This window comes from Arvicanthis niloticus, chromosome 3 (genome assembly GCF_011762505.2).
Source record: "Arvicanthis niloticus isolate mArvNil1 chromosome 3, mArvNil1.pat.X, whole genome shotgun sequence".
Classification (NCBI taxonomy): Eukaryota; Metazoa; Chordata; class Mammalia; order Rodentia; family Muridae; genus Arvicanthis; species Arvicanthis niloticus.
Window position 1 is genome coordinate 66,445,674 of NC_047660.1, and position 71,490 is coordinate 66,517,163.

At 41.0% G+C, this 71,490-nt stretch overlaps 2 protein-coding genes across 32 annotated transcripts in view; one reads left to right on the forward strand and one right to left on the reverse strand.

Moving 5' to 3' along the window:
• The window catches only part of Rpgrip1 (RPGR interacting protein 1), a 57,622-nt gene extending 41,229 nt beyond the window's left edge, over nucleotides 1–16,393 (reverse strand). For 13 of the 15 annotated variants that reach the window (XR_013109370.1, XR_013109369.1, XR_013109368.1 and 10 more), the window contains exons 1-7: nucleotides 15,806–15,895; nucleotides 14,505–14,615; nucleotides 11,666–11,807; nucleotides 7,257–7,495; nucleotides 6,182–6,281; nucleotides 5,317–5,445; nucleotides 1–6 (exon numbers count right to left, since the gene is read on the reverse strand). The exon at nucleotides 1–6 is cut by the window's left edge and continues 100 nt beyond it. Coding sequence is in view for 12 of the 15 variants with exons in the window: in XM_076931052.1 (XP_076787167.1) it covers nucleotides 1–6; nucleotides 5,317–5,445; nucleotides 6,182–6,281; nucleotides 7,257–7,495; nucleotides 11,666–11,807; nucleotides 14,505–14,577 (689 nt within the window). In the remaining 3 variants the exon portion in view is untranslated. Of the gene's footprint in view, nucleotides 7–5,316; nucleotides 5,446–6,181; nucleotides 6,282–7,256; nucleotides 7,496–11,665; nucleotides 11,808–14,504; nucleotides 14,616–15,805; nucleotides 16,065–16,166 lie in introns of those variants that run through there. The other 2 variants (XM_076931050.1, XM_076931045.1) reach the window with 2 other exon arrangements.
• A 4,760-nt stretch (nucleotides 16,394–21,153) lies between these two features.
• Hnrnpc (heterogeneous nuclear ribonucleoprotein C) lies at nucleotides 21,154–49,439 on the forward strand. 17 transcript variants are annotated; one of them, XM_076931058.1, is made up of 10 exons: nucleotides 21,156–21,307; nucleotides 26,465–26,694; nucleotides 26,975–27,000; nucleotides 40,477–40,753; nucleotides 42,606–42,720; nucleotides 43,217–43,264; nucleotides 47,062–47,222; nucleotides 48,502–48,615; nucleotides 48,824–48,981; nucleotides 49,079–49,439. In XM_076931058.1, the coding sequence occupies exons 4-10, from the start codon at nucleotides 40,513–40,515 to the stop codon at nucleotides 49,157–49,159; spliced, it is 918 nt and encodes a 305-aa protein (XP_076787173.1). In that variant the 5' UTR covers nucleotides 21,156–21,307; nucleotides 26,465–26,694; nucleotides 26,975–27,000; nucleotides 40,477–40,512; the 3' UTR covers nucleotides 49,160–49,439. The 17 variants fall into 17 exon arrangements, with proteins under 17 accessions (XP_034353558.1, XP_034353567.1, XP_034353555.1 ...); XM_076931055.1 differs by having other exon boundaries at nucleotides 21,157–21,307; nucleotides 48,800–48,981; XM_076931057.1 differs by having other exon boundaries at nucleotides 21,157–21,307; nucleotides 48,821–48,981.
• The last annotated feature ends 22,051 nt before the right edge of the window (nucleotides 49,440–71,490 follow it).

Genomic DNA, 71,490 nt, shown 5'->3' on the forward strand with positions numbered 1-71,490 from the left:
GAAGCTCTGCAGATAGAAGACACTAACTGTTCCATCAGTCGGTCGGGGCCCAGGACCTCCTCCCGTTACCTACCCTGCCCACCCCCACCACACTGGAAGTAGAAAGTCTGCAAAATAGTCTTCCTCCTGTTGTTAACTGTGACACCTGAGACCTGAAGACCACCAACCTTAAACCTTTACTTCTAAGAAAAAATAGGAACTGTTTTTTTTTTTTTTTTTGTAATTATGGTTCTTACAGATTTTCAGAAGTCTTACAGAGTCCAACTAAATATATGCCTTATTTCCTTAGAAACATAAATATAGACACAATGGAAGGCTATTGGTATTTCCCAACCTTTGGGATGATTTTTCCCAAAATCATATATGATTTTGATTTATATATAAATTTATATATAAATCAAAATCATATATGATTTATGATATATGATTTTGGTATATATATATATATATATATATATATATATATGGTATATGATTTAATTTATATTTTTGAAACAATATCTCTAGATAGACCAAGCTAACCTTTTTTTTTCTTTTTAAAAAATGATTTAGTGGGGATGACGGCATATATTTTTTAACAGAATATTTTATTTATTTACATTTTAGATGTCATCCCCTTTCCTCATTTTCCCCTCCCTAGAACCTCCCCTCATCTCATCCCCCCTCCTCTTTTTTGCTTTGATACCATTTTAATTAAATGCAAGTATTAAGGTCAGTTCTAGGTTGAGGGACTAGCAATACAATAGGTGCAAATAGTCAAGGAACAAGCAAGGCAATAAACACAATTCTGTGAACACTGTTTCCAAGTTCAATTCTGTGAACACTGTGAATCACTGTTTCCAAGGGCTTATCAGGATGACCAAAATATCTGAGACAACTTCCCTGTCCTAGCCCAAAGTCATTTTTATGACTGAAGCCTACTTTCTTGTTCTAGCCTAAGATTTAGATTCCTGCCTGAAATTACTTCTTTGTTCTAGCTTAATGTCAGATTCCTGCCTGAAACCTACTTCCTTGTCCTTGGCCAATGTCAGATTCTTGGATGGCATATATTTTTAATCCTAGCACTCAAACTTGGGAGGCAGAGGCAGGCAAATATCTGAGTTGGAGGCCAGCTTGGTCTACAAATAGATTTCTAGGACAGCCAGGGCTACCCAGAGAAAACCTGTCCCGAAAAGCAAAAGCAAACCAAAACACAAATTATGTGATGGCACACACCTTTAATCTCAGCACTTTGGAGGAAGAGGCAGGCAGATCTCCTTGAGTTCAAGGTCAGCCTCGTCTGCAAAGCAAGTTCCAATGCAGCCAGAGCTACTTAGCTACTTAGTAAAACCCTGTCCTCCAAATAAATAGATAAATAAATAAATAAAGGTTTAAAAATTTAGGAAGTATTTAAGCTCACTCTGTTTCAGTGACTCTCACTCCTAGCTAGTTATGAATGAGATCTTTAAAATTACATTGCTGCTTAGACTCCACCTCCAAGTAATTAAATATGGGACCTAAGTGTTTAGTGTTTAAGGATCTCCACAGGCTTGGGTTTGCAGTTCAGTGGGTAGAGAGGACTTCGGAGCATGCAGGAGATCCCAAGTTTGGTCCCTGGCCCTGTGTGAACCAGATGTGGTGGTAAATGGCTGGGAACCCAGTGCTTGCAGGGAACGGCAGGAGGATCAAAGGTTCAGGATAACCCTCTGCACCAAAGTGAGTTTGGACCACCCTGATACATGAAACTCTGTCTTAAAAAGCAAAATAAAATAAAAATTCACTGGACTGTCTGTTATTCAGCCTAAGGTAGCAGATGAAGGAGGGTTATTATCAAGTGATGGCCACCTGGTAGGATCCTAAATGCATGTGTTTATGAGAAAGAGCTGTATTTGTATAGTTTCAGTTACACAGTACTTTGGGGGAAAGGCACAACTATATACAGAGAGAACAGAAGGATCAATATCATCAGTGGTTGAGAAAGGAGACATAAGCAGGCAGAGCCCAGGGGATTTTTAGTATAGTGGACACACTGTGATATATAACGGCAGATTCGTGTAATTACACACTTGTCCAAACTTCGAGTATTCACAACAGCAAGGATGTACTTCACCATCAGCTGTTGCCTCTGCCTTAATGTTTGCTCATTTTAAATTTTTTTCTCCATTTTTTTTTTTTTTTTTTTTTTTTTGCCTGCCTGGAATGCCCTAGTCTAGGTTGGCTTTGAACTCATAAAGATGCACCTGTCTCTGCATCTCATGCTCTGGGATTAAAGGTGCGTGCCCCTAGTTCTGGTTGTTAGCTCATTTTTGTAATAAAGACACCACTTCTGGTTCATGGTAAAGCGTACTTTCTGCTCTTGGAAAGACAGAGTTCCAGAATAAACCAGCAGTCAGCCCCAATTCCAAGGGACATGGCGCCCTCTTCTGGCCTCTTTGGGCACCACACACACCGCCTGCAGGCAAAAATCATTTGTACACACACATATACATACATACATACATACATACATACATACATACATACATATATACATACATACATACATACATCTTTAAAAAAATAAAGACCTGCCGGGCAGTGGTGGCACACGCCTTTGATCCCAGCACTTGGGAGGCAGAGGCAGGCAGATTTCTAAGTTCGAGGCCAGCCTGGTCTACAGAGCGAGTTCCAGGACAGCCAAGGCTACACAGAGAAACCCTGTCTCAAAAAACAAAAACAAAAAAAACAAAAAAATAAAAACAAAAAAATAAAAATAAAGACCTGAAGAGTTGGCTTGGCTGTTAAGGCACTTGTTGCTCTTACAGAGGATTGGGGTTCAATTTCCAGCATCCACATGCTGACTCCAACCCCCTCTTCTGACCTCCACAGACACCAGGCACTCTCATGGTGCAGACATGTGCAAGCAAAACATTCATACATGTGAAATGAAAATAAACCTGAATAAAAATTTAAATAAAAATAAACTGAAAAGGCTGTGGGCAGGAGTATATGATACTTCCTATTCAATTTTGCTAAACCTGAATAAAAATTTAAATAAAAATAAACTGAAAAGGCTGTGGGCAGGAGTATATGATACTTCCTATTCAATTTTGCTATGAAACTGAACAACTAATCTAAACAGTGCAGACTACTTTGTCTCTGTGTGTGTATGTGTGTGTACACTCATGCTCACACTCGTTCTCACACACAGGTATATGGAAGCCAGAGGTTGATGCTGGGTATCTTCCTCCACTTTATATGAAGAGACAAGCTCTCTCACAGAGAACCTGGCTAGGCACTGAGCTCCAGGGAGTCCCTTGTATCCAATGCTGCGACTGTAGGAACAGGCTGCCACACCCAAGTTTTCCGTGGGTGCTGAGGTTCCAAACCCTAGTCCCCATGCTTGTATGACAAGCAGTTTAGTGACTGGGCTAATCTCCCTAGACTGTGTTTTAATTAGTTTTTTTTCTTTGCCAGGTGTGGTGAGTCTTGCCTTCAGTTCCAGCAACACCTCCCCCATACACACACACACACACACACACACACACACACACAGACCCTCCCAACAGCAGGTAGAGAAAGGCACTTGCCACAGAGTTGCATGGCTTAATTTTGATTTTTGGAACTTACGGTGGAATAAAAGAAGCAACTCCAGAAAGTTGTCTTCTGACCTCCACACACATGCTGTCCCATGTGTACGCCTGTACTTGAACACACACCCTCAACACATACACATCACACACTCAATAAAAATAAAGATTTTTAAAGGTGGGGCAGACAGATGCAGAATTCCCTTTCTTCATTCCTTTCGCCTTTCAGCTTGAGGACAATTTTAGGAGGATTTAAGGGAAAATGCGTCAGGGCAGGCAAGCTGCAAATCTCAGCAGCTCCCCAAAGAAGAAAAATGGCAGAAAGAAGGAAAAATGCATATCAACTTAAGTTAAGAGGACTTGGAGTGCCGGGTGGTGGTGGCACACGCCTTTAGTCCCAGCACTTGGGAGGCAGAGGCAGGCAGATTTCTGAGTCCAAGGCCAGCCTGGTCTACAGAGTGAGTTCCAGGTTAGCCAGAACTACACAGAGAAACGCTGTCTTGAAAAACCAAAGGAAAAAAATTACTGGCCAGGCAATAGTGTTGCACACCTTTAATCCCATGACTCAGGAGGCAGAGGCAGATGAATCTCTGAGTTTGAGGTCCTTGTGGTCTACAGATTGAGTTCCAGGACATCAAGGGCTACAGGGAGAAATTCACTTTTTCTCTTCCCCCTCCCCTTTCTTGAGAGGAAATCTCACGGTGTCACCCTGTAATTCTCTATGTAGCCCAAGCTGGCCCACAATGGAGATCCACCTGTCTGTGCCTCTGGAGTGCTGGGATTAAATACACACACCATAACCATATGACTAACTCACCCACTTCTTTATATGCAGGGGGTTTTGTTTTGGGGGTGTTTGGTTGTGTTTTGGTTTTAAAACAGGGTTTCTCTGTGTAGCTCTGACTACCCTGAAATTTTCTCTGTAGACCAGGCTGGCCTTGGACTCACAGATCTGCCTACTGGAATTAAAGGCATGTGCAGTCACCACAACCACTGCTTTTTTAATTTGCTAGGTACTCCCAGTGCAAAAGTAACTTTTATTTGCCTGATGTAATTGTCATCCTGGAGGCTTATGCCTCAGTCTGCTAACCTAGGCCTAGTCCTGGCAGCTTCCGTACAATCTAATCTAGGCCTAGAATGTTTTCTGCCTCTGAGACTTGCTGCTGAATAAGCTCACCCTTTCTTCTTCTTTCTGATCTCTGGCTGGATAATCAGCTCAGCTGTTCTGGCTCAAACTCCTCTCCATGACAACCAATTCAATCTGGCTTCTCTCAGTTTCTTCTGAATTGCTCAGAGTATCTGTCAATCAGTTCTAATCTTTTCCATCTTCATCCTCTGTCTCGTTCTGTCTTCATCTGTGTTTAGTCTAGCTTGTTCTCTTTGCAACCTGTCTCTGTACAATTGTCCCAGTAAAAGTGCTTCTCCTGCTCCCTCTCCCTCTTCCCCCTACTCCTCCCTTTCCTTTCCCCTCCCTGTATCTGTTCTGCCCCTTAAGTAGCTTTCCTTCCCTCTCCACAGGAGAGTTGAGCATATCCTATTTAGTCAAATGTTACTTTGTCTGCTACTCAATTAAACATCCCTTTCAAACATGGGTGCTTCCTTGTACAAAGTAACTTTACCTTCATTGTTTGGGATTAAAGGTGTGTGCTATAGGAGGGTCTGCATTTCAGCCAAAGGGAAATCTTTTTTTTCCTCAGAAGTGAAGAAAAGCTGAGCTACCTTACTTTTTCCCTCAGTATGGTTTGAAGCACAGAATGTTAGTTCTCACCGAAGCTCTGCAGCCTTCTGAGCACAGGCCTGTAAGCTTCTCTCTTCAAGCTTTTCAACTTTGGATGTTTTCTCAGACAACCTGGGGGTCTCTTCCACATGTGTAGACTCAGTAGTCATAATGCGAGTACTGTTAGGCATACAAAGACCAATGAATTTGGCTCAAATCAGGAATTGGCAGATTAAAAACTATCCTGTTGTAGTTGAGGAAGATTAAACGCAAAAGGGAAAAGCAGAAACTTTATAGGGTTTAGAATTCAGCTATTCACATACCAAAAAAAAAAAAAAAAAAAAAAAAAAAAGTTAGAGAGATTAGCTGAGCAGTGGAGGTGCACACTAGTCTTTAGGATGCAGAGGCAGGCAGATCTCTGTGAGCTCGAGGCCAGCCTGATCTACAAAGGGAGTTCCAAGGCAGTCAGGGCTACTCAGAGAAATCCTGCCCAGAAAAAAAAGTTAGAAAAGTCAGTTACCTTGGTGATAAAAAGGATAATCTTACAAAATATAGCCTGCAAATGTCAACATAGGAGATAAAAACTAAAAAGAGAGGAGAATACTTTGTCATGAAAAGGACTTTTATTCTTCACTGAAAGGGTAGAGAAATGCTTGTTTTAAGAATAAAAATATGAATATAAATGTAAAATTTGACTGGAGCTCAAAGAGCTCCACCTGTCTGTGCTGGGACTAAGGGAATGTTCCTCATCTTGGCTCTTGTTTTGTATTTTTAAACAAAGACATTGCAATTTTGACTTAGAGCTGCCTTTCATCTTCTCTGATTACTACAAAAACCAGCAACACTCACCACCCTTAGGTGATATATTCCCAACTAAAGCTTTGTGGGTAACAGCATGGGACCCAGAGGTACTCACAGTTGGCTGGGCTCACTGGTTATTTTGATTCTGGTGTTTTCATCCATCACATATTCTTTAAATGTCGGAGGGGCTGTATGGCTCCGTCTGTCATTTGGCCCTGAAAGTTTAAGCAGGTTAAAAAAAAAAAAAAAAGAAAAAAAAAAGTGAAATGTAGCCATGGTACCTTCCAGAACACCACATGCTAAAACCAAGACACCAAGTGCTGGCCTTGAGACTTGGGACTCTTGCATGACAATTAGACACAGAGACACTTCTTTACTTTTACATACAATCACAACTGCGAATATCTTCAGCCCCAAATACTGACTCAGTGAGTGGAAGGAAGAAAGACAAGCTGGTCCAAGCCAGGGCCTGTGTGTCCAGCCTAACCTGGTACATAACAGGTGGTCAATCATGCTCAAACCTATTCATTCAGTTCATTTTGGTCGGTTGGTTGCCTGGATTTTTTTCGAGACAGGGTTTCTTTGAGTAGCCGTGGCTATCCTGGAACTCGATATGTAGACCGGGCTGGCGTGGAACTCACAGAGATCCTTCAGCATCTGCCTCTGGAGTGCTGGGATTAAAGAATAAGTCCCCATGCCCGGGAATCCCGATTTTTTTTTTAATGTTTACTTTTTTTATTAACATACATGGCAGGTTCTGCAGTTGTACACATGGACCATTGCTTTGTGCATCCTCCTCTGCCTTCCCCATGCCATTCCCTGATGGGTTCCCTTCCTTCCCCCAGACAGTATTTCCTTTTGAGGCCTTATCACTGTTACCCTCTTTTTACTCCCTCTCCCCTCATTTTTTTGTTTTTCGTTGTTGTTTAGTTCTGTTTACTTTGGTGGTTCCAAAGATTTACCTACAGTCTCAAACATATTAAGCAAGCCCTCTGACACTGAGCTGCCTACTCGCAGTGAATTCAGAAATTTGGACCCAACTTCCGCACGTGAGAGTTGGGGGGATGGGGAAGGATTTTAGGATAGTGGAAAGGTGAGAAAACAAAGACGGATTGTGACTGGCGCTTCAGTGCCCCGGAGGGGGCGTGGTTCCAGCTTCACTAGCTAGGGTTTCTGCTGTAGTTACACACCAGTTGCGTGGGGCAGTCTGCGTTCCGCGTGGACTCGAGGCTGTGCACTGCCTGCCGCGGTCGAGGGACACGGGCGCTGCGTATGCACTTTCCTCCCGGGAACCGGGGCACGCGGGGGCGCCGAGGGACGCGGGGACGCTGAGACCCACGGGCGCCTCCGCCTCGCAGGCTCCTGGAGCACAGCAAGTGTCCGAAGGTCCGGTTGGGTAGTGATGGATCGCTGCACGTTTGTCCCTCGTCTGTAGCAAAACAAACCACATGGGTTTCCCCCACACACCAACTCATGCCTAGGGCTTAATTCTAGCTGGGCAAGCCTCAGAGCTAGCCCCCAGCACTGATGTCTTAGTTATGCTTACTACCGCTATATATTTGGCTTATATTTCCACATTGTAGTCCATCATTGAAGGAAGCCCAGACAAAAACTCAAACAGAGTCGTAACCTGGAGACAGGAGCATGGAGACAGGAGCAGAGGGATACTGTTTCCCGGCTTGTTCAGCCTGCTTGTTCAGTCTAGGACAAGCACACCCACCGGCAATGAGCTGGGCCCTCCCTCCTCAATTACTAACAAAATGCCCTCTAGCTAGATCTTTTTGTTTGCCTTTTTATTTCATTGCTGTTGTTTTTGTTTTGTTTTTCAAGTCAGTATTCCTGTGTAGCCCTGGCCGTTCTCACCCCACACCCAGGCTTGCTCGGCTACCACGGGCTTTTCTCCCACAGCTTCAAATCATCCAAACCATTTGTTTACCCGGAGCTCTCTAGCCACCATGTCCATTCTACTTCTTTTTCTCTCTGCTCTGGACTCTTCCAGATGCCTCTAGGTATGTTCTCTTATCTCTGATTCACAATACCCCGCCCCGCCCGCCCCTCCCCCACTAAGGGAGTGGCCATTTCTGAGGGTTTCTTTTTATTGTTTCTTTCCTTCTTTTTTTTGGGGGGGGAGGGGTGGTTTTTTGAGATGGGGGTTTCTCTGTGTCGCCCTGGCTGTCCTGGAACTCTCTCTCTGAAGACCCTGGGGCCTCCAGCCTCTCCCTTCATCCCTCAGTCCCTATCCGTTACAGTGTTCCTCTGGCTAGCATACCCTGACCCTTCCTCTTAACTCTCCAGCCCAGGGTCTAGACTGCCCTCCCCCAGCTGCTCTTCCCTATCTAATCCAGCCAGGTTGGCTACACCAGTCCTTTAAAAAGCCCCTTTGCTCTCTTGGCCAGGGTTTCCTCCTTGGCCCCAGCTCCTCTCTTGATACCCCAGGGCCTCTCTCCTCATTTGGCCCAGCTCAGTCTGGCCCACGTTCACTCTGGAGCCTTAGAGACACCGTTCCTCTTATCTTCTCACAAGTCTACAGTAAACCTCCACGTCCTCCTTTTTATTATTTTTTTCATTCAATGCTAAATTAAGATTAATGCCCTAAACTACGATTAATCTCTCAGTTAGGCTTGGTGATACAGGCCTTTACCACCGGCACTGGATTTAACTGCGGCTCACAGCCATAGTTATTTAGGGAACGTTACCATGTGAGGAAAAGCAAGACCATGGAGTGAAGTCTGCTTGTAATCCCAACCTTGGGGACCTGATGCTTCAAGTTCCAGCCCAGTCAAGTTACACAATGCAATCCAGTCTCAAACAAACAAATAAACAACAAAAATCACAAAAAGGGGCTGGATGCTGGGGGCAGGGGAGGGGACACTGGAGAGATGGCCTCAGCAGTTACGAGCACTGGCTGCTCCTCCAGTGGATCCAGGTTTAATTCCCAGCCCCCACACAGCAGCTCACAACTGTCTATAACTCCAGTTCCAGGGCAGCTGACAATCCCACATCAATGCATATAAAATAAGAGCACTGACCGCTCTACCAGAGGTCCTGAGTTCAATTCCCAGCAACCACATGGTAGCTCACAACCATCTGTAATGGGATCTGATGCCCTCTTCTGGCATGTCTGAAGACAGCCACAGTGTATTCATATAAATAAAATACATCTTTGAAAGAATAAAATAAAGTTAAGTAAATATTTAAAATAGGGGCTGGGTATTCTAGAACGCTCCTTTGATATCGGCCTCAGGAGCCAGAGGCAGGTAGAACTCTGTGTTTGAGGCCAGCATTGTCTACATGGAACAGCAGTTCTCAACCTGTGAGTCTCGACAGATGTTTACATCACAATTCAGAATAGCAATGAAAATAATTTTAGCCAGGCAGTGGTGGCACATGCCTTTTAATCCCAGCACTTGGGAGGCAGAGGCAGGCGGATTTCTGAGTTCGAGGCCAGCCTGGTCTACAGAGTGAGTTCCAGGACAGCCAGGGCTACACAAAGAAACCCTGTCTCGAAAAACCAAAAAAAAAAAAAAATAAATAAAAATAAATAAATAAATAATAATAATAATAATAATTTTATAGTTGGGGTCATCACAACATAAAGAACTGTATTAGAGGGTCACAGCATCAGGAAGGCTGAGAACCACTGTCATAAAGGGTTCTAGGTCAGCCAAGGATACATAATAAGACCCTGCTGCTAAATGCTTATCAATTTTTTTAAGGCTGGAGAGACGACTCAGTAGCTGCTCTTCCAGAGGTCCTGAGTTCAGTTCCCAACACCCACATTGGACAGCTCACCACCTGTAGTAGCCAGGGCTTCCCACAACTTCTTCTGGCCTTCTAGGGGACCTCCATGCATGCACACAGACACATGCATATAAATAAAAATAAAATAAATCTTAGAAGGAAAACACAAAAACAAAAGAAGTAAAAGTTTTAAAGATTCGCACTATTAGGGGTGAATGCAACTTGTTCACCAGCCCCAGGTTCACCTTTGCTCTAATTCCCCTTTAGCCAAGAGTTGCTGCTGTGATGCCCCAGTGTAGAATTAGTCCTTCACTCTGCAGCACCGAATTTAGAGCAAACTCCTACTGTCTTGGACTCTCCCTTAATGACCTGACCAAAGCATGGAGACTCCCACGCACATTTACTGAGCCGCTTTCCCCGCTCTCGTGGTGTGCACTTTCTCTACGTTCTGCCTCTCTAAGCTGTAACAAGAAATAACTTTAACTTGCTCAACTACAGGTATGAGCAGGCGGTGGTATACGCCTGTAATCCTAGTGCTCAGGAGACAGAAGCAAGCTGATCTCTGTGAGTCAGAGGCCAGCCAGAGCCACACATCAAGGCCCTGGCTCAAAAGAACAAAACAACAACAACAACAAAACAAATCACCCGCACCTATGTTACTAATGTTGGTCTTGGCTCCAAGGCCCTGATACCAGTCTTAAAGGCAGACTTCAGAGTGCTCATCCTTCTCTGCGCGTACCTTCCTCCACCCTATCTCTGACTGTTCCTCTGTGTGCCCAGAGATTCACCTTTGAAAACTGGTAGCCTGAGATCACTTACATATGTATATGGAAGACTTTGGAGTTCAGGGCCTTAGCTCTGCCACTTAGTACACTACCTGCGATCACAGGCAATTATGTAGGCTCCTCGGGTCTCCTCTTTCTCCTGCCTTCACACTAGTAAATGAGTTAGCAGACTTAATAGTAAACCAGTTCATCCATGTACAGAACACACAACATGCCTGCATGCAGTAGAATCAACTGATCTTTACTTTTCAAAGGAGAAATCCCTTTTCATATTTGTACCTATCCCCTTGTTCTGCCAAGATGTTACCATTCACCCAGTCTCCTCCCTTGCAGCCAAGAAGGAGACTGACTTCTTTTTCTTTCTTTTTTTTCTTTTCTTTTCTTTTCTTTTTTTTTTTTTTTTTTTTTTTTTTTTTGGTTTTTTCGAGACAGGGTTTCTCTGTGTAGTCCTGGTTGTCCTGGAACTCACTCTGTAGACCAGGCTGGGCTCGAACAGAAATCCGCCTGCCTCTGCCTCCCAAGTGCTGGGATTAAAGGCGTGCGCCACCACCGCCTGGCTGACTGACTTGTTTCTTGCTCTGTGTATTGTTATGTTAACCACAGGTTACCTGGGCTGTTCTGTGATCTCTGTTCAATGATGAGGTATGTAGTAGAAAAACAATAAAGCAATAGTGTTTGCAAAAATATTTTGGGGGAAAAAGAAAAGGGCTGGAGAGATGGCTCAATGGTTAAGAGCACTGACTGCTCTTCCAGAAGTCCTGAGTTCAATTCTCAACAACTACATGGTGGCTCACAACCATCTGTAATGAGATCCAATACCCTCTTCTGGTGTGTGTGAAGACAGCTACAGTGTACTCATATACATAAAATAAATAAAGAGGGGGGGAAGAAAGAAAGAAAGAAAGAAAAAAGGAAGAAAGGAAGAAAAAGAAAGGAAGAAGGAAAGATTTTTAGGTCTGACATCCTTGATGTTTGAGGCATTTTTGGTATATACAACTAAGCAACACATAATCCTTTCAATTTATCATAGAGTCAATGTGGTGTAATTTTGAAATTTTAAGAATTCTGGGTACCTTTTGCTTTTATCTCGTTGCTTTGGAGATGGTTCCTTCACCAGCATGGGCTCTTCACGTAGGTGAAAGCGTCTGTAGCTCAGTTCCTTTTGGTTCGTCCTGCCCAAGTGTGACTGGACCTTTACACTCTTACCTGAAGCCCCTGGAGACAGTAATTGGAGAATATTTTTAAGAGATTTATTTATTTATTATTTTATATATAAGTATACTGTAGCTGTCTTCAGACACACCAGAAGAGGGCACCAGATCTCATTATAGATGATTGTGAGTCACCATGTGGTTGCTGGGATTTGAACTCAGGACCTCTGGTAGAGCAATCAGTGCTCTTAATCACTGAGCCATCTCTCCAGCCCAAGGATATTTTTACATGTTTCCTTGTTTATTTATTTTATTTCATTTATTTTTAAGGAGTCTTGGGCCTAATATGGTTGCACAAGCATTTAATCCCAGCACTCAGGAGGCAGAGTCCGACAGATCTCTGAATATGAGGCCATCTTGGTCTACAGAGTGAGTTCCAGGACAGGGCTACACAGAGAAACCCTGTCTTGAAAAAAAAAAAAAAAAAAATGGTAGCCCATGTCTTTAAGCCCATGTCTCCAGCACTCAGGAGACAGAGACAAGCAGATTTCTATGGGTTCAAGGCCAGCCGGGTCTATGTAGAGTTCTAGGCTAAGCCAGCTATGGTAACACAGTGAGACCCTATCAACATATAAAAGAAGCTAGTGAACAGAAAGGTTTCCAAGCCCTTTCCTGGTGGGCTACATACAACAAACACAGCATGCTTGAGAAGAGCTCTCCATATGCAAAGCTCCCCATATGCAAACGTAGAAGCACTAGGAGCTTTGATTGTTTTTTGAGACAGGGTTTCAAAAACCTGGCTCTGGCAGAGGCAGAGGGGCAGAGGGGCAGAGGGGCAGAGGGGCAGAGGGGCAGAGGGGCAGAGGGGCAGAGGGGCAGAGGGGCAGAGGGGCAGAGGGGCAGAGGGGCAGAGGGGCAGAGGGGCAGAGGGGCAGAGGGGCAGAGGGGCAGAGGGGCAGAGGGGCAGAGGGGCAGAGGGGCAGAGGGGCAGAGGGGCAGAGGGGCAGAGGGGCAGAGGGGCAGAGGGGCAGAGGGGCAGAGGGGCAGAGGGGCAGAGGGGCAGAGGGGCAGAGGGGCAGAGGGGCAGAGGGGCAGAGGGGCAGAGGGGCAGAGGGGCAGAGGGGCAGAGGGAGGCCGATTTCTGGCTAGCCTGGTCTACAGAGTGAGTTCCAGGACAGCCAGGACTACACAGAGGAACCCTGTCTCGAAAAAAACCAAAACAACAACAACAACAACAACAACAACAACAACAACAACAACAACAAAAAACCAACCTGGTTCTGCCACCCAAGTGCTGGGATTAAAGGCATGTACCACCACTGCCCAGCTAAAATTTTTATTATAAGAATTTCAGAGGCACTCTAAGCATCTCAGACTACACACCCATCTCTTTTTCAGGTTTTCCTTGAACTGGATGCCAATGCATACGGACTATAGGATGACAGGACTTGGTTGGTTTCATTTTTCAAATAAAATTGTTTTAAGTTTGAAAAAAAATTAAAAGCAAAAAAGCCATCAATTTCAATGGCTGAGAGATGTCTCAGTCTGTATAAAGCCTTTGTCTCACAGCATAAGGATCTGGGTGTAGATCCCAGAACCCACGTGGAAAGGTCAGTTGTGGTTGTCATATGCCTGTGATACCAACAGTGACAAACTGGCCAAGATAAATGGATACATGAAAATGCACAGGCAATCTACCTAGCTTACACAGTCAAGTCCTAAGTCAATAAGTGACCCTGTCTCCAAATGAAAGGTAAAAGGCGCCAACCACAAAGACTGTCCTTTGACCTCTAGTATGTACTCCCTCACATACAGATATGCACACAATATACACACACAGAATCAGAATCAAATATTAAGAAAATCTAATGTGGCCGGGTGGTGGTGGCGCACACCTTTAATCCCAGCACTTGGGAGGCAGAGGCATGCGGATTTCTCAGTTCGAGGCCAGCCTGGTCTACAGAGTGAGTTCCAGGACAGCCAGGGCTACACAGAGAAACCCTGTCTAAAAAAGAAAGAAAGAAAGAAAGAAAATCTAATGTGGAGAATTGAGTAGGAATGGCCCCCATAGACTCATGTGTTTGAGTGCTTGGCCCATAGCGACTGGACTGGCACTATTAGGAGGCATGGTCTTGTTGGAGGAAGTGTGTTGCTTGAGGGGTCTCATATGTTCAAGTTGCACATAGTGTGGTACATAGTCTTCTGCTGCCTGTGGATCATGATGTAAAACTCTCAGCTTCTTCTCCGACACCGTGTCTGCCTGCATGCCACAATGTTTACTGCCATGATATTAATCAACTAAACCTCTGACTGTAAACTAGCCCCAACTAAATATTCCCCTTTAGAAGAATTGCAATGGTCAAGGTGTCTCTTCATAGATATAAAACCCTAAGACATCTAAGAAGGCTCAGAGGTGGCTAAGTGATTAAGAGTACTTAGTGTTCTTGCAGAGGACTCGGGTTCAGTTCCCAGCACCTGCATGGTGGCTTGCAACCATCCATAACTCCTGTTGGAGGGGATCTGATGCCTAGCCTGAGCTTTATAGCACTGAGTGTTTGTGATGCATGCACACGCTCGTGTACACACACACACACACACACACACACACACACACACGTATATAATTAAGTAATATTTAAATAAAATGAAAATTTAAGAAAAGGGCTAGAAGAAAACAGTCACTACTGTGAAGACTGTCAGGGCAGACAAGGAATCTCTCAGTCAGTGACGACGTCCATATCTAGGCATTGGATTTACCTACCTTGCAACAGAGAAATTGAATCTGTGTCTCTAACTGGCAGATCCTCTGGCATATGATCCGGTGGATGCAACATCACTTCAATGACCAGACTGTAAGAGAGCCTAGAAGACACTAAATAAAGGAAAAGTCTTGATGAAATTATAACTTTGGACTATCTTCTATGGAACCTCCCTAAATTGCAGTAGAAATTTCCCAGTACTTTGTGATAGTATCTGACATATCGTAGTTATATTTGTGGTGGTGTGGACAAGTCGAAGGCTATGCATTCAGTAATCATGACCTGGCCTGGAACTTACTTCTCTTTGCCCCCTTTTGCTGGGATTAAAGGCTTGCACCAACAGACCCAGCTTTTACAGTTTGTGAAACATGTTCTGCCTATTCCCTGATTGAGTGCCCCTTCAGGAGCACAAGAATGGAGATGGCTACCTTGCTTGGGATTGGAGGAAATTTAGAAAGAGGCATATTCCTGTTCTTATTAGAAGAAGGATCATAAGTTTAAGGTCAGTTCCGGTTACGTAGTTAGACAATGTTTCAAAAAATGATAATTAAGCTGGGAATGGTGGCATATGCTTTAATCCCAGCACTCACTTGGGAGATAGAGGCAAACTGATCTCTATGAGTTTGAGGCCAGTCTGGTCTGCATATTGAGTTCCAGGGCAGTCAGCTATTCAGAAAGACCCTGTCTATCTAAAAAACAAACAGTAGTGGTAGCAGCAGCAGTAGCAACAACAACAACAACAAAACCCACCACCACCAACAGAGAAAGTCAAGAATCCCTCTCCTTTGAAGAAATGAGCAACAGAGGCAAAAGTGTGGCATTGTATGAATTTCCTGTTATTGGTAAGGGGAGAGAGTGCAGAAGAGCCTGGGCATGATGGCATAGGCCTGTCAAGCCAGCTGTCAGGAGAACACGGGAGAATAACAACAAATTCTGGGCTAACTTGGTCTACATAGTGAAGTCCAGGCTAGCCAGGGGTATACTAGAGACCCATCTCAAAGGGTGGGAAACAATAAATAATGAGTATAGAGGAGAGAACAGTACTAGACAGGCATTGCCTTTGTTCAGCAGGAGGCTGGGAAGGGTGGAGGTCCGGGGACGCATGGATCATTCGTGCACCAAAGCATTGACAATGGATTGGCTATGGGATAGACCTAAGAAAGTGACAGGATTAAAGATGGTTTGGTGGATATACCTCCAAAGCTGCTGACAAGAGACAAAATGAATATACTTATTTTGCTCTTCTCAAAAGCATCAAGCTGAAAAATAAGAGATTATAAATATGCATTAGATATAAACTTACAGTCCTGGCTCCTTCCAGAGTGTTCTATGCATTTCTTTCCCCTGGATTCCCTGCTGTCTCTAATACCCCTGCTTCCAATCCTCTTGTCCTCCTGCTGGCCCAAGGAGACATTAATCCAGGCCTTTTAGCTGTTAACTCTTTGTAGCTCTGTTTTTAGCTTTCTAGAGAAGACTGTACTTTTTCCTCATCAAATGTTGAACTTGGAGAGACAGCAGATAAGGCATCACTCAACGCAGGAACTTCTCCACTAAAACTGAAGCTGAAAAATATATGTTTGGCTTAAGGTTAATAAAAAATGAGTTGGTTTTGGGAAAATGACTTTTCAATCTGTTGTTAAAGGACCAGGTGTGGGATCCCTTACCTGTAATCCCAGGACTCTGGCTGAGGCAGGAGCAGTAAGTCTATAGCTAGCCTGGGCTACATAGCTATTGTCTTTTTTTTGGGGGGGGTGTGCAGGTGATGGTGGGGCACACCTTTAATCCTAGCACTTGAGAAGCAGAGGCTGGCAAATCTCAATTAGTTCCAGGCCAGCCTGATCTACAAAACAAGTTCCAGGGCAGCCAGGACTGTTGCATAGAGACCTCATCTCTAAAAACAAAAACAAAAAGCCAGTCACTTAGAAGGCTGAGACAATGGGAAAGGAGTGAGTCTTGAGGTCTCTTTAAGGAAAAAGACCCTCTGGGAGCATCGCCCCTGACTCATCCTTAGCACCCAGAGCCTTCTCAAATGAAAGAGGAATTCATATAATGTAATATTTTCCCACTAGAGCTTAAGGTAGTCTACTTCCTCCATCTCTGCCTTTGGTTTTGATTTTCTTGCTCTGTGTAGCCCTGAACATCCTGGACCAGTCTGGCCTCAAACTCAAGAGACTGGCCTGCTTCTGTCTCCTAAATGCTGGGATTAAAAGTGTGCTCCGCCCCTCCCCCCTTGCTTGTTGTTGAGACAGGGTTTCACTGTGCCACCTGGCTGCCTAGGACTCAATAAAGCAGGCTGAGCAAACTCACAGAGATTCCAAGTGTGGGATTAAAGGCGTATACAAGACCTGGCTATGCTTTTTCCCTTTCCTTTCCTCTCCTTTCCTTTCTCTATCATCTTCCTTCATTTCTTTCTTTCTTTCCCTCTCTCTCTCTCTCTTTCTTTCTTTCAAATTAGGGTTTCTCTACATAGCCTTGGGTAACCTAGAACTCATTATGAGACCCTGTTTCAAAAAAAAAAGTTTCTGTGTGTGAATTTTATAATGGTAGGCTATAATTTTATATTTTTATAATTAATTTTAATATATAATTATATATTAATATAATAGATAATTAATTTATATAATTAATTTTATATTTCAAAGCTATACTTTTATACTTTATATTTCTTCCCAGAAAGTTCATGTAGTATTTTTTATAACATTTAGATGTTTGCTCAAAAGTCAGTCTCTGCTATCCTAGGAAAACACTACTAATGATGTGTAAATTTTATCAACTAAAAAAAGCACTTTGCAGTTTGCGCAAAGATTAGTTGCAAGAAAAACTGTGAGAGGATGAAATCTCATACTTCAGAGGCAGATGGTGAATGTGTTAAAGAAGGATTAATTCATAAGAAGCTGGATTTAGGTCACTGCTGTGATGAGAGAGAGCAGAGGAGACAAAAGAAAGAGAAAACCTTTTAGCATAAGAGAAAACAAAAATACAGCTGGGGAGATGGCTCAGTTATAAAGTGTTTGATACACCAGCATGAGGACCAGAGTCCATTTAGAATTTACATTAAAGCCTGGTGCCAAAAATCAAACCAAACCAACCCCAGTGCATGTACCTCTAATCACATTGATGATGTTTAAAAAAAAAATGTTTTTTTTTTTTTTTGTCCCACTATGATCGGGTTTCTCTGTGTAACCTTGGTTATTCTGGAACTCTGTAGACCAGCCTGGCCTATATAGAGATTCACCTGCCTCTTCCTCCTGAGTGCTGGGATTAAAGGCATGAGCCACCACTTACTTAGTTGCTTGCTTGCTTGCTTTCTTTCTCTTTTTTTTTTTTGAGACAGGGTTTCTCTGTAGCCCTGGCTGTCCTAGAACTCACTCTGTAGACCAGGCTGGCCTCGAACTCAGAATTCTGCTTGCCTCTGCCTCCCAAGTGCTGGGATTAAAGGCATGTGCCACCACTGTCCAGCAAACCACCACCCTTCTAAAAAAGGTTTTTAAATTAAAAGTAGCTAGCTTTAGCTGGTGTGGTGGCCCACTCCTTTAATCCCAACCTTGGAAGAAGAACAAGAGAATCTCTGAGTTAGAGGGTAGCCTGGTCTACAGAGTTCTAGAAAAATCTGTCTCAAAAACAAAACAAAAGAAGAGAAATAAAAGAAAAGAGGCATTTTTGTATTTCTGGAACCTGATGGCCTGAAGCGGTCCTGTTCTTCTTTTCCTTCGTTTTCCCCAAGTCTTTTAGAACCTGCCCAGGCTTGAAAGGTCAGAACACAACTCACGGGAAAGACAGAGTCACCACCTGTGTCAGAATAAAGCCAAGAGCAGAAGTGGCAACACAATAATTTAATCTCAGCACACTGAGGGCAGAGGCAGGAGGATGTCTGTGAGTTGGATGCCCTGCACAGTGAGACTCTGCCTAAATAAATAGCACAAAAACAAAGTGAACTTCCTGCTTGCTAGTCTGGTTTGGATTCAGGTGCACCTCCCCCACCAAAGCAAACTCCTTTACAGAACTGCTTTGCCTCTGTTTAGGAGCTCTGTCAGAGGAGATTTGTTTGTTTCTAACACCAGGGAAGTGAAAACAGAAGGATCCTGGGGTTCAATGGCCAACAAGCCGAAGCAAATCTTACTGAGCTCTCATTTCATGCAGCAGAGTCAGGTGGTGGTGCATACCTTTAATCTCAGCAGAAGGAGGCAGAGACAGGTGGATCTCTGTAAGTTGGAGGCCATCCTTGGTTACAGAGCAAGTTCCAGAACAGTCAGGGCTACACAGAGAAACCCAGTCTTGGAAAAACAACAAACAACAGAAACAGAGCTCACCCTGAGAAGGGCTCAGTGGCACACTGGAATCCTGAAGCCAGTAATAGAGAATCTGTACTGGCTTAAACTCATGTCTGAACAGTCTCCTCCGACTGCTTTGGTTATCTTGGACCTGTAGATAAGGCTGCTTTAGAACTCAAAGATCTGCCAGCACCTTTCTCCAATGCTGGGATTAAAGGCCTGTGCCCCTGCACCTGGCTTTGTGTCTTGCATTTAATCAAAATGCTAATAATGGGCTGGAGAGATGGCTCAGTGGTTAAGAGCACTGACTGCTCTGCCAGAGGTCCTGAGTTCAATTCCCAGCAACCACATGGGGGCTCATAACCATCTGTAATGGAGACCTGATGCCCTCTTCTGGTGTGTCTGAAGAGAGCTACAGTGTACTCACATACATAAAATAAATAAATAAGTAAAAACTTTAAAAAATGATAATAATAGATTTAGGGCCACTGGGATGGCTCAATTGAGTAGAGGTGCCTGCAGCCAAACCTGATGACCCTAGTTCAATCCTTAGGACTCACTTGTTGTTAGGGGGTGAACCAACTAGTGCAGGTTTTCTTTTGTTCACCTGTGTGCCTTCTAAAATAAACAAATAAAATGTAAAATAGGAGCTGGGTATGATGGCTCAAGGCTTTGATCCAGCACTTAGAGGCAGACAGATCTCTAATTCAAGGCCAGGCTACAAAGTGAGTTCCAGCACAGTGGGGAAGGCTACACAGAGAAACCCAGTCTGGGAAAGGAAAGGAAAAGAGAAGAGGAGAGGAGAGGAGAGGAGAGGAGAGGAGAGGAGAGGAGAGGAGAGAAAGATAAGCGTATTCTCAAACAGCAACACATGGAAATCTCCACTCTTTCTCTATCTGTTTCTTATTTTGTTGTACTGGGGATTGGACCAAGGTGTGTGTTAAGCAAGCTCCCTATCACTGAGCCCAGCACTTGTCTTGTTTAATTTGTAAAAAAGTTTTATGCCTGTGTGTTTTGTCTGCAGGTGTGTGTATCATGTGTGTGCCTGGTGCCCTTACACCAGAGGCCAGAAGAGGGTGTTGGAACCCCAAGGATCTGGAGTTATACGATGAGCTCTTATGTGGGTGCTGTAAATAGAACCTCGGTCTTCTGGAAGAGCAGCAGTTGTTAACTGCTAAGCCATTTTTCTGGCTCCCCAATTATCTGTCTATCTATCTATCTATCTATCTATCTATCTATCTATCTATCTGCCTACCTACTTATATTATTGTTGTTGTTGTTGTTTTTTGAGATAAGAGTTTCACTATATAGCCCTAGCTGTCCTGAACAACTAGACTAGGCTGGCCTCGCACTTGAAACACCACCTAGCCCAAACTTTTCTTTAAAAAAAGATGTAAAATTGGGAACACATAAACTCGCTGAACTGGTACATATAAAATAAATCCTTTGAAAATGTTAAAGGTTTAAAGGTCTAAAGAAGATCTAAAAGGTTTTTTTTTTTTTTTTTAGATCAGGAAATTTCCTGGGGTACTATTTCCCTTTCTCGGTAGGCTATGTACATTTTGGTGTGTTTAATGTTCCTACAGTATAACTAGAGTTTTACTGGCAGACCAGACCCGACGGGGATTAAGCATTATCAAGCTATTCCAGGAAGTGGGCAATTTAATTGGCTGGCCATTGGGTTTGCATATTGTGTGATGACTTGGGACCAGGACAGGTTTATAGGGGTCCAGGTAATTGCTCCTACAGGAGAGAACTACATAAACCAGTTGGTTTGGAGGGAGCTGTTCACTGAGAAGGCGACGTCCTTCCAACAGTTTATAGAATCTGGGAACATGAAGGGATCTGAATTTGAAATAACTGCAGAACTGGCTAGCTATCAACACTTCAGGCAGCCTAGGGATTACTCTCCTGTCTACTCTGAAGCCTGTTTGCGCTTCCCTTTTCCTAGGCCTGGGGCTAGGGCAGGTTCTTTGCACCCGCTACCAGACTCCACCCAGGCTTTCCCACCCCCGCGCCGCGGAAATGCGGTGATCTGGCCTGACCTAGGATCTCTAGGAAGCACTGATAGGACAACACAGCCGTCAGTCAGATCCGCCGGATACCCGGATGAGAAGCTGTACGCGATACAAAGGCGAAAATTCCACCCAGCTTTCCGTCCGGTACAGTGACCAATAACCATCCATCAGACACTAAATGACAGGAAGCGTAACCAATTACTAACTAGCCTCTGTTACGCATGTGGAAATTCTCTCAATTAGTCAAACCCACCTCAGATTATGATTGGACGGAATTGTGAGGAGCGGTAGCGCTATCTAATTAGGAGCGGTAGCGAGAAAAGTCACAGCCAATAGGAACGCCTCCAGGAGCGTGGTGGGGGCTGGACTTTTGCCTCGGCGGCAGAGGAGCTCGGGGGCCATTTTGTGAGGAGACGGAGAGCGAACGGTCGTGTGGTTCCTTGCTGTTGTAGCTCCGGCGTCTCGGCGTAGACCCGCAGTAGGAGAGGCAGTCTCTTCTCTCTCTCCTAAGTCTTGGTAAGCGAAGAGGGCGAGTGCAGGGGAGGCCCTGGGCTGCTGGGCCCCGCCAGCGGGTGTAGGGGAGAAAACGGCCTCGCGGCAGAAACCGAGGCCGCGTTTGTTCGTGTGCGTTGGGGATTGGGTCTAAGGCGGGAGTCAACAGGCCTCGGCCTTGGCGCAGATTCAGCCCAGTGACCTCTAGGCCACGGTGCGTACGAAAATACCCTGCTTGCGCGCTCGTGTTTAACGGCTACTTTCATTTCCTTCGCCCATTAGGATTCCAAGGGGGAGCGAGAAAGCAAAGGACGAAATGCTTGTTAATGTAACTGTAGTGAATGTCTTACAGATTCCGTTATTATCTTCTAAGATAAACGTCGGGCGGGGGTGGGGGAGCGATAACATGCTTTACTACTGGAAGCTTCTAAATTCCAGGCGGGTCACATGGCGTCTGAACGGCGTTTTAACAATAGATTGAGGAGTAATTACTTTTTTTTTCCTTTAGGAATAAGTGGTTAAAAGTCGGAGTGTTTGTGTTTGTAAAGGCAAGTGCCGAAGATTAATTTTACTTGGAATAATTACAGCTTACTTTTTATCTGCAGGTTACAAATCATATAAGTTAGTGGAACTTTGCTTGAGGTAGGTACTACTGTCATAGAGAGACGTAAGACTTAAAAGTGGATGACAGGATCGTACTTGACAGATTAAGTATTTTCACTGAGTTATTAGAATACCTTGTGCACAAAAAAGAGACTTAGCCAAGTGGTGGTGGTAGTGTACGCCCTTAATCCCAGCACTTGGGAGGCGGAGACAGGCAGATCTCTCTGAGTTCTAGGCCAACCTGGTCTACAAAGCGAGTTCTAGGACAGCCCAGGCTACACAGAGAAGCCCTGTCTCAAAAAAAAAAAAAAAAAAAAAGGAAAAAGGACGATTTTTTTTTTTTTCTTAAAGAAGGGAAACCTGGCTCAGAAATTAACAGAAAAATTTCAAGCTGGATTTAGGAACAATAATTAAAAGACACAGTAATGGTTTACAGACACTCCAGTATTAATACTATTTATCTAAAACTCAAAAGGGCAGTTTACAGCTATGTATGGTAGTGCAGGCCTGTAATCTTTGTGTTCTGGAGGCTCTGAGTCAGGACCTTACCCATTGCAAGGCAGTCCAGGACTACATAGTAAAACTGTGCTTAAAAACAAATAGTTGTTCTCTTATAGGTGTTGAATTATTTTTAATGTAGCCCAGTGGTAGTGCTTAGGATTCAAGATGCCCCGAATTCAATCCCCAGTACGGAGTGTGGGGTTTTTGTGTCATAGTAATTTACTTCGGAGTTATTAGGTAAACTTATTATAAAGTTGTTTTTTCACTGTGTGTGGTGGCACAGTTTTTAATCTCAGCACTAGGATGGAAGATAGATAACAATTCAAGGCTAGCAGGGTGTACAGAGTGAGTTCCAGGACAGCCAGGGGTACACAGAAAAACAAGTGGTTTAAGTCGCAAAAATATGGTGCTAATTTTAGTTTAAGCTATACAAATTTTACTTTAAAGCATACTTAATAGAATGTAAATGGCCTACTCGTCTAATTTGAGCTCTTGGGAGATAGAGATAGGAAGAGTTCAAGGCCATTCTTGGTCCAGCTTGGGGTATTGACCTTGTCTAAAGAAAAAAGCAGAGAATAAAGGAAAAAAACAGGGCTGGAAAGATGGCTCAGCGGTTAAGAGCACTGACTGCTCTTTCAGAGGTCCTGAGTTCAATTCCCAGCAACCACATGGTGGCTCACAACCATATGTAATGGGGATCTGATGTCCTCTTCTGGTGTGTCTGAAGACAGTGTACTCATACATGAAATAAATTTTTTTTTTAAATTAAGTAAAGGAAATAAAGGAAAAAAGTTAGCCTCCTACATGTTGGTTTTTTGTTTGTTTGTGTTTTGAGACATGGTTTCTCAGTAATAGTTTTGGCCTCCCTTTACAGATTAGGCTGGTCTGGAACTTAGATCCACCTGCCTCTGCCTGAGAGTGATGGGATTAAAGACATGTGCCTTTAAAACCTAGAATAGATGAAGGGTAGAGAGTTTTGGCCCTGGTGAACAGTGAAAAATAGGTAAGAGGAAGTCATCCATGAAAAATAATTTTATAAATAAATGTTAGAAATTATGCAAGAAGGTTATTGGTGGTATTTGAGGTATACCTGACAATTAAGTGTTACAAATGTAGACCAGGCCTGGTGGGGCACCTTCAGTCCTGGCAGAGCATGGCATGGATTTCTTGCAATTTTGAGGCCAGATGCAAATGATAGCATTTTTGATTTGACTATAAAGGAAGTTGTTAAAATTGCAAGGTTTGAATCTTCTCATTTACCATGGTCAAGCCGTTTTCAGAAATGTTTGGTAGTAGTTACTGTTTCTTCTGTAAAGAAACATGTTTGCAATTTGATCTCTAGATGATGGATTGGCTTGTGATCTTGTTATGAATGGGAGTGGCTGTTCAAGGAATATATTCCCAAATAGTTCCTTACAATCTTAGATTATATATGGTAAGTGTAAGATACTAACTAGGGAGTGTAATAATTGGGAAATCTTGGCTGAGTAAAAACTATATCTTATAAATATCCAATAAATTAGGCTTCTGGATTTGTTTTGAGCTGTAAAACTAGACTAACTACTTGATATAGAAAACTTGAACTCTGATTTAGCCCTAGTCATTGGTGATAGTTGACAAAATATACAGAAAGTTGTCCCACTCCACCCTAAATTATTACTCTCTGTTTCCTAAATTATTACTGCTCTTACTGGTAAAGTATATACCCTAGTACTTGAAAGGCTGGCAGGCAGATCTCTGAGTTGGAAGCTAGCTTGGCCTAAATAGCCAGTTAGAGACCAGCCAGTGTCAACAAATGAGATCTAATCTTAAAAAAAAAAAACAAAAACACTAGTCATTGCTATTGACTACCTTAAAAACCGTATTACGGTCAGCAGTCAGGTAAATTTATTGATATTTGTTCTTAGCATTATTTACTTAATAACCTCATACACTCAACTTTCATTGGAAGGAGTATGGCTTTGTATGAACTAGATTTACTGAAGAATTGGCTGGTGAAAAATAACAGGTGTTTTTGAAAAGTTACATTGAGCATTGGTTCTCACTAGTTTAAGAAAAGACCACTGGGCTCTGGACTACCAGTTTCCAGTTGAGTCATATGGTTCTCTAGATTTTACATTTTTAATAAGTACCAGGTGATATTTCTTGTCTTGACTCATTTTTGAGTGTCCTTTTAGAAGAGCTCATCCAAACCTTAGAGTTTTGTTAGTATAGCCTAGAAATACTAAAATTTTATTGTTCTGTGTATAAGTGTTTGCATGTATGTATATGCACTATGTGTGTATCTGCTGGACATGTAAGCCAGGAAGAAAACATAGGACCCCCTGGAACTAGAATTAGGTTGTGAGCTAGCACGTGGGTGTTGGAGTTAAAGATAGAACCTCTGTGAGAGCAGTGAGTGCTCTTATCTGCTGAACCATCTTCCAACTCTATATATGGTCTTTATTGAAAAACATTTTGCTTTTTTTTGCTTTTTTTGGTTTTTGGTTTTTGGTTTTTCGAGACAGGGTTTCTCTGTGTATTTCTGGCTGTCCTGGAACTCACTCTGTAGACCAGGCTGGCCTTGAACTGAGAAATCCGCCTGCCTCTGCCTCCCAAGTGCTGGGACTAAAGGTGTGCGCCACCACCGCCCCGGCTGACATTTTGCTTTTAAAAAAAAGTAGCAGGAGTTCATTAGTTCTATAACTTGTTGACACAAAACATGTAATTGCTGGTTTGTTTTTTTTTTTTTTTTTTTTTTTTGGTTTTTGGCTTTTGGCTTTTTCCAGTCAGGGTCTCATATAGCTTGGTGCTCTGGCAGATCTTAGAATTCACTATGTAGAGCAGGCTTAGAATTCACTATGTAGAGCAGGCTGGCCTCCAACTCGATCCTCCACCTGCCTTTGCCTCCCTAGTGGAGCATAGCTGCTTTTTAAGCCTATATCTTATTCTTTTTCTTTTTTTAAATCTATTAGGCTAACATCCTGAAGATTTTGGTACTGGGTTCAGGGTAGAAGTACCAAATAGAATTTTTATTTATAATTACCTTCAAAATACGAATAACTTTCAAATATCAATGTTCTACCTAGAAACTTAACTCTACAGTTTTTATATTTATATATTGTCTACTTGAGATTGATACTTAGTCTTAATAGCTTACAGTACTTGTTCTGTTTGTGGTCTTGGTATTTTTAAATAAGGGTTTGCTTGATAAATACTTTTAAGTGTTCAGTTTATAATTTTAACATGAATTTTATAAGGGAAAATTATGGCCTCATGTCTTAATGAACTGAAAAACAACCAAGTCTTGCTTATTTACACAATGAGTAGATACTAACTGCATTTCTTTTGGCTGATAAAACAACCAGTTTGTGTCATATACATTGTTTCAGTTTTTCGTTATGTGTCAGATTCTTCATACCTTGGGACTAGTTAGGTATACTAGATGAGATAAAAAAAAAATGGGACACATCCACAAAGGCACAATTTTTATTACCTATTTCATGACATAAACTGTTCATGGACCCTTCCCTTCATCTCTGGTTTTTCACTGTCAATGATGATGAATAAAAAAGGGCTGGCTCCTTTTTAAGAACATCTTTCACTTTGGCTGTAGAATCTTATCAAAGTCTTATGGTCTTCATTCACTCTTTGGTTTTGAGGATAGATGACTCCCTTTTAGTGTATGTTTTCATGGTAGACCATTCATTCACCTTTAGTCTGTATTAATCATATAGCAAAAAAATACATGACCTTAGGTTTTGAAATCCATGAATCTGTTACTCACTTCATCTCCATTTGTTAGCCTGGTTTTTCTGTATTTTTGTTGCCCATTCTGCTGATTACAAAGTGAACACACAGTATCAGTCCCCTTAAAGGGGATACAGACTTTTGTAATAACTTCAGACACCTACTGATGTTGGTGAATTGTAAAAACAGTCACTAATAAAAGTGATGATTCTCTAAAGGCTCTCTCCCTCCCAGTGAAATGTTAATGCTTTACCAAAATGTGTTAGATGCAACAGACAGTTTTCTGTCTTGGGTTTAGGGCACATTTCTGAGGAACTATGACTCAATCTGTCCCTTCTCCTTTCACAGGGCAGCAAGGCGAACCCCATCCTTACTCACTGGAGCTCAGCTTTGATTTTTAACTTCCCTTCCCCACCCTTCCAGAACACACACATTCCCATTCCAAAATTGATTTTATAAAGATATTTTAAACATACTGATGCAACTTGGTGTGCACTATGACAAACATACAGGTGTTTTTTTAAAAATTATTTCCAAAAAACCAACAAAACAAAACAAACGGGACCTGGATTTAAGATGTAATTTTTAAAATTTCTATTTCTATTTTTTCTGCAGCAGTTGGGTTAGAGGAGGAGCCTTTTAGCCTCATAAACTGACCTCTCTACTTCCTCGTGTATTTTTAAGATTAACTGATGATGTGGAAAGGGCTTTGCTTGTCTGCTATTGAGAACATTATTACCCTTGCGGTTTTTGTGGAAACTGCTTTTGGAAAAGAAAAGAATTGAACTTTACTGACTTGACATTTTTAGACCTCCCGTTTTTCTAATCTGGGCTATTTTTATTTTTGTTTTTTTACAGTGAGATTTTTTTGATCTTCAGCTACAGTAAGTTATTACAATTTTTTTTTTACATTTTTCCTGACTTTCGCTGGTTTCCTTTTTATTGTTGTTACTTACTAGTTATTATTATTATTATACTTATAATGGTGATGATGATGATGATAATGATGATTTTTAAACGAATTAAAGTGGAGTTTTTCTGAATGTTAAGATTTCTTCAGCCTCCTGATTGACTTTGGAGTTTTCCATCTTGGGAGAGAAAGTGAAGGTGTTAGTATTTTTAAGTAGTTTGATCACATAAACCTTTTCTCTCCCAACCCCACCCTTGCCCTCAACCCCTTCCCCACACTGGAAATAATTTTACTGGCTGTTAAGTCTTTGACCTTATTTTTCCTGATCTTTAACTTAACTGTTTTAGAGCATCTCTGGACGTCTGTATTTTTAATTTTTTTTCTTTTTATTTTTTTTTCTTTTTAATCTTTCATTTGTTAGATTTTTAAACTGTGCTGCAATAAAATGTGTGTGGTACTATTTAACACCTATAATGGTGATGGCATTTTCCCAAAAAGCCATCTTCCTACTGTTTCCCTTGAAATCCCATCCTGCTTTTCCTGTACACTACCCCCTCACAAACCACAAGCCGCAGCAACATGGATGCCCAGTCTGGAGCAGCAACAGCCAGGATGACCTGGAGCCAGGGGGGCCTTCGGAACAGATGTATACCCTTCCTGGGTGATGGTAAGAGGTGTGAGGTCCACTTGGTTTCATTGCGAAGACTAGGAAATAAACTCATTTAAATTTAGTTGATGTATAGGTAGTGCCATGGAAATGAAAGTACCTCCTTCTAGACAGTTCTCTCAGGTTATCTTTGAGCTGTTTAGAGTAAGTAATCTTTGGGATCTGGGTATATAACTGAGTTCACAAGTGCCTGGTTTGCATAAAAGGACCCTGAGTTTTGATTCATGGCATTCCATAAACTGGGCCTGGTGACAGCCACACCTGTGATCCATGTAGTAGTATAGGAAGTTCAAGGTCTTCCTTGGGCTTTATATAGTTTGAGGCCAGCCCAGAATATATGAGACCTTGCTTATATGTATTTTTTTTTTTTTTTTACAGTTTTTGATTATATTTTAAAGAACAAGTTTTAATATAAATACTTGAATGTCCATGACAGCACTCAAAATTGCAGTAGGAGTTTGAGGCTAGTGTGGTGCCACTCTTGGAAAAAAACAAAAATTACATGGAACCAACCTTAAGAAGTACAGTAGTATTAATAGCATCAAAATCCTGTCTCGCAATCATCTTTAGGAATTTAAGAAAAAGGTATGCCCTTTAAAGTTTAAAATAGGAAGACCTGTTTAATTTCTGTATCTACATGAACTGAGATGGTCTAGCAATGACTTGAAGCCTCTGCTTCCTGAGTGGTAGGAATAAAGGCAAACAACACCACATCTGGCCATTTAGAGTTATTTACTACGTTTTCAACCTAGAAAGTCCTGTGATATTATATGCCTTCTCATACTTGAACAAAAAGTAAATGGAGGTCAAATGATCACCTAAGGTAGCAGCATCACAGAAAATAGTGGAACTAAAGTAGAAACTCAGGATCTAGAAAAGTCATTTTTAAATATTGGTTCTTTCCATGAAAACTACCTTTGTCTTGTGTTGTCTTGCATCTGCTCAGTATAGGGCCAGTTTAATTGCTTCATCTACAAGTTTATTTTTTAAGGTTACTCATTTCTAGTTTAGGGGATAAGTATCTGTCAGGAGAACCTCGGCCTACTTGTTGGTGAGTGAGAAATGATAATATATGAGATGTATGCACAGCTCTGTAGAAGATTGCAGTAGTAGGTACGGTATCAGGAGGCCACTGACACCTTTTAAGAGGATGTAAACTGAATGTTAGGATAAGGCCAGATGATAAAAATTTGAGTACTATGTTAGAGTTATTTTTAGCAGTGAGCCAGTGACGGGTAAATTAGGAAGTGAAATGAAATTATCATTTTTAGAAGTTAAGTTGGGGTTTTGCAATGTGTGCATGCTTGGTGCCCTCTGGGGCGAGAAGTAGGCTTTAGGTCCCTGTGGAACTGCAGTTACAATTTGCTGCAATGTGGGTGCTGGTAATTGAACCTGGATCCTTTGGACAGGTTTGTAACTGCTGAGCTCTAGCCCAAAAAGCAACCACTTTTTAAAATGAATTTCACTTGAAGAAAAAGAAAATAATGGTTTGGGTCTGTGTTACTAAACGCATTGGTCTATTTTTTTTTTTTTTTTTTTTTACTTGACATGTATCATTTAACCACCTAAACCAGTGATTGTCAACCTTCCTAATGCTGCGACCTTTTAATAAAGTTTCATGTTGTGGTCAACCCCAACCATAAAAATACTTTGTTGCTACTTCATAACTAATTTTGCTACTGCTATGAATCATACTGGAAATTTCTGATGTGATTTCCCTGGGGGAATCTCAACCCTCAGATTGAGAAGCAAAGACCTAAGCCATTGTGAAGCTTTTAAACTTTGCTTCCAGGTTGTTGCTGTTTCTTTAACTATTGGAGTTGTGTTTGACTCTCAGTCTGTCCTTATTTTGTATTCATTCCATGAGCTGTTCCAGTCCTATGATTTCTGTATATTATCTGAATGAAGTGATTGCCGTTAAATTTATATAACAATATGGACATTTATAGATTTGTATCTATTCAGTAACCTATCTGGTAGATTTGCTGAACCAACTTCAAGCAGGGTTTGTTGACTCACTCCTGGCACAGAGCCAGAATTGCTACCTTGTTTTTGAGGCCAGCCTGGTGGCCTTCAATGTGATGATACCTAATGTTTCAGAAAAGGACAATTATTTCAAAGACAAATTGTATCTAGACAAGTATATTTTAAACAAAAATTTCACAGTACTCTTAGTAAAGTAATATAGTCTAAAGATGCACTTTTAAAAAAAAGTTAATCTTTTTAAGTATAAAAGTTTTTACATTAACATTAAAAGCTGGTGGCTAAAATTAGGGGAGGAGAGTACATTGTGAAGAAGAAAACTTAACTGCTGTTATCCTTGAGGATTGTATATACCAGAGTTAGAATTTAAATGTTACCTTTCATTTGTTTTATTTCAAAGACAAACTGTATCTAGACTGTTCAAATTGGTTTGTTTTGACATCTTCAATTCAACAAACTGCGGTTTTCTTTTCACGTTGTCTTTACTATCATTTTTCTTTTCATTTAAAAGCATTTACTGCTGTTTTCTTGGTTTGAGCTAGTTTATCATTGTCTCTATTGCAGTTGATGTCCATTTCTTTTTCTCCTACATGTTAGTCTGTTCTAAAGTGACAGCTACACTGATCTGCTAAAATGTGTTTGAAAGCCTGGAGTTGCTTGTCATGACTATAATTTAGCACTTGGGAAGTAGTTCAAGGGTATCTTGAGCTGTATAGAGTTCAAAATGAGGCCTATCTTCAAAAATGGGTTAGTTACAATTTTTAAAATTTAGTGGGTATGTTTTTTGAGACAAGTTTTCTGTTTAGCCCTGGCTATCCTGGAATTTGTTTTGAAGACCAGGCTAGCCTCAAATTTAGATCTGCCTGCCTCAGCTCATTAGTGCTGGGATTAAAGGTATGGACCACTCCAGCCAGTGGATTCTTTCTTCAACACTAAAGCTAGAATTTTACTGTGGTACCCTGATCTCTTTTTTCCCCTTTCCTTAATGTTAAAAACATAGCTGAGCTCCTGTCACACTATGGTCCTGGCTAGCCTGGAACTCAGGTCAGATCCAGATCTATGTGCTTAGAATGCTTCCATAAAAGTTGTGTCACCACTCATGGAATACTGGCCATTTTACCTTGGTAAAAGACTAGGGCCTGGAAAGTAGGCTCAGCAGATAAGAGCTATTGTTACTCTTGCAGAATACCTTAGTTCAGTTCTGAGTATTGACATGGTGGTTCGCAAGCATCCAAAACTCCAGTTTAAGTTTAAGGTCATTTAATGCCCTCTTTTTGGTCTCTGAGTACTAGGCACTCAGGTGGTATTCATACATTCAGGCAAAGCACTCAAAATACAGACCTAAAAAACAAACAAAAAACTGGCTAAATTATACTTCAGCATCTTAACTTTCTTTATTGATGTGTTAGATTCCTCAGTTTTTGCATGCTTTTTTTCTGTAACTACCACGTCAGTGATATCATTTACCTATTTTTAATTCATTTTATTAAAAGTATTCAAACATTTTGTGTGTGTGTGTGTATGTACGTGTACTTGCTCCTGTGCTTAGAGTCCAAAAGAGTGCACTGTATCTATTGGAGCTGGAGTTACTAATGTTTGAGTCATATGGGTGTCCTTATGATAAAATAAGAGGATTTATTCTCTTTAGATTTTAGATTTTTAGAAGATTTAGCTTCGGTTCCCAGCAATCCCATTGTGGCTAATAATCACAATTATAGTACCAGAGAATCTTCTTTCTACTCTTTTCTGGTGTCTGGACATTAACTGGTTGGCCATACATAGTGGCATATCTTTATCCCCTGCATTTGCCAGAGGCAGGTGGGTCTCAATTTCAGGCCAGCCTTGTTCATAGTTTTACTTGTCTTTGTAAAAACCTGGTTTCCTGTTTCAATTGACTGGCTTGAGGGTAGAGGTGGCTCAAACCCTAGTACCCACTTGGCAGCTCACAACTGTAACTTCATTTCCAGGATCCCACACCTTCAACACCAATGCGTTTGTTTGTTTTTTTTTTAAAGGACTTAGCTTTTTAAATTTAATTAATTTATTTAAATTATTTAATTTATTTAATTTAATTTAAATTTAAATTTTTAAATTTAAATTTAAGCTTTTCTGACCAGTCCTGACTGATATTTTTACAATATGTAGTATAATTTAAACAAAAAAATTCTCTTTAGTATTCTTAATAAAGTAATAGTTTGAAGATACATTTGTTTCTTAATTTAACCTTTTTAACTATAAATGCCTTTGTATATTAACATTACAAGCTGGTGACTAAAATTAGGGGGGAGTACGTTGTAAAGAAAACTGCTGTTGTCCTTGAGTATTGTATATACCAGAATTAGAATTTAAATGTTATATTTAACTTTGTTTGTTTGTTTGTTTTTTGAGACAGGGTTTCTCTGTATAGCCTTGGCTGTCCTGGAACTCACTCTGTAGACCAGGCTGGCCTCGAACTCAGAAATCCGCCTGCCTCTGCCTCCCAAGTGCTGGGGTTAAAGGCGTGCGCCACGACTGCCTGGCTTATATTTAACATTTTTGATTGCCAGGTATGGAGGCTAAGGCAGGAGGATTGTTGGTAAATTCAAGCCCAATTTGTGCTACTTTCCCCCAAATAATTATATTTTGGGTATTGATTGCACATACTCATTTATACCTTAAAAACCCACACTGATACAGAGTCATGTAATCACAGAATTAGGGGAAAATGAAACAGAAGGATTGTCCATTTGAGGTCAATATGGCCTCATAGAACAAGGGCCCTGTCTAAAATGAAAACTAAGTGATAATGTCTTGAATAATAGAAATGTATACAGATGTATAGAAGTTGTATTTGACTTTCTGAGTGCATGTAGGTCATGTTATTTATTTTTTAAATTGTATTTGGAGAATATGTGCTAGAGTGTAGGTGGCCAATAATTTTTCTGTGTTTTGCCTACATGTATGTATGTGTATCTTGTGTCTGGTATCCCCCAAGAAGGTCAGAAGAGGATTGGTATATTTTGTTTTGGATTTTTTATTATTTTTTGAGGCAAACTCCCTAGACTCACCTAATCTTTTTGCATCAACTTAAACTCCAAGTACTGGGATTACTTGGAAAATTTTCAAACAGAACTCGAGAGACTAGTAATAGTGGCACATACCTTTAATCCCAGGTTAATCTCTGAGTCCAGCCCAGCCTGGTCTTAATACCAAGTTCCAAGGTATATATAATCCTAGCCAGGGTTATATAGTAACAACCTGATGAAATAGAATCAGTATTCCTTCTGTGTTATCTACTTGGTGAGCTGGGTTTTCTACTTTAAAGAATCTATTTATTCTATGTGAGTACACTGTCTTCAGATAACCAGAAGAGGGCATCAGATCCTATTACTTACTGTAAGCACCATATGGGTGGTGGATATTGAACTCAAGATCTCTGGAAGAGCGGGAGCGGTCAGTGCTCTTAACCACTGAACTGTCTCTCCTGCCCAGTTTTTAAAAATTTCTTCATAAATTTATTTAGGTGAGTTTATACCGCATGTATACAGGTGCCTTTAGAGGTCAGCAAAAGATGTTGGATCCCCTGTAGCTGGACTTGTAGACATTGTAAACTGCCAGTTGGGTTCTGGGAATTGAACTCGGGTGCTCCAGAAGAATAAGTGCTGATTGAACCTTTTCCATCCCTGGCCTTTTATTTGTGTGAGTGCTATGATTATTTTTTTAAAGGTTTACCTTTATTTCATGTATATATGTATTTATGTTTACATATGTGTGTGTGTGTGTATATGTATGTATGTATGTATGTATGTATGTATGTATGTATGTATTTTCTGTGCATTTGTACTTGGTAACTAGAGGCTCCAAGAGGGAGTTGAATTAATTGCAGCTAGACTTGCACATTCTAGTAGTTGAAACTACCATATGGGTTCTGGAAATCAAACCCAGATCCTCTGAAGAACAGCCAGTGGTCTTAACAGCTATCCTCCCAGCCTCAGCAGTTTAATTCTTGATTGGTAATAGTTATAAATACATTTAAAGGCCAATTTTGCAGGGTAGTTAATAATCTAACCATTTTCCTTTAACCTTGTGTGTGTATTCAGATAGGAAGAACTGAGGGTCTTAGCATGGCCTACAAGTGTTCTACTGAGATACAATTATAATCCTTTTTTTTTAAAGATTTTATTTATTTTACATATATGAGTACATTGTAGTTGTCTTCAGGCAACTACAGAAGAGGGCGTCAGATCTAGTTGCAGATGGTTGTGAGCCACTATGTGGTTGCTGGGAATTGAACTCGGGACCTCTGGAAGAGCAGTCAGTGCTCTTAACCACTGAGCCATCTCTCCAGCCTCCTTCAATGCTCAAAATTCTATACTAGCATAAATTATACAAGGTATATATACAATGCATTTTGATAATTTTCATTCCTGGTCACCTATCCTCTTGTCTGTCACTTTCCTGATTTCCTTCCTCTTAGCTCGTCTTTCCATTAGCACTCAAACCTTTTTTTTCTGTATTTCCTGAGCATTCATGAGTTTTATTCTCAGCATCCAGTTAAGAGAGTGCAGTCACAAATAATTTGATAGGCGTATAAGTAGTTTTTACTCCCTTTGTAATTTTTCCAGTCTGGGCTTTGGGGCAAGTTTACAGTACAAGACTAGGAATGACCTCAGACCTAATGAGAATGTGATCAGTTACCAGTATAACAGTCCTACTATCATTGCAGCAGTAGGCAAGAGGAAAAGTAATTATGCTTTTCTGGAAGACCTAGATTCAGTTCCTAGCATCCAAATGGTGGCTCACTGCTATCATAGGGGAATACGAAGCCTTTAGTGGTGGGCCCAGACACAGAAGTGGTGTCCAGTCATGTAGTCAAACATCCATCCCTACATATGAGATAATTTTGTTTTGTTATGAAGAGCCTTAGCCTTGTTTGAATATCCCCAGATGTCCTGGCATTAGCTTTGTTTCCTGGCCTCAAACTCAGAGGTCCTCTTTCCTCTTCCTCTCAGTGCAGTGGGATATGATGTGTTTACCATAATACCTGACCTTAAAATGGCGTTTTTAAAATTTTTATTTATTTTTGGTTTTTCGAGACAGGGTTTCTCTGTGTAGCCCTGGCTGTCCTGGAACTCACTCTGTAGACCAGGCTGGCCTCGAACTCAGAAATCCACCTGCCTCTGCCTCCCAAGTGCTGGGATTAAAGTCGTGCGCCACCACTGCCTGGCTAAAATGGTTTTTTTTTAATGGCTCTGAAATATCTGTTAGAGAGCTTTAAGCAATTTACTGTTTCAAACAACCTAGTATGACCTTTAATGCTGTTGAGCTAATTAACATGTGGAACTAACTCCCCTTTGCATTAACTACCATAAAAATTTTTTAGTAACTTCAGGTTAAAAGCTCAGTGGTAGAATATGTGTTTAGTATGTATAAGGTTCTAGTTGCAAGGTGGAACCTTAATGTGAATCTGTAAGAACTGAAATTGTATTGGTTTACCCAGTAGTACACATACCAACTCTCTGGCTTTCCTCACTTATTGTGGTAGCCCAGGCTAGCCCCATTCCTGCTTCACATACTCCATTGTAATTTATACCTGTGAGACATTGAAGTTAACTTTTCTTTTTAAACAGTCTCTTAATACATAGCTCTCACTGTACTGGAAATCACTGTGTAGACCAGGCTGGTTTCAGATTTCCAGAGATTTTGCTTCCCTGTGGTAGATTAAAAAGTCTTAGGCAATCACATCCAGCCAAAACTTGTGTTTTGAAGCTAGGTTGAATATATTAAAACTAAAAAGGAAAGAAAAGGGAAGGACATGATTGTTCCTAGGTATGGTAGAGGAAATTTATTACAGATAAAAGAGGAGAGTACAGAGTCTATGACCGACCATTAGTTGGGCCATGTAAGAGAGGGGAGGAGTAAAGGATAGAAAAGGTCCGGGTAAACAAAATGGTCGGATTATACAGGGACGATCATCTCTGCTTCTGGGCAGGAAAAGTTTAGGGTAGTGGGTGGCATATGCCAGGAACAATTTGTACCAGGTTGGGCCTAAGTGATGCTGCGAGAACCTGTTGGCCAGTAATAGGCACCTGGGGTTAAGACTATATAAGAGGGATTAAAAGGCGCCAAAACAACAAAAAACCCAAACATGTTAGTGTTTACACTAATATGTAATGTCCAGTAAATGGATCTATATTCTTTCTCATACCTGGCAAATTTTAAAGACTTCATATTCACAGTGAATTTTTATGTTTTGTGTCTTTTTTTGAGACAGGGTTTCTCTGTAGCCTTGGCTGTCCCGGAACTTGCTCTGTAGAGCAGGCTGGCCTTGAACTGAAAGGTCATTCTGCCTCTGTTGGGATTAAAGTGTGCTCCATCACTGCCTGTCTTGCTTTGTGCCATTTTTTTTTAAAGCTGGTATCCCTTACAAAATTTTGGTTGTGTCATATGCATGTGAATCCAGGTTTCTGCTTAGGCTAGATCATGTTGGCTGCCTGGAGCTGAAAACTAAACTTTGGTCATATGGAAAAGCAACATAAACTCTTTTTTAAAAATTGTTTTATTGTTTTTATATTTGTTTTTTGAGATAGGGGTTCTCTGTGTCAACCAGGCTGGACTCAAACTCCTAGAGATCAACCCGTCTCTGCTTCCTGAGTGCTGGGATTAAAACCTCTGCTCTGCCCATCAAGCAACATTTTAAAAATGACTAATGCTACCATTTATCACCTCATTTTTTCTTCTCTTTCCCTTTCCTGGCTTTCCCTCTCTAACATGTGACCTTGAGTACATCTGGAGATCGAAACAACCCTCCACCTCTGAGATTAAAGATGTATGTTAACACAGGCCAATAATTGAGGCTTGTGATTAGTAAAATTAAACTTAATCTTCTGGCCTCTGTAATAGTAGAATAAGGGTACATAGGAGGTAACATAAAAAGAAAAATGCCAAGAGAGTGATGCAAGTCAATTGGGAGTGTTCAACAAAGGACGTTTAAGGACACCAGGGTAAAATAGGTGAAATACTAATTCAGATATTGATGGCTGGCAGTAAACAAAATTGCTTATATTCAAGAGTCTTAAAAAACAGGAGAATGTGAAAAAAAAAACACTTGACTACATTTTCTTGATGAAATTTAATTTTTTGATGCAAACAGTGTCACTCATTGAGACTTTGGGGTTTTCAAGTAATCCAGATTTGATTTCCAGCACCCATACAAAGGGAAATTGTATGACTCTTCTGACCTCCTCAGGCAGTGGCACAAAGGAGAGCTTAATACACGCATACATGAGTGCATGCAGACAATCAAGCATGCTGATAAAATATTAAAAATATTTCCCAAGGAAAGAAGAGAAATTGGTACTATTTTTGAGGACAAAACTGGCCTGCATAAAATTAAATGGCAGCCAGTGTTACATACTAAGATATTGTAATGTGTGTAGTATACTAGATAGTAAAGGAATTTTTTTCTAATATAAATGTAGGCTAGTTTAGGTTGTAAGAGTAATTTAAAGAAATGGCCTAATTTGCTTAATTGGACTCATTGTTTAATATGGTTTGACATGCTAAGCAATGCTGATTGACATATGTGATTTCTTTCACTAATGAATATGTATAATGTGGTTAACCTATGTGATCAAAGCAGAGAATTTTATTAAATGCCAAATAGACTAGTATTTTTTGTATTTTATCATATATATTGCTACATACATAATCTGAAAATGTAGACAATGCTGACCTTGAACTGTCATATCCATGTGCCACCTGAGTGTTGGTGTTTAAGACTTGTCCCAACAACCACACTCTATACCTAGGAAGACATTCTTTAGTGATGGTGGAACCTGTTAAGTATTTATCAACTTTGGCTTTTTATTACTATTATATTCATTGTTAGAAATTTGGAAAATACCTGAAAACTGGACATTTAAACATAGGACCTTGAAGTTTTGGTTGAGATACATACCTAATTCTGAAGATGATTTTCCCCAATCCCCTGGAATTCACTGTGTAGCACAGGCTAAGATCAGATGGACAGTAATTCTGTTTCACCCTCACCCATACCCCAACCCTGAAAAGTCATGAACTGTCTAACCTACATTTATAGGGGTGGAGGTAGTGCTAAAGATAGGGACCTTTTCTTGCTAAGGGCATATCTCCTATTATTCAGATACACTCTTTGGCCTTTAGTTTTTAGTGAAGATTAATTACAAACCAATGTGTTTTTCCCATTTTGTAGAAGCAAAATGTTGGGGTATCTTCAGCTGCTTACCCCCATAGTTTTGAGACAGTCTTGATCAGTCTTGAAGTGAACCTGGAACTCCAGGATTTAGGCCATCATATTTTTTTTCTCTCCTTTTAATGTGAATGTTGGGGACTGAACTTTAATCCTGATGGGTCTTGGTTTTTCTATTGTAACACTTCATTGAACTCCTGTTAATTTTTTATGTATTGGTGGCTTTTTACTGTTATAGTAGTAATAATACAAGGGCTTTTCTTTTTTTTTTTTTGCTAGGTAAGTGCTTCACCACTTAACATCTCCAGGTCTTATTTATGTGTTGCCTAAAAAATGTCTTGACATACTTGTTTGTTTATTTGATGGCAGGATCTCAGTACACATTTCTGCCTAACTTGGGACACACTGTTTCGACCAAGCTGACCTTGAGCTCACAGAATTATTTAATCTGACTGCCTCCACTTTGCTCAGACATGTCAACATTCTTAATATTACTAAAAGTTACCTGTATCGTTTTTGTTTTTCCAGACAGGGTTTCTCTGTCCTGGATTTGGCTCTGTAGACTAGATTGGTCTCTGTAATTTTTTTTTAAAAGACTGCCATGGGTGATAATAAAAGAATTTTATTTGGCAGATGACATAACACATCTAAATGCTGAGGGACCAGGGACTTTAACACATTTTTGAAGACCTCTCTTAGGTTTCATTTATAAAATGAACTTTGGTTGCTTTTGGGAATTACAGGTAAATGTCCTTAAACATACATACATACATTTTTTTTTTGATTGTTATGTTATCCAAGATATGACACCCATAGTCTTAACTACTCAGGGAAACAGAATCTTGAATTTAATGCCAGCCTTGTCTCCATATGTCTAAAAGAAAGGATGGCAAGTACATATGCAGAATGTCAAAGGACATTTTACTAGATACATACTACATTACCTGGGGACATTGTGTTTAGATGACAGTTACTTTTTTTGTTTTTTGTTTCCCTTAGTCAAGATTTCTCTATAGCTCTTGCCATCCTGAAACTTGCTCTGTAGTCCACGCTGGCCTTAAATTCTGATTTGCCAGCCACTATTACCCAGCAGTGTGTAGTGTTTCCTTTTACTTCTAAAGCTCAAAAGTAATGTTGACTCCACTTAACCATTTTGAGTGATGATGACTGTTTTGGAGTTTTGGTGATGGTGATGATTGCCTGAAATTGAGGCAATACTTCTTGATTTTCTATGCAACATAGAGTATTGATTATATTTCTTTCTAAAATTGCTGTCATTTATCTTAGAAATAAGGTGTAGGGGTAAGAAGGTTTAGTGAATAAGGTGCTTACTGCTGACAGACAGCTTCAATTTGATTCCCCAGATAGAAAACAGATGATGGAAAGAGAACAGACTCTCTTCATAGTTGTCCTTTGACTTCTACATTAAGTGTAAGCAAACCATGCATGCTAGGATGTGGCCTGAAATCTTTTGACTTTTTTTGTTGTTGTTGTTTGTTTGTTTGTTTTTGTTTTTCGAGACAGGGTTTCTCTGTGCATCTCTGGCTGTCCTGGAAGTCACTCTGTAGACCAGGCTGGCCTCAAACTCAGAAATCCACCTGCCTCTGCCTCCCAAGTGCTGGGATTAAAAGCGTGCGCCACCACTGCCTGGCTTGACTATTTTTAAAACCTTTATTGAATTAGTCAGTGAAAATTTTAATAGCAGTGGGCTATATCTGTTGTGTTGTTTGAAACATACAGAAAAACATCCACCAAGAATTAGTTTGTCATGGTTTACTTCAGGATAGGAAAGATGAAAAATACTAGACCCAAATGAAAGATTCTTCAGTTCTTTTCAAAAGGATAGGGGTCTATAAATTACTATTATGAAAGGACATCAAGTGGGTAGTCTGTAAAACCAACTCATTATCATTTTAAGAGGTTGTGGTTTTAAACAGTCTTTAGAGTGAGAACTCTGGCTCAAACATAAAATCCCAGTATTCAGAATTCCAGTATTCAAGCCAGCTTGTCTAAACTTGAGCTCTTTAGAAGAAACCAAAATTTGAGAAAGTTGTCTTTTCTTAACGTTCTATGTTGTGCTGGCCGGTTTATCATCATCACCATCCAATATTAATATTCTAGATGTAAAAATTGGTTTTAGAATAAACACTCTGGATAGATGGCTTTATACTTTGTAGCAAATGCTAAGTCCAAGTGAATATCTTGAATAGTTGGAAATACTTGTCTTTGTATATTGGAGTATATATTTGAGTATAGCTGAGTGATAGCGTATAGATGAATGTTTCAGGATAGAATTTGGGGTCGGTCTATTTTGAGAAGACTTAATATCTTAGGCAGAACTAACTATAGGATTCTAACAACCAGGAAGGCCAATAAGGCTAAAAAAATAAAAACTCTGGTAGTTAAGGTTTTAGGGAATTAGAATTTGGAATTAATATATAGGAGGTTTGTGTTGCCAGTATGTAAGATGGATAATAATACATTTGCTGTGAGATCCAGTTGAGTTAAATGAAACTCTGGGTAGTCACAGTGGTTCAAATGAAACACCTTTAATAACATCTGTTAATCTGAATGCTTCTCTTTCATTCCAGTTTTCAGCTTTGTGAGAAACCTCATCATCAAAGGAGATGGCTAGCAATGTTACCAACAAGACAGATCCTCGATCCATGAATTCCCGTGTTTTCATTGGGAATCTCAATACTCTGGTGGTCAAGAAGTCTGATGTGGAGGCCATATTTTCAAAGTATGGCAAAATTGTGGGTTGCTCTGTGCATAAGGGCTTTGCCTTTGTCCAGTATGTTAATGAAAGAAATGCCCGAGCTGCTGTAGCTGGAGAGGATGGCAGAATGATTGCTGGCCAGGTTTTAGGTGAGTTCCACCGGCTTTAATAATTTTTACCCTTGATACAATTCAAACTTTAATATTTTCTTTTTTTAGGTAAACATCCTATATTGGGTTTTATTATGGCATTTTGTACATATGTGTCAAACTTTGCTTTTTTTACATATAATCTACCAGTTTCTCACCTTAGATTTATATATTTGTTTCAAGTCTGTCTTGATACTTAAGGTGACTAAGTCACAGTGGCTTTCTATGCCCTCCTCCCCGTCCCCTGCTTCTGTTTTTGGAAGCAGATATTAGTCAGCCTACATTAATTTTTAGCGTGTATATTTAAGTTCTTAATTGCATAGTTTATGGTGGTTTCTTTGAAATACTCAGTCTTTGTCAGATTTATAATCTCAGGCAGACTAGTAAGTAGTTATCTCTTAGTTCTTAATTCTACATTTATTTGCACACAGTAAAATGGTGAAATCTGTGCCTTTTCCTTGTTGAAGAAATATTTAGATTTTCCAGTTTGCTTTGGCATGTTTTCCCTTTTCAATTAGCATGTTTCTTTATAACCTTTTAGCATGTTTTTTTAATTCTGGCAGATATAGTGTAGTGCTACTTACTAGAAATATGTTGGGTGGTTTTGTTGTTTTGTTTTAATCTTTTATTTAGGATGGCAAGATGTCTCTGGGTAAGGCACTTGTTGTCGAGCCTAAAACCTGAGTTCAATATTTGGACAACTATAGGTTTCACTGTGGCCTCCATATGCATGTTCTGGCTGGTGTGCAAATCATTTTATTCCATAAATTCTGTATAATGTCTTGGTGTTATCCACCCCAAATGTATGCAGTTTTATGTTTTCTTTCTTTGGGCCTTGGGCATATTTAGAGTTTTGCCACATATCTCAGATGTAGCCTTTTATGTGTTTTCAGTCAATGCTTTATAGGTTAAAATCTTTCAAGGACAGAGTCACTAACACTGTTAATCACTTTGCTTCTATTAGTTTCCCACATCATCAGTGTACAGGTTCACTTAACACTGAAACTTACTGGGAGGTTGGGGGGTTAAGACAGGGTCTTTAACCCTTGCTGTCCTGAAACTTACTATGTCAACCACACTGGCTTCAAACTCCAATTGTATTGAGTTTAAAGCTGTGTACCATCATTCTTGGCCCAAGTTTGTCTTTTAAAGCAAGTTTGAATGTATGAAAACTAGATAACACCTTCTCTGTTTGCAGCCTCTTGGTAACAGTGCTAGGTTGTCTGTCCTTGAACTTGATTTGCTTCTGCTGGGATTAAAATTTATAGCCTCTGGAACTTAAAATTTTTAATGAATTCCCTGGGTTATTTTCATGGGTAGTGTCTGCTCTAATACAGTCTATGTTTTGTTTTGTTTAGTTGGCTTTAGGTCATGCTAATTGGGTCTAATATAATTTTAGGAAAAATCAGTTTCTATTATTTCTCTTTAACTTATCTTTATACTGAAATACAAATGCTGACCAGTTTGCAAGGATAGAGTACAAAATAGCAAAGAGAAAATGTTTTGACATTTTGGTATCTAACAGTACAGAAATGAAAGGTTAGCTCTGTAAAAGCTTAAGAACCTTTTTTTATAAGTAGACAAGGAAAGTTAAGATTATTCATTAGAAAACAAAGAGTCTAGATTGCTTTGCTAGGGAATATATATAGCCCAGCTTCTTTGCCATGTGGTTTTTGGTTTTAGGCATCAGATCCCATTACTAATGATTGTGAGCCACCATGTGGTTCCTGGGAATTGAACTCCGGACCTCTGGAAGAGCAGTCATTACTCATAACTGTTGAGCTATCTCTCCAGTCTGGTTTTTGTTTCTTAAATCTCTTTTGGGCTTTTTGTTTTTTGTTTTTTGTTCCAGATATTAACCTGGCTGCAGAGCCAAAAGTGAACCGAGGAAAAGCAGGTGTGAAACGATCTGCAGCGGAGATGTACGGGTCAGTACCAGAACACCCTTCTCCGTCCCCTCTACTCAGGTCCGGAACTTTATTATTTATAACTGCATTGTGTCCATCAGTGGGCATCTTCTTTGTGTTTTCTGGATGTGGGGAGGGTTGATGCAATGTGCTTTCTATGTGTAAAAGTGTAATTCTTGATTAACTTGTGTTAGCATACTTCCCTTTTGGCTGTTTTGTAGCTCTGAGATTTTTGCTGTTTAGGAATAATTCTATGTGTGTGTATAGTATAAAATGAGGAATTTGTTAGGTTTTAGGAAGCTGGAAAATAAGAAAGGGCATTGTGATGTAACAACTATTATTGTATTGTTTCTTCGGTGTTGCTAAATTAATCACTGCATGTCCAGTGGTCTAAGGTCACGTGTAGGGCAAATTATTTGTTTGAATGAATGGGGATTATTTGTTGCTAATCTTACTGATCTATTTGTTGTGGTTTGTTTGGCCTGTTTTTCACCCCGCCTACCTTTTGAATTAACAACAGCAGCTCCAAAATAATCTTCTGAAATTTATCTTTCAGTTCCTCATTTGATTTGGACTATGACTTTCAACGGGATTATTATGACAGGTATGTATGAGGTTTATGATATTTATTTGCTTGTTATGGTAGATAGAAAGCCTGTGATTGACTTTTTCCTTTTCAAGTAGTAAATAACATGCTTCAAATGCTGCTTTCTACTCAAATAAAATTAATACTTTACCACTAGGATGTTTGGAAGTACAAGTGTCGGGTATACTTTTGGTAACTATAGATTGTTAAGGCATAAGAAAGAATTCACGTAATCCAATTTGTCTTGTATATTTTCCCACACAATCAGTGATAAGTGCTGGCCATCAGTAAAGTGTATTGGGCAGGATCAAACACATTGTATATATACCACAGCAGGAAGAGTCAAAGAAGTTTATTTTCTTATAGGAAACATTACATTAGCAACCACACATAACATGCATCACAAACACATACTTACTGTATACGTTTGTTCCTGGTTGGTTCTTCCTCCCAGCTCCATGGTCCCTAAGTAAGACTAACATTCAATATATTTACAATACCTTGGCCTTACAGCTAGGCTCTTCTCTGACTAAATCATAATTTATGACCCATTTATTCTAACCTACATTCTGCTATCTGGCTGGCTACCAGTGGGAAAGTACCATGTGTCACATCTTCCCAAGCAATTCGTTGTGCCTCATACTGCCCTAAAATTCTTTCTGCTTGCTGGATGTCCTACTTCCTATTTCCTACCTATTCAGTAGGCCAACAGATTTATTATTAACAGGTACTACCTCTATACAGACATAGATATTTTCTCTATGGTTTGTGACAAGTTTTGCAGCTATAGGTATACCACACCACCATGGCTGATAGAATTATCTGACTTTTAATGCACGTGTTTTCTTTATCAACACACACCTCAGACTCAACTATATTTTTTTTCTTGTTTTTTTTGTTTGTTTGTTTGTTTTTTGTTTTTGTTTTGTTTTGTTTTTTGAGACAGGGTTTCTCTGTGTATCTCTGGCTGTCCTGGAGCTCACTCTGTAGACCAGGCTGGCCTCAAACTCAGAAATCCACCTGCCTCTGCCTCCCAAGTGCTGGGATTAAAGGCATGCGCCACCACTGCCTAGCAGACTTTAACTATATTAATAGTATTTTCTAGAGGTTAGTAGTAATTTTCATATTTCCTTAGGAGATAATGTATATTGGTTGTCTTTCAAAAACATTTTTTAAATTATTTTAAATTTTTTGATTTTTTTTTTTCCCCCCCAAGACAGGATTTCTGACAGCCCTGCCTGTACTGGAACTAACTTTACAAATAAGGCCCGCCTCTAACTCCTGCCTCAGATTCCTGAGTGCTGGGATTAAAGGTGTGTGCTACCATGTCCAGTTAAATTGCATGTATTTTACTCTGACAAAATAAGTGATGAGGAAACATTGGGAGATATAAGCAGCAGACTTGGTATTAGGGGCTGAAAGAATTATCTAGTTAGGACCTAGCAGTGTTGGCAAAAATTGGTCAGTCAAGAACTTAGTTTTATATATATAATTCACCCTTAGATCTAGATGCCACTTAGTATGAGGTTTGGATGTCACAATTTGTGTACGGAATATAAAGCTCTGTAACCATTACAGTAACCAAGAGGAGTCATTCTGAATCTCATTCACTAATGAAATTTCAGGTTTCTTTGTAGTAACCTAGTCTCCTTAAAACGAACTGTATAAATGAAAAAGACCTCTTGATCTGGCTGAATGAATGTTTTTAATATTTAATCTAATATACTGTTTTTATAATTTCATGGATTTTGTTTTTAAAGACAGTGCCTCTAGCTGGCCTTGAACTCACTGAATTTCCCTCCGGGATTTAAGGGTAGCACTGCCCAGATGCTTTTATTTTAAAAACAATAGCAACCTTACAAGGCCACATTTTGGGATTGAGATAAAAGCATACTGAGTTTGGTACTAAAAAGGTTCTAGCTGATACCCTGCCTAAATTAGATCTCTGACAAAAGAACACTGACATTCTTGAAAAGCTCTAAAACCTGTAAAGGACAGTGAGACATAAGTAATACTCATTTTTTAAATTTTTTTTTGTTTTGTTTTAAGATTTATTGTGGGCTGGAGAGATGGCTCAGTGGTTAAGAGCACTGACTGCTCTTCCAGAGGTCCTGAGTTCAATTCCCAGCAACCTGGTGGTTCACAACCATCTGTAATTGGAATCTGATGCTCCCTTCTGCTGTTTAGGCATTCATGCAGATAGTGCTAAAGATTTATTTATTGTATTTATATGAGTAGACAGTATCTGTCTTGAGACACACCAGAAGAAGGTGTTTATAAGCCATCATGTGCTTCCTAGGAATTGAACTCAGAACCTCTAGAAGAACAGTCAGTGCTCTTAACCCTTGAGCCATCTCTCCAATAATACTAAGTATTTTAGAGCTTGGGCTGAGTTAAAAGGCAGGATGTGATAATGAAATTAGTGTTCAACACGAGCCTAGATTATTTTTGGCTTGAAAGCCTTTCAGGGAGGCTTAAAATTTTTCTTCCCGTTAAATATATCATTGTCTTATCTGTTGCTGTTTTCTTACTCAGCTATCCATATCTTAAAGTGTATTTAAATTGGCAAATTTAGGAAATGAAAACGTGATTTCCAAATAAGAATTTAGACAGTTTCCATCTCTGTCCAGGATAGTTCAGATTAAGAGTGAGTAGCATAGTTTTTATAACTTCTGGATCTGGTTTTTACCAGGTGTGTTCGGTTTTTGGGGAGGCCAGCAAAGTGCAGTAAGAACTTGCTGCTAAATTCATAGTGTATTGGGACCTTTCCAGGTATTCTCAGGCAGCTTTTAACTCCAAAGAAGTAGCTAGGAAACTCTTTCTTGTACCACAGAAAATCAATGAAACTGAAGTGGGAATAAAATTGGTTAAATATTGTAGAGCTGGAGAAAATAACATAAAACACCTTTTCAATTTTACAAAAATAAATTCAAAACAAAACCATTTTTTAAATTAATCTTGGTTCCACCAAGATGGGTCAACAGGTAAAAGGTGCCTGGCACCAAGTATAATGGGTCATATTTACTTTCCCAGGGTTCTATGGAAAGAACAAATTCCCAAAGATTATTCTGGCTGTCCTTGACTATAGTATAGCATTCATGCCCCTAGACACATACTGAAACAAACATGTAATAAGATGTTTCCGTAATTATGGTAGAAAGCTTATGTTTGTAGAGTGGGAGTAGTGTCAGGTTGCCCTTTGGATTTTTTTTTTTTTTCCTTCTTTTTTGAGACAGGGTTTCTCTGTGTAGCCTTGGCTGTCCTGGAACTCGATCTGTAGACCAGGCTGGCCTCGAACTCAGAAATCTGCCTGCCTCTGCCTCCCAAGTGCTGGGATTAAAGGCGTGTGCCACCACTGCCCGGCTGGATTTCTTATCACACAAATTTAGGTCAACAAGCTTGGCACCTTTATATACAGCAGTCTATACAGTAAGTGAAAAAAATGCCTGGTGGTAGCCATGGTGTTTTGTTGTTTTTGAATAATCTAGAACTTGAATGAAACCAAAACACCTTTTTTGTTATAGTTGACTTTATGTGAATTGTTTAAGTATAAGGTAAAAAGCAATTCATTCTAAGTAACATTCTTTGGAAAGTTCAATAAACTGGAAACAGTCCATTTTTCTAAGTCTAGTCAAACCTATCATTTAGTGTATGTGTGAGGGGGAGTCTTTCCCCTTGCAACAGTTTTCATCAAATTGAGTTTTGAATAACATCAAAAGTAAAAGAAGTGACTAAAACCAGTAATTCTGTTGTTAGGCTCTGGTTTTATCTTTAGTTATTTTTTCACTTTGAAGAATTATTTCTTTACCCAACAGGATGTACAGTTACCCAGCACGTGTTCCTCCTCCTCCTCCTATTGCTCGAGCTGTGGTGCCTTCCAAACGCCAGCGTGTGTCAGGGAACACCTCACGAAGGGGCAAAAGTGGGTTCAATTCGAAGAGTGGACAACGGGGATCTTCTTCCAAGTCTGGAAAGTGTAGGTTGTTTTTGTTTGCTTGGTGTTTTTAATGCAGCACACCCCACTTCCCAGTTTTGTTTTTTTTTTGTTTTGTTTTGTTTTTTTGTTTTTTTTTTTTCCCCTTCTAACATTTATGTGTGAGGGGTGGGGACCGGTGTTGAGTCCAGAGAGAATGTTGATTTCTTCTGAAGGTGTAGATGCAGGTGTAAGATAACCTGAACTTCCCTGAGATCTTCTGCAAGAATAGTAAACTAGCAAACTGAATCACTTAGCTACCTCTCCTGCCTGTGTTTGAGAAATTACTATTGTTCATAACTAGAGTGTGAACTTGGGGGATCTGGGTGATTTTTCAGTTGGTAAAGTTCTTGCTTCTAAGGTAAGGACCTCAGTGTGTATCCTGGGCATTTATACTAAGCAGAGCCTCTTTGATGTCTTTAATTCTAACTCTTAGGAGGCAGAGAAACAGAACAGCCCTGCACCTGCCTGACACCCAGCCTTGTAAAATCAGTGAGTTCCCACTTCACTGAAAGATCTTTTCTCAAAAATGAAGAGATGGAACCAGAGTAGTAATGGTTTGTCCCTGCATTAGGGAGGCAGGAACACAAATCAACACTGTTAACCCCTTAAAACACTTGGCATTGGTCTCAGTTTATCCAAGAACACAAACCAGGGAGGAGGGGGAAAGAGAATTGTAGTCTGAATTTTATACTCTAATAGCTTGGTTAGTTTATGTTTATGTTAAAAGAATTAAATTTAGCTGGTACATACTTTTGTCATTTTTCTGTATTGATGGAGGTGATTGAAATATGTTAGCAAATTGTTGAAAGCTGAGGAGTGAATAAAGCAGTTGCAGCATAGTTGAAATTCTCAGAGCTTAAGTAAAGTTGAGCTAATCTCAGTGCCTCTGAGGAGAAATGGGGGAATAGACAGGAGACTGAAAGCCTGTCCTTTGCCTTCCCTGTGTCTGAACACTAAGGACCATGGGAACATATACAAAGATAAAGATAACTTAGAAGTTGCTAAAATAGAATATTTTTTGTCAGGTAAATACGTGTTTAAGTTAAAGTGATACTGTGTAAGGCATAGCTTTTTATTTTTAAATCATTTACTGACTAAAGATAATGGTATCTGTTAGTTACTATTGCAGTTGGTTCCTCTTGTATCATTTCAGCTTTTTGTGTAGCTATTAGAAAAACATTTCATCCTGTGGTTCTGAGAACTGAGATAACATTTTCGGTAACTGGTAAGTAAATGATAAGATGTTTTATTCTAGTCTAACATTGTAGTTCTGTTACAGTGAAAGGTGATGACCTTCAGGCCATTAAAAAGGAGCTGACTCAGATAAAACAAAAAGTGGATTCTCTGCTGGAAAGCCTGGAAAAAATTGAAAAAGAACAAAGCAAACAAGCAGGTAATAAAGTCTTTAAATTATTTTAATTAAGTTTGAAATACCTCTTCCTAAGGTAGTTTAATATCTATGTAAATTGGGCTGTTTGGGAGGGGCATTAATTTTGTTTGGAAAACTTTTTACTTTTGTTCTTTGATGATTAATGGGAATTGTCTATATCCTGTGGGCAACACTTGCCCCTGGACAGACTTGTCCTTCTCATCCCCAGTAGAGATGAAGAATGAAAAGTCTGAAGAAGAGCAGAGCAGCGCCTCTGTGAAGAAAGATGAGACTAATGTGAAGATGGAGTCTGAGGCAGGTGCGGATGACTCGGCTGAGGAGGGTGACCTGCTGGATGACGACGATAATGAAGATCGGGGGGATGACCAGGTGATTACCTTTGGATAAAAGAAAGTTGTGGGAACTTGGGGTCCAGGGATGAGAAAAGTACTTCTAACTCTACCTTATTTGTGTCTGTTTTTCACAGCTGGAGTTGAAGGATGATGAAAAAGAGCCTGAGGAAGGCGAAGATGACAGAGACAGCGCAAATGGGGAGGATGACTCTTAAGCACATAGTGGAGCTTAGAAATCTTATCCCATTATTCATTTACCTAGGCGCTTGTGAGAGATCAAAGTAACACCAGATCATCTCCCCTAGAATCTTCTGCACATTCTCACTGTTCTCCCTCCTTATCCTTCCTGTGTTCATTAATTCATAATTGCCCTGCGCCTAGTTCATTTTCACTTCCTTTGATCCTCCGTAGAAGTTTCGTTAAGTCTTACCCTGTAAGTTTTGCTTTAATTTTGATACCTCTTTGTCTTAACAATAAAAAGTTGTATGGTTTTTATCAACTGTCTCCAAAATAATCTCTTGTTACGCAGGGAGTACAGTTCTTCCCATTCATGATTTCAGTAGTTGCTTCCCTAACTGCAGAGGCGTCTCATTTCCTTGTAACCCCGAGAGCAGCTTTGCATTAGAGGTGTGTTTTCCCTCACATGAGTGGGATTGTTACAACACGAATGTAACCATGTATTTTTGTGAATGGGAGTTGGCATGTCAAATGCATCTTACAGGAAAATAGTGTAATAGTCTTAATATTTGTTTTCTAAAGTTATACCATGGGTTATTTTTGTGAACAGCCTGATGTTTGGGATCTTTTTCTCAAAAATAAACAATTCCTTATTAAACCAGGAATTTGAAGGAAAGAAAATTTTTTTAATTACAATTAATTTTTTTTAAATGGCAGCCTTCACAGATCGTTAGATTGTATTAAATACCATCATCATGCTTACATACATACATGCATACATACATACATATATATACATATATATGTGTGTGTGTATATATATTTTAAAGTCATTTTGAGACCAATGTTAATTTTAAATATTTTTGACATGGAGTGCTTGAATGTTCAGTTACTATTTAGAACCCAGGTTCCCTTACCTAATCTGTGCCTCAAGAGTTTCAAAATAGGAAAGCATTTGTCTTTCCTGTTTTATATAACATTTGCCTTCCTAAGACAGAGACTAGAGTTAAATTATCCGTGTGAATTACTCTTAGCTTTTAACCCTTTTCTTGGTTTGTTTGAGTCTGCTTGGAACATTTTGCTGCAAAGACCCAACATTATAAGGCTAAAGGAATAAACAGATTGGGGGACTTGTTTATTTATTTATTTATTTTTGTGTAGCAGCTATAAAAGTCTTTATGCACACAGACTTTCTATTTCTCAGAAAGATCCTGTTCTGTATATATATCATACAGTGCAAGTTTATGCTTTCATACTATTCATTGTGGGCAAAAGTTCCTTTTCTATGTAACTGATGATAAAACTGGGTAGAGGCTCCAGTGTGCATAATATAAAAATGTCTTTTATTGTGAACCCCTATCTCCACCCCCCCCCCCAATCTTTATATTGTTTGGGTTTTAACTCTTTAATTTGAGGAATTGGCTAGATGTTTAGAAAGTATCAGAGGTCCAAGAGGATAATAAAACCAGGGCATCAGGTCCCATCATAGTTGTGACCCACCATGTGGCTGCTGGGATTCAAACTCAAAACGTCACTGCTACCCACCACTGAGCCATCTCTCGAGGCCTCGTTTCTAGTTGTTACCGAGAACTGGGAATTCAGAGAATTAGAAAATGATGAAGAAAATGATTGTGAACCGGGAAAGGTGTAATGGAAGGAGAATTATTAGGAATTGTTAGGTGAGGTGTGGTATAAAGACCACTGTTGGGGTCAAGATACAAAGTTTATGTTTTAAGTATTGTTACTAGGGTGTGGTCTGTTCAAACATAAAGGCAATTTACTGATAAGAAATTCATCAGTTCTAGTGATCAGTTCTTCATGGAACCATCTTGTTGGCATTAGTGTTTTGATTTCTAAAGAAATGTTTGGCTGAGAAGTTGGCTCAGCAGACCTGGATTCAGTTTCCAGCACCCACATGCTGACTCATAACCAATCACCCATAATTCCAATTCTAATGCTCTCTTCTGGCCTTACCAACAGGTACCAGGCATGTAAATGACACATGTAAACAAAACACCCTAATACATTAAATATATAGTTGGAATAGAGAGATGATTTTGTTTTATTTAGGTTGCTGACAGGATTTCTCTGTGCACCCTTGGCCGCCCTTGAATAAACTGTAGACCAGACTGGCCTCAAACTGTGGCTGCCTCTACCTCATGACTGCTGTGATTAAAGGGATGCCCTATCACCTAGCTGAGAGTATATTATTAGTTGAAAGGTAAATATTGGCAATTATGTGACTGGTAGATAAGCACTGAGCTTATTCATTCACTGGCGTGTTCATTTTAGTACGTACAGTATGGGAGACAGTGGCTTGTCCACAGTTTTTTCTCATTTAGCTTAACAGTATGAAGGAAATTCAGTTCTAGCAATGACATGGAATTTTTTGTTAGTAATTCATACTCTTTTGACCAAGAAATGGATTTAAATCTAAATGTAAATACTTCCAAGGTAATGTGTCCTAATAACCAGCTGGAAAAGAGTGGGTTTAAAAGGCCCACAATCATTTAATGTACATGCAAGTGGGCTGCTAGGTAAATTAGTCTAAAAGTGCCTTGTATTCAGGTCATTGTGGTTCACTGATAGCAAGAACCATTTGTAGTATGATTTTGATTCTGAATAATAGGAAGTTAAAGGGGTTTAGTTCATGGAAGAATGTTGTAATTCAAGCAAGGTTTTATCTACATGCTGTTTCTTCTACAATGCCTCTCAACTGTAGATAAGACCCCTGTTGAAGGTGTCACATCCCTAACAGGTCACGTGAGCATTTGAAAACAGCTAATTACATTGTGATTCATAACAATTGTAATTAGGAAGTAGCAGTGGAAATGCTATGTTTAGGTATCACAACACAACTGCATAAATGCTAGAGATGCTGAAAACCACCCATCCACCATCCTGTCAATGATTGATTTGTGTCAACACTTGAACATGGGTAGATGGTCTCCAAATGTTGCAGAGATTCAGTATTAAACTCCCAAGAAAGTAAAGCATTGATTGAGGTATAGGTCTGTTCAGGCTTTGATTCCCCAGAATGATAAAAAGAAATCAGAAAGGTCATAAAACTGGCTTAAAAGCTAAAGTTAACAAGAGAGCAGGTGTGTTGAGTGTGTGTGTGGGCATGTGATGGTGGGAGGCACATAGAGCCAGAGAGATGCTAAGTGCCTGAACTTTGGGGGCAGGTATTTTGGTTATTTTATGTGAATAAATTGTCTTCTGGTTCATGTGTGTACATGGTAGTCACAGGTGCCAGAAGAGGGCATCAGATCTGACCTGGAGCTATACAAATGGTTGCCAGCTGCCATGTTGGTGCTGGGAACCATTGAGCCATCTCTGAAGCCTCCTATTTCTACTCTGTGGGATTAGAGGTGTATGGGCCACATTTGCTTTTTTTATGTGATAGAGATTTGAACTGTATCCAGAGCTACAACATGCTGAACCACTGCCCATTTAGATGCAAGTCTGCTTTATGGAGTATGTATTGGAGCTTGCATGGATAGAGGTAGGTGATTTTATTCCCCATCAGGCATGTCAGGTTTTTGAAAAAGTTTTGGGGAGCCAGGCGTGGTAGCAGAGGCTGTATATATAATTCAGGCTGAGTTTCTGGATCTCGAGGTAGTAGAGTTAAATGGTTCTCCCTGGAAAACTTCAAACCCAATTAACATACTCCAGACCAGTTAAAGCAATGTTATTTTCCAAGTGGGCAAAGCCAACTTTGAAGGAAGACAGGTGTGTTATGGTCATAGGGCTAGGGAAGGACATAGGACTTGTATTGCTTTGCCTTTTTGAGTTTGATCCTCTAGGTAGGAGATTAGTAACATTTGCACACCAAAGTAGTGACTACCCGCTTTGACAGCTGAGTAAAGGGCCTTATTTTGCTCACAACTCTGGTTTGAGGAAATATTTGTCACACTGGGAATGTTTTGTCAATGTGGTAGCAACTAGTGATTGAATTTTGAGATGTACCAGTGTGATGGAATCAGATTTTAAGTTATATATAGTTACTTCATGGTACTGCTTTGAAGTTCCAAAACAAGTGTTGATTTTTTTTTAAAGATTTATTTATTCTATGTAGCACACCATCACTGTCTTCAGACACACCAGAAGAGGGCATCAGATCCCATTACAGATGGTTGTGAGCCACCATGTGGTTACTGGGAATTGAACTCAGGACCTCTGGAAGAGCAGTCAGTGCTCTTAACCACTAAGCCATCTCTCCAGTCCTTTTTTTTTTTTTTTTTTAAAAAAAAGATGGGCTTTCTCTATGTATGTAGCACTGGCCTTCCTCAAACTCTGCCTCTGCCTCCTGAGTGCTGGGATTGAAGCTGTGGACTGCCAGGCCTGCCAGACAAGTGTTGTTACTTAGTAACCTTGACAGTACAAACATGCTTTGTCTCCTAGGCCTGAGAGAGTGTCCCAGTTTCAAAGTTGTAGGTTAATTAGAGACTATTCAATGTCAGAATTTTGATCTGTTGTTTTGACTTGACCATGGATTTTCTTTCCTTTTGAGACATTTTTTGTGTTACCCTGTAGTTCCTGGAACTTGGATAAACCAGAGCTAGGATTTGTAAAGGCATGCTCTACCATGTTTAGCTGCCCAGGATTATCAGCCTTAAAGAGGAAATGGTCTCTGAACTTCCAAATACACCAGGGAATAACCACATTTTTCTCTCCAGCACAGTATTACATTATTTTATAGAGCCTACAGCTTCAGAAGTATGTTACTCTGAAATACTGTTTTAAAAGCTAAAGCTTATATTTTAGGATAGTTTATGTTTCAGGAATATAAGAGCAGTATTTCCTACCTAGCCATTCCCAAATCTGTCACTTTGTTTTGTTTTTGGAGACAGGGTTTCTCTGTGTGGCCCTGGCTGTCCTGGAACTCAACTCTGTAGACCAGGCTGGCCTTGAACTTAGAAATCCACCTGCCTCTGCCTCCCAAGTGCTGGAATTAAAGGCGTGTGCCACCACTGCCCAACAATCTGTCACGTTTTTGAAACCATTTCTATCTTGGTTATACTTTTCAGTTTCTGCTGGTCCTTGATTCCAAGATAACCTTGAGTTTTCTGTGTATCAGTATCTTCTGAAAAACACATGTTGGGTTACCAAGAAAGTTCCACAGGTAAAAGCATTTGTCCTGTGAGCCCAATGGTCTGAGTTTGATTCCTGGGATACCTATATAAAGGTGCAAGGTGAGAGCTAACTCTGGAGTTGTCTTCCCACCTCATGTGCACTATGGCATACACACTCGGTCACATAGTTCACACAAAAGTGTATTCAAAGGGACCTACTATTGTAGTAGCTCAGTAACAGAATGGCACCTTAAAATTTACACAAGCCACTAGTGAGACACATCAGCTCTCCACTTCAAGATGTTGGACCTATGAAGCTACCAACTTCTGGAACAAGTTCTCTCTGTGTCCCTTGCTGTCCTGGAACTTGCTCTGTAGATCAGACTTGCCATGAACTCAGAGATCACCTGCCTTGGCCTTACAAGTACTGGGATTAAGGCCTGTGCCACTACTTAGCCTCTACTCTCATATTTAATGACTCAGTTCCATCCATTCCTTTGATTAAAAGCTTTATATGTAGCTGGGCAGCTGTGGTGCTTGCCTTTAATCTTAGCACTAGGGAGGCAGAGACAGGTTCATTGTTGCAGTTCAAGGCCAGCCTAGTCTACAGAGTGAGTTCCAGAACAACCAGGGCCACAGAGAAACTTTGTCTAGAAAAACAAGTAATGCTTTTAGAGTAAAAAGGTATAAATTGTGTGTGTGTGTGTATGTGTGTGTGTGTATATATATATATATATATATATATATATATATATATATATATATATATATATATATATGCTTGTATTAGAAATACATCTCTATGCACTTGGGAGACAGGCAGCTAGACTAATGATTTCGAGGCTAACCTGGTCTTCAGAGCAAGTTCCATGACATCCAGGGCTACACAGAAACTCTCTTTCTTGGGGGCAAAAGATTTAAATATTCCCAGCAAAGCTTAGGAATCCTTCCTGTCCCGGCCAACAATCAGAGAGCAGCAGCCATGGCCAGTGCTACCCCACGACCATGGGCCTCAACAAGGGCCACAAGGTGATAAAGAATGTCAGCAAGAGGCTCAGCTGGCGCCACAGGCGCCTCACCAAGTTCATGCGGAACATGATCGAGAGGTGTGTGGCTTGTGCTCCATGGAGTTGCTCAAAGTGTTCATGGACAAGCGTTCACTCTAGTTCATCAAGAAGAGGGGATGTGCCGTGCAGTGGTGGCGCATGCCTTTGAGAGGGGTGGGCACGCACACACATCCACGCCAAGAGAAAACTGGAGGGGCCGAGCAATGTGCTGGCAGCCATGGGAAAGGCGGTGGCCAAGAAGGATTGATGAACCCTCCCCAATAAAAGATCATTCCTACCAAAAATAAATAAATAGCAAACTTAGGAATCTATGGACTATGAAGTCTGACTTGTTTGTCCTAGTCATGTGATAAAGGCATAAGTATCCATGTACCAAATCTCTCGATTCTCAGTCTTACTGGGATGAGGTAGTATAGCCAGCCAGCTAGACTCAGCTGCCAGTCTGTCTTACCCTTAGTAAGTTAAGATCCTTAGTATTAACTTCTGTAGAGGGTCTGTGACTGAAAACCTCAGCTAAATCTGTTCTGTGTACAACTCTTGACTTCCATAACAGAGCTGCTTCCATAGCTGCACTGCCTGTTTACTTTCCAGGCTTCACTCAGAAGGCCTTGGCTGCCCTCATCAGATTCCCCATCTTGGACTAGTTTCAGGTTCTGTGGGCTGTGTTTTGCCTTTAGCTCCAGTAGGAACAACCTTTTGTAGAATCTCATCCACAGGGGAAATCTAGCGGTAAATCCATGTCTGGAATAGCCTCTTGCTCTTCTGTCCATCTGGGAATACAGTCTTCCCACTGTTTCTCTCTCACTGGGTCAATGAGGCATGACCCCAGATAATTTGCAGGTGCTTTCTGGGTTTTGGGTGTTTTTTTTTTTTTTTTTTTTTTTTTTTTTTTTTTTTTTTTTTTTTTTTTGGTTACATTCATTCTGTGTGTGTACATGTATGTCTCAGGCCTTGCATGTGGAAGTTAGAGGACAATTGTGCTGGTTCTGAGTCCGTTCTTTTTTTCCCCCCATGTGAGTTCTGTGAGTTGAACTCGGGTCATCAGACTGCATGGCAAGTGTCTGTACCTGCTGAGTCCTCTTGCCTAACTTCTGTTCTCAAGCACCTATGAACTATTAATTTCTCTGCTAATCGTTCCCTTGTCCTAAGGGGCCTGCAGTCTTCATGCAAACCACAGCGTCCTTTTCCTTGTATCTCTGTAGGTCTTGAGAAACAGCATTCTGTTTCTCATTCTGCATCCTATCCTGCAAGGTAGGATGTGCAGCCAGGGCGTCTACACATCTGCCAATCTTTCTCTCTGGTCTATCAGACTCTTCAGTATCACTTCTTCATAGTTGCTTCCATACCCTTGTTTCTCCCATTTTTTCTTAGAACTTTTGGCAATTCTCAGTTCTCTTCTTTTTTATTTTTATTTTTTAAGATTTATTTATTTCATGTGAGTACGCTGTTGCTGTCTATAGAGACACCAGAAGAGGGCATCGGATCCCCATTACAGATAGTTATGAGCCACCATGTGGTTGCTGAGAATTGAACTCAGGACCTCTGGAAGAACAGTCAATGCTCCTAACTGCTAAGCCATCTCTCCAGCCTCTCAATTCTCTTCTGGTCAATAGTTTGTGTTTAGCGGTTTCAAAATATTTTTAACACAATTCATATACAATATCAATCACAACTTCGCCAGGCAAATAGCCACTCCACTCCTAGTAACAACCAAACAGTTCTTAAGGGGAAAGTACCTAATGTCTAAACCATTGTTTAGACACCACAAGCTAGCAAACATTGTTCCCACCAAGCTGAATCATTACTAGCCAGTAGAAGTGTGCCAAGCAAGTTTCAACCAATTATGTTACTGCCAAGTTGGAAAGTCCCTCACCCTGCAACCATGATAATAGGCAAGGCTTGTACAAGCTCAGCACCTTCCACACCTTCCTCTGTGCTGGAGAGGTTGGAGGGTCTGAGCTGGAGCTTGAATAAAGTCTCTGCTTTTGCATACGAATTTGACTCCTGCTGGTCTGTGGGAACTTCATGATCTGGGCATAACAAATTGTGTGGTGTGTGTGTTTACAAAATTTTGCTTAATAAATCAAGAGGAGGTGGCAGGGGAGGGCCTGGAAGGAGTGAAGGGAGGAGAAACTGCCGTCGGGATGTAATATCTAAGAGAAGAATAAAAAAATAGTGACTAGGCACATGCATACGGTGCAGGAGCTTGCTCGCACTCTCTTGTACACACAAATGCTCACAAATGTTCACGCACACACACAAAGACAAATACTCATGCAGACATATGCAGATCACATACGAACAACGTAAAGCACATAGACTATCTGAGGAGCAGAGGGGGACCAGAACCCCCTCCTCCCTCTTTTTTCTGGAGGATGAGGGTTTTAAAGGTTTTTGGTGGCCTGGGATGTGTTCCTTTCCCCTAACTTTGGATTGGTTACTTTAGGCAAAAGTAGAGAAGCTGATGGATCCATAGCTTCCAGTGAACATGTTTCTGGTGTATAGGGGAGGCCTCTCCCCAAATTTTGGGTTACTAAACTTAAAGAAAGGGAAGATGATAGGCCCACAGTGACCTGTGGAGTGATCTGTGCAGCTGTAACATACACTGTTAGTATAGCTATAGTTCCTACAGAAAGCTTTAAGACAACTGTGCAGTCTTTCCCTTATTAGAGGAAGAGAATGGGCAAAGAAAAATCACCCAGAGAAAACTCTGATTCATTATATTAATATTTATTATTGAAACGGATATCTTTGCCATGGTTGTGTATTATAAGGTGTAGACTGTGGAGAATTATATATGATTTATGAATACGAATTTATGGATACCATATCATGTGCTTGCATGAATTTATGGATACCATATCCTGTAGGAACCCACAGAAGCCAGCAGCCGGCATTGGATTCCCCTGAAACTGGAGTTATAGTTTGTGAGCTGTTGTGTGGGTGCTGGGAACTAAACTGTTTTTCTACAAGATCAGGATCGCTCCAGCTCCACTGCCTCTATGTATCTAAGACTTGCTTCATGGTCTAAATTATTCCCAATTCAAGTTGAGGATTGAAGGTGAACTTCCTTAGACTTAGCATCCTGGTGTTGAAATTAAGGAGCCATATGCAGGAGTTTAGGTATTGTGTGGCCTGACAGGATTCAAGTCCCCTGTCAAGTAAGAAGTTTCAGTATATAAACGCATTTTTTTTCTTCCTCTCTCCATGCATTGCCTCGCCTTCTTTCTGAGAGGGGAGCTCATGGAGCCCATGCTGATCTGAATATATATATATATCTCCTTTTTTTCAGGGTTGGTGGTCCGAGCCAGGGCTCTGTGCATGTTAGGTAGGCACTCTAGTAAGTGAGCTGTACCCCAACTGCCCTATATGCTCTTCAGAGTCAGGAAAGATGGTTCCTTACATTTTAGTATTATTTTACCTCTGGATCTCTTATATAAGAGAAACAGGAAAAAAAGGACCTTTACAGCTGTCAAAAACTTGAGCTTTAAAAATTGCTTTACGCTGAAGAGTTTTCATTCATCATAAACCCATGCTGGAGGACAGATGTTCTGGATAACCCATTGTTGCAAGCATTCGGAATCATCTGGCCCCCTCCCTTCCTGCTTCCATGATATTTTACCTCCCATGGCCACTGCCCATGTGACCTCATTCCTTCTCAACCCTATCGCCCTATCTCTGATTTTTGGTTTTTCAAGACAGGGTTTCTCTGTGTAGCCCCGGCCCCCGGCTGTCCTGGAACTCACTCTGTAGACCAGGCTGGCCTCGACCTCAGAAATCCACCTGCCTCTGCCTCCCAAGTGCTGGGATTAAAGGCGTGGGACACCACTGCCCAGCTTCCTATCGCCTTATCTCAAGAGGCTCTAACATCTGCTGTGGTCCGCTAAGGGACAAAGCTAGAAGTAGCCACTGGTTTCCTCATTAAGAGGTTTCTAAGTCAGGCATGATGGCTCATGCTTATTGTTGCAATTAGGCTGTGTATTACTCTAAGTTACTTCACTTACAAGCAGTTTGACTCCGTCTTGAGGGTGGAGGATGACTGTGCTCCTGGATGAGCAAGTAGACAGCACTATCTACCTGACACTACCCATGCAGCACAGAGTAACAAATGACTTATGCCAGGGAGCAGAAAGAATCCTACCCTATAAATTTATTGGTGGCACACGCCTATAATCCCAGCACTCTGGAGGCAGAGGCAGAAGCGTCTCTGTGAGTTCGAGGGTAGCTTGGTCTACCGATCGACTTCCAGTACAAGTACAGCCAAGTACAAGTACATAAAGAAAACTTGTCTTGAAAAAAACATATGTGTGTGTGTGTGTGTGTGTAAATAAAATCATATCAGAAAAACTTAGCCCTAGAAGGTAAAGGACATGCCAGATCACAGAAAGGGCATAACTCCCTCACCTGAACCCAGAAAGTGATGGATACCTACTACTAAGACAACACCCCATACTGAGCTGTTGTTTGACTCGGAATGTGCTCATCAAGAGCCAACAGGCAGAGAACTCCCAGCATACTCATACTCAACTGCCATCTGTCCACCCATCTGCTCTACCATTTGGACCTGAGTCCACTGTTCTGCTCCAATGGTTCTAGCCTTTTACCATGCCCCTTTGCGCTCCACCTTGCCTCTCAGCCTGAGTGGCAGCTTCTTTTCTGAAGTTGGTTTGGGTTTGTTATCTTATCAATATGGAGGCTAGTGCATTTCTATCAGCCTACTTCTGAAAGGTCTTGAATGCTGCTCTAGCCTCATTAGCCTGTGTTAGTTCTGTTACTCAGACATATGCATAGCAAGATTCACTGTGCGCTCCGTGATATGAGATTAATGCGAGTGATTAAGATCAGAATAAAATAACAGCCAGGTTGCCAATGTGGGTGGGCCTTTGAAATTTTTTACCTTGTCAACTTATTGTTAGGTAATGGATTCTGATATTGTAGATAATAGACAGATGTGTTTATGTATCTGGTGTATTGTGTTCACAATCCCTGTCGTAGCAGCACGTAGGAGGTGGGAGCAGGAAGGTTAGAATTTCAAAGCCAATTTGACTGGATTGTAAGTTCAAAGCCAGCCTGGGCTAAATGAAACTAAGTCTTAAAACAACAACCAAAAAGATGTTCCTAATGGGTTAGGGGGTTGCTAGCACATATGTCCTCCTTTCCATGCCAGAGTTGGGTTATGTAAGGAAAAAACTGGCAAAGTTTCAGAAATCTTGATCAGATCCAGAATGAAGCAATAAAAATGTACCCTACTCCTTCCCAGACATGATGTAATGACAGTCTTGGCTCCTTGCTGATACCTGATAGAGATGGAACTGAAGATGTCAGACACAAAGACACCGAGACCCGAAGATGAGAAAGACCATGGTTGTGAGGCTCATGGGAGATGAGCAGAGCACCTCTTACCTGTGTAACTGAGGGTAGTCTCAGTGTGTTCTCTGATCTAATGTAATTATATCTATCATGTCTAATGTAATTATTATATCATGCACTCCTTTAGTTCTTCTTAGTTTGTTCATGGTAATTGTCATTTCAATTGATACCTAGGCCATTTAGATTACAACTTATCCTTCTCAGGTCTCTGAGGGGTTCCAGGACTAGGGAAAGAAGGAACTTTTTACTCTTCCTTTATCTAAAGCAAGTCACTTTGGGTAGCTGCTTCCAGTGGTCAACCACTGTTGCGGCCCGAGCTGCCCCACACTTGGGCATCAAAAATGTTGAGAATTGCTCTAGCCCAAGCTTGAGGGCCAAAATGTCTCGGACGGCTCTGTCAATGTTGGAACCCGCACTGCCTTGGCCTTGGGGACTAACTTGTTAGCCCGCATTGCCCCAAGCAGTTCCGGTTTGCGGGTCAGGATTCAGCAAGAGAGAGAGTGAGGACAGACGCAAGGAATGGAGACCAGACAGAGTGTGATTCAATCCCGTTTATTCTTCAGTCTCTCTTCTTCTCTCCAAGTCCCAAGTCTTGAGTCCCTAGTCCCTAGTGCCTCCAAGTTCCAAGTTACTTCTTCCAAGTGCGAAGTGCCTAATGTCTAATTCCAAGTTCTTCCTCCAAGTGCCAAGTGCCTAATACCTAATAAGTCTTCTTCTGAGTTCTCTAGTCCAAGTGTCTTCTTCCTCAATGCCTAATTCCTACTCCAAGTTGTACTCCAAGTTGTACTCTCTAACCTAATTCCTAGTTCCAAGTTGTATTGCCAAGTTGTACTCTTCTGAGTGTCTAATGTCTACTCCTACTCCTAGTGTCTGAATCTCTGTTACTCCAAATTGTTCTGAACTCTCCTGTCTGCATTTCGCCTTTTATATGTCTCACTTCTAAGCCATGCCTCTAAGTCACGCCTTTAATCATGCCCTTAGGTCTTGTCTCTAAATCTGATCTCTAAGTCACACCCTTAAGTCACACACCTTTAAGTCTCACACTTATCAGAGTGTGCTCAGCTGTTGTAGGCTGATGTAATCAAGTCTCTTGTCAGGGTATATGGCTCAAGATGGCTGCAAGGATGATAGCCGCCTTCTGTTGGCTCCCCACAAACCACCTGGGTCTCATGGTGAATAACTAGATAGGAAAAAGTATAAAGTTTAAAGTTTATATAAGGTCTGATGATACAAAAGCTTCCAAGAAAGTATTAGAGGTCTAGGAAGATATTTTGAGGTTGGTGAATACAAGTGAAAACCTTGGATGGTGATAGGAAGGTGTATTAGGGGACATGGGAGGAAGGAAAATGCTTCACTTCTCCCCTGCCACTCACTGTGCTACTGCTGTACTGAGACTTCAAAGTTCAGAGCCTTTACATTGAACAGTGGTAATACTAACATATTTGAAAAGTATCTTTTTTTGTTTTGTTTTGTTTTGTTTTTTGTTTGTTGTTGTTTTTTGAGACAGGGTTTCTCTGTGTAGCCCTGGCTGTCCTGGAACTCACTCTGTAGACCAGGCTGGCTTTGAACTCAGAAATCCACCTGCCTCTGCCTCCCAAGTTCTGGGATCAAAGGCGTGTGCCACCACTGCCTGGCGAAAATTATCTTTTTGTAAACTTAAAAATGATTCTTATACGATTCAGGGATTCCACTCAAATCCACTTCGAAAGGTCAGATGGACTCTAGATAAGTACTGTCAATCAACAGCCTGTTTCCCTCCCCACCTGCCTATACCTGAGGGTGGAATCTATTCCTCTTTCCCAGATCCTGGGATTCCCCCCTACCTCCAAATACCAAGACCATGGCCCTATAACTTTCAAATGTACACCTAACAAAAAACTTTTTTCTCATTAAATTCAACTTTATTTGCTGCCCCTTATATATAATATAATATAATATAATATAATATAATATATATATTATATATGTATAATATATGTATATGTCTGTGTGTGTATGTACGTGTGTATATATGTACACACACAGCATCCTGCCAAGTCCAGGTGTTTCCTAGAACCTGCATCTGGGACAGTTCCTAACTCGCTACCCACAGGTGCTTCAAATGGGCCATCGTGTCACTAGCCCCAGATGGCCCTACAACCTGGACAGGTAATAAACCAGCCTGCTCTTCCCCAGTTTGGCCAACAGTCCATCTTTTTGCCATAGCAATGCCCAAATGTCAGCAGGAAGTAGTCACAGCCAATTATATCACCCCTTATTCATTTGTTGCCAACATAAGGCTGGCATGCTGGCATTCAGACCAGGGACAAACAGCTGAGGAGCATATTTAACCTACCAAACTGGGCCTCAGGTTCTCCCAGCTCAGTCCTTACCTGGTACACCCCATCCTCTACCCTGAACTTTGCAGCCTCCTTCCTTGGAGCCAGTGTGTTCACCCTAGAGCTGTTTCCCAATAAACCTGCATTATGTAGTCTAATCTGGTTTGAATTGGCTTATTTCACCAGGAGAGTAACTTATCAGTAATTACTGAGTGAATGTAATTGTTCACGAATCATTTTGTTTGACGAATAGCCTGTGTCTGTTGTTTTGTTTGTTTGTTTTTGTGGTGTGAGTGTGTGTGTGTGTGTGTGTGTGTGTGTGTTAGCATCCCTTAGACTATACCACAGAGGCCTTTTCTTCCCATTTTTTTCTCTTTTTCTGTTGCCACTTCTAAGAAAACATGTTAGTTAAGGTTATCTCAAGCCATTCTTAGCTAAAATCAAACTGGCTTGGGTCTAAGAAAAAGGCATTCAAAAGACTCTCTCTCTTTGTTTTTTGAGACAGGGTTTCCTTTTGTATGTAGCTTTGGCTGATCTGTAGACCAGGCTGGCCTCGAACTCATTGAAATCTACCAGCTTCTGCCTCCTCTCCTTTGTCCAGGCTGGTCTCGAACACAGAATCTGCCTGTGTCTGCCTCTGAGTGCTGGGATTAAAGGCGTGTGCCAGCATCTCCCTGCTCTGCTTCTTTCACTAGTTGTTCCATCTACGTGGAGGACAAAACCTTGCTTGGCAGTGGCCTTGCTTGAAAACCTTGACTTCTGTGAATTAGAAAACAGGTGACTTCCCACACTTACAGGACATTTTGAGAGATGCCCCACAATCCTCAGGGACCTGGTTGACTTGGAGGACAAGGCAACAGGGGTGCAGAGTGGTTTCTCACTAGGAAGGCATATTATTTCTACACCATTGTTAGCTCACAGGTGATTCCACTAAGCACCTCGAAGGGCCCTAACAATGGCTTACATTATCACCTGCCACCGAAGACAGGTGTGCCAGGCTCAGCTGCATATAAGAGGAGTGCCTGCCATCTCAGTGGCACACCTTGGTATGGGCCTGCTGGGTACTCCCTCACCACATTATATTTCATAACATTCTAGGTTTCCCATTTCCATGATCCCATTAAGCATTCTGGAAAGTGAAAAGTCAAAAAGGAAAAAAAAAAATTGGGAATTGTTTTGGGGCATGTGACTGAATGCTTTTGGTGCAGAAAATTGTAAAGGTCCAGCGGAGGGCTCAGTGGTACTGTTAAGTTCTATAAGTGTTGCCATTTTGAATAATGCAATATGGTTGCAATTACCACATTGATGCCAGTAAATGCACACAGTTGTCACCATTCTGATGTCACTAACCAAGATGGCGATCGAGTGGTTGTTGGCAGTTTGATGACACCACTAGCCAAGGGTGGCCAATTCATATGGCTATTTCCATCTTGATGAGGTCATTAGTCAAGACGGCAGCAAAACAACATGGTTAATTTTTGTCAGTGGTGAACTCAGCTCCATGATAAAATGAGCCCATCCCCCATGTGTAAACACAAGTCCCTGTGGGATTTATGCATCCCTACAGAGAGCGTGTGGTCCTCATGCACATAGATAAGCACTAGAAAAACCAGAAATGTAAAACACACAGGGCTGTCTCAGTAATTGAAGGGGTGTATAACTGTTTCTTTAGGGAAAGCTGGGAATGCATGTAGTTAATAGCCCGGTGGTCTGTGCTATCTGTGGGGCCAGGCCACACCCGACTCACCCAGACTGTTATGTTTGTTTCCGGACTCTTCCTCCCTTGACCTTTAATCTGAGTATTGTTTCTCAGTCAATAGAATCCATCCTTACAGAAGAGGTTACACGTTTTCTGCAGAGTTTGATGTAGTCACGCCTTAAGCTTTATTGTGATAACTCTCACCGGGAAGCTTCCCCCTCCCCCAAAGTTGTACGGTGCCTAAATACCCCTGAAATCAACTGCCCGGGGCCAGAACTGCCACCGGCGAAGCCACCACGTTAGAACGGTTTTCTTTCTTGCCTCACACAGATCCTTACTCTTCGGACCCTGGTGTTTACAGAGACTCCCACACAACTCAAAGATTAAGTGTGCATGGTGGCCCTCTTCCTTTTTATTTTTTTCTTTCTTTCTTAAAAGATTTATTTATTTTATGTATATGAGTACACTGTAGCGGTGTTCAGACACACCAGAAGAGGGCGTCAGATCCCGTTACAGACGTTTGTGAGCCACCATGTGGTTGCTGACTATTGAACTCAGGGCCGGCTCACTCTCGATCACTCCACCATGGCTAGTACTACATTGCTGCCCAGGTTCAGTGTGGGTGTGGGTATGGGAGTGGGGAGGCACTCTTCCAAGTGCTATAGCCTTCCAGGGCTAGGGGCAGCTCTCCCACCTGCCACAGGCAGCTAGGAGTGTGGTGTAGTATCTCCCCCTTGCCCACACCACCACAGGGCTGATGAAGGGCAGTGTCAGCTCTCCTAGATCACACCCTCAGGAGAGCAGGCTCTGCCCCTCACCGTGGAAAGATCTTCCATGCTCATGGATCTGTAGGATTAACAGAGTGAAGATGGCCATCCTACCAAAAGCAATCTACAGATTCAACACATTCCCCATCAAAGTTCTAACACAGTTCTTCACAGACTTTAAAAGGACAATTCTCAACTTCATATGGAAAAAAAAAAAAAACCTACTATAGCTAAAATAATCTGAGCAATAAGAGAACTTTCCAGAGATATCACCATCCCTGATCTCAAGCTGATAGTAATTACCCACATATTTGCATAAAAACAGTCTGATTGATCAATGGAATGGAACTGAAGACAGAAATTTAAGTCCACTCACGTATAGACACCTGAGTTTTTATAAAGAAGCCAGACATACACTCTGGTGGAAAAGACAGCATCTTAACAAATTGTGCTGGTCAAACTGCATGTCTCCATGTAGAAGAATGCAAATGGATCAATACTTATCATCCTGTACAAAACTCAATTCCAAGTTGATCAAAGACCTCAACATAAAACCAGATACACCTAACAGTGGGAGCACTCTGACTCTGTTGCCTGCTTGTGAGATCCTCTCCTCCTCATTTAGCCTTTATATGAGGGGAGATACCTGATCTTTTTGCAACTTTATAAGCCATATTAGGTTGATACCACTGTTAAGTCCACCTTTTTCTGAAGGGAAATGAGGAGGAGTGGATCTGGGGAAGAGGAGAAGAAAAGAAATGGCCATTGAGATGTAATATACGAGAGAAGAATAAATTTAAAAAAAATAATAATTAAAAAAGATAACAGTTTAAAAAATCCTCAAATGAGCTAGTGTGGTGGGTCTGTAATCTCAGCTCAGGAGGCAGAGGCAGGCACATCTCTGTGAAGTCAAGGCTAGCCCAGTTTATATAATAGGTTGTAAGACATCAGGGGTTATGTAGCAAGACCTTGTCTTAAAAAAAAGAAAGAAAGAAAGAAAGAAAGAAAGAAAGAAAGAAAGAAAAGGAAAACAACAACAATAACAAAGTCACCTAAATCCTACATATGTAAAAAGAAAATGAAGCACTATTAACTTCTTCTAGTCCATCTTATCTTGTAAAATTCTTTTCTGCATCAAAGCCAAGACTCCAGGGTTTGCCTGAGGGAAGGTCCCTGAAGGACTCTTCAGCCACACAGGCAATGGTAAGGAGTCTCCAGCGACAGTAAGGAGCTGGCCACTGTGGACAGTGTCCTTCTTTTACCATTTCTTGGGGGGAGAGAAGCAAATGTATCCAATAGGAGTTCTACAGGATAAATCACAGAGTATTAGATATAAATAGAATGAGCTGAATGCGCACATCAGGAAGACTCAGCATGGGAATGAGAACTGCGAAGCCTGGACTGTTACCGCTAAGTTTGCCTCTAGAAGTAATGCTGAGAACATCACATGACTCTGTAAAAAAAAAAAAAAAATCCTAATTTGACAGCTCCAATTGTGTCAAATCCAAAAAGTGTTTAGAACACTTACAGTAAGAAATTTTGAGAACGTTCCTAATTGAAGAGTGGACAATTGAAGACGAAGCTTGCCCACCTGCGACATGTAGCCTGCCTGTAACAGACTTTCTGTGCAATCTTGCAGTGTGAACCCGATTCCCAGGGAACACTGTTTGCCCTTCGGAGCCTCCTTCAGCCCAAGGAACACAGTTGGGTAGCTGTCTCCCCAAGCCCTGGTAAGGCAGCTGGTGTGCTCAAGGCCACGATGCAAACAGCTCAGTTGGGCCAGAGACCTGAATCCTGAGCCCATCTGGGGAAAATGATGAGGAATACTCTTTTCACAGGCACCTAGACGGATGAATCTCAACTTCAACTTCAACTCCACCACAACGGTCACTGTTGGGCCTCAATAGCTCAGTGTTTAAAGTATTTTTATCTTGTTTTTACATTTATTTATTTAGTGTGTTGTGTGAGTGTGTCACAGCACACATGTAAAGCTCAGGGACAACACGTGAGTTTGGTTTTCTCCTTCCACAGTGTGGGGCCCCAGGGACTACATTTAGGTCTGCAGGCTTGGCAGCAAGTGCTCTTCTCAATGAACTATTGGCTGGTCTGCCACACAGGATTTTGAATCCTTTGAACACTTGCCACCTCTCCTAGGACCACTGCCACCATTCCCTGAGCTGGAAGACAAAGTCAGATCCTCCTCAAAAGCCTGAGCTGGAAAGCAGGCAGGTCCTCGGGTATCTCCCTCACGTGGAACATCATGTGCTACCCTGGAAGATGCCACCTCTTCCTGTACCTTGAGAATTCTGATAAGGTGACTTTGAGGAAGACTAGAGCACTTATGGTTTGCCTACTCCCCATAATCTGTATTTAATCTCAGTTTTCAGGTTTCAACCAATGTCATTTTATGGTCCAGTCAAAAGGCCAAAAATTTGGGGGTGATATGAACCATTTTGTGCTATAAAATCTTTTCCTTGGAATAGTCTGAAGATTTTACCTTAAAGTCACCAGTAACTGCATGTTGTGGCCACGTTGCCAACCTGCTATTTGGTTTTCTCAGATCTGAGCGGTCTGTGTACGTTATGCTGACACAGCTATTGCACAAGGACAGATCAGATTATGCATTCTTGCTGTGTAGTACAGTCCTCTTCCGGATAAGTGGCCTGTTGCCTCATGAATTTCTAATTTTCATTCAGTATACACTGCCAATGTGTATGTTTTCAAACACACTCGCTATCACCTACCCACGTTGCCAAGTTGTGTTGCTATGGTGACTGTGGAGCAGCTGCTTTGGTGAGAAACCCTAGGACACACACTTCTACTCTTTCCTTTGTTGACAACCAGCTCATGGCTACAGGGAAACTAGCCCTTTGCGGAGTCTGGGCCATCCCCGGCCGTTTCTCTACCACAGTTTAAGGCAGATAAACGTCTTCCCATTCTGTTAGAATTCTAAGAGGGGCATTGATTTGTGTCTCTTTGCTTTATTTTTTATTTCTTTTATGGCAACCTCTGTCATTTGGAGGAAATAGGAGGGTTTGTCCAAGTCTGTTTGTATAAATATATATAAAACCTTTAAAAGCATCATGTGTGCTCTGTTGACAAAAACATACAGTAGCTCTTGAAAAAAACATTTTCCAACCTGCTGTTTCAGTTGTTTGTTGAGTTGTCTTGGGTAGACTTAAGATTTTAATTTGCTAATTACCTTAAATGCTGCCCTTTTTCTTTTCCCTGGCTGTTGTCAGGGCTCAGGGAGCGCAACCCCAAGGAGCTCTCATAGATCCAACCTCCACCACCCGCCTCCCAACACATAGGGTGGAACCCTGCAGTGCGGTGCGAGCAGCCCCTAGAACAGCACGTGAACAGAACTGACACACAGTGGATGGCTCGCCTCTGAGTTCTAACACTGTCTTTGAAGTGGGCGCCCCCTCCTGGTGCACAGTGGGACTTCTGAGACGGAACTAAAGAACCGGGAGCAGGTTTCCTGAGCATTCTGTGAGTCCCATGACTTCAGTCGTGCGTATGGCTACTGTTACTGTAAAACAAACAGAAACCAAACAGACAAAAACCAGAGGAAAGAATGTTCAATGCATACAGAAAGATAAGAGTAGTACTGTGTAGATAAAAGTGTGGCTTTGTAACTGCTGCGGCTGTGACTGGGAAAACTCAGGTCAGAGGGCAGTGGGTAAAGGGGTCAGGAAATGTTCTTCAGTGATGGTGAATACTCACCCCAGGTTTGAGGCTTGTATTGCCTAAGAAACTGAAAGACTCAAGAAGATAAGACTCTTTGTTGGCATCCCTTCTAGACTTTGCCTAACAGTTACCTGGCAACAGTTAGGTAGGCATAGCTTGCTAAAAAAGGGCCCCTCCCCGTCTCCCTCCTTTCCTTTCTCCCTCCCTCCCTCCACTTCCCCCACTTCTGTCTTTCTGTCTCTACTCCCTTCTCATTTCCCCTTACCATGCCCTAAATAAACTCTATTCTATACTATACCATCATCTGGCTGTTGCTTCATGGGGAAGGGACGCCCCAGCATGGGCCTGTTGACGCCCTCCCACTGCATCGTACAGCGCTCTACAAAACATATCCTTGGTTTTGTATAAAACATAACACTTCTGCCAAGAAACTCTTATTACATCCCAGGAAAGAAAGAAACAAAAGCATCCAGCCCCTACGAGGTGACAATGGGCAATATCCCATACCCCAACAAATTATTAGGCACGTAAAGAGACAGGAAAATGACCCATAAAGAGATTAGCGAAGCAAGGGGCAAGCAAGAACTGACACGTTAAAGTTAGCTCAGAAGCGCATGAAAGCAGTTGTTCTCAGTAAATAAAAAGTACAAAAATTGAGCAAAAAATGGAAGCCAAAGGAAGATGCAGTCAAAATCTAGATATGAAAATGACAGGTCCAGCCGGGCAGTGGTGGCGCACACCTTTGATCCCAGCACTTGGGAGGCAGAGGCATGCGGATTTCTGAGTTCGAGGCTAGCCTCGTCTGGAGAGTGAGTTCCAGGACAACCAGGGCTACACAGAGAAACCCTGTCTCAAAAAACAAAAAAACAAAAAACCCAAAAACCCAAAACCCCCCCCCCAAAAAAAAAAAAGAAGAAGAAGAAGAAGAAGGAGAAGAAAAAGACAGGTCCAAGTGAAAATATACATTAAATCATTAAATAGTAGTGGACTAGATACTGCAAAAGAAAAAAACTAGTGTACTTGGAAGCATAGCTATAAAATGTACAGGAAGAGAAACCCAGAAAGATCCAAACAAGTAGATACGAAAAATGGTGTTAGGTTCAGACAAGTTGCTGAGGTATATATTTTACATACCAAAGCTGACCTGGCCTCCAGGTTCTCCTGGCAACCCTCAGTCCCTTCAGGGCATACCACGCCCTCTACTCTGAACTTTCCAGCTTCCCCCAGAGGTTTTTCTCTATGAAATCCAGACATTTTTGGGTTCTCTGCCCTTTTTTCCTTCTCTCTCTGCACTTTCTCTCTTTCTCTTCCCCCTCCCCTCTGTCTCCCTTTCCATGGTGACTTTCCTGTCCTTCCTTGGGGCCAGTGAATTCACCCACCCAAGAGCAGTTTCCCAATAATCTGTACACGCGCGCGCGCGCGCACACACACACACACACACACACACACACACACACACACACACACTGCTTGAATTGAATTGGCTCATTTCATGGGTGGAGAAATAACTCATCAAATGGAACATTATTCTCTTTGGAGTTCAGACAGCTCAATGTACAGGTAACTGTGTTTCCTAAGGCAAAGAGAGAAGCATGAAAGTGTGTTTAAATAAGACGTAACTTCAGCTTTCAAGACATATTCACACAATACACCCACTTATTTAATAAATGAAACAAACTCCAAGTGCAAGAAACATGAAGAGATTCACACAGGCCATATCAAACTGTTCAAAAGGAACCTCAAAGCAGCTAGAGGAAGTGGCTTGTTACCTAATGGAGAAGCAAAGACAACAGCCGACTTCTCACTGGGAGCAGAGCCAGCAAGAAGACAACAGATCTATACACACTGAAGGGAGAAAGCTGCATCCAGAATTCTAAACTTAACTTGATAAACACCTTTCCAAAAAAGTGCATTGATTTTAAACTACATTTTAGAAATCATAACAATGTATTGTGAGATTTAGGGCACAGAAGATCTATGTGTAATAACGACATAGACTGGAAGCAGAGAGGCAAAAGCCCACGGCTGGAGAACCCTAAATTATATGAAGGACGTGTCCATGAGGTGACTGGGACGGTACAGATGTACATTATGAACTGCAAATAAAGTAACAAAAGACACAAGCCTACAGACACAAAGCAGAAGAGAATGTAAAATCTAACAAAAGTAATAATCTAAAAGAAGAAAAAGAAGAGGAGGAGGAGGAGGAGGAGAAGAAAATGAGAAGAACAAGAAGAAGGAGAAAAGAAGAAGGAGGAGGGAAGGAGACAAAGACAACAAAGAAGATGAAGATGAAGGAGGAGGAGGAGCAAGAGGAGGAGAAAGAGGAGAAAGAAGAGAAGGAGAGAGAGGAGAAGGAGGAAGAGGAGAAGGAGGAGGAGGA

Excerpts from the sequence above, each read along its gene's own strand:
- Hnrnpc (XM_034497664.2), top strand. The coding sequence starts at position 40,513 with ATGGCTAGCAATGTTACCAACAAGACAGATCCTCGATCCATGAATTCC. Across the intron at positions 40,754-42,605 it reads GATTGCTGGCCAGGTTTTAG|ATATTAACCTGGCTGCAGAG; the intron begins GTGAGTTCCACC and ends TTTTTGTTCCAG. Across the intron at positions 42,721-43,216 it reads TCTCCGTCCCCTCTACTCAG|TTCCTCATTTGATTTGGACT; the intron begins GTCCGGAACTTT and ends TTTATCTTTCAG.